General features: G+C 35.4%; 4 protein-coding genes and 2 long non-coding RNA genes across 9 annotated transcripts; 4 read left to right on the forward strand and 2 right to left on the reverse strand.

Annotated features, from left to right (window-relative positions):
* Positions 1-7,760: 7,760 nt before the first annotated feature.
* Positions 7,761-8,981, reverse strand: LOC130462472 (uncharacterized). Its single transcript, XR_008922702.1, has 3 exons — positions 8,905-8,981; positions 8,739-8,823; positions 7,761-7,797 (listed from the first exon to the last, which is right to left on the reverse strand). It is a non-coding gene; the product is annotated as an uncharacterized lncRNA (long non-coding RNA).
* Positions 8,982-11,590: 2,609 nt separating this feature from the next.
* Positions 11,591-12,952, reverse strand: LOC110779702 (uncharacterized). Its single transcript, XR_008922485.1, has 3 exons — positions 12,780-12,952; positions 11,867-12,032; positions 11,591-11,784 (listed from the first exon to the last, which is right to left on the reverse strand). It is a non-coding gene; the product is annotated as an uncharacterized lncRNA (long non-coding RNA).
* Positions 12,953-13,937: 985 nt separating this feature from the next.
* On the forward strand, positions 13,938-14,608 carry LOC110779701 (uncharacterized). The gene is made up of 2 exons (XM_021984183.2): positions 13,938-13,997; positions 14,075-14,608. The coding sequence occupies exons 1-2, from the start codon at positions 13,938-13,940 to the stop codon at positions 14,606-14,608; spliced, it is 594 nt and encodes a 197-aa protein (XP_021839875.2).
* Positions 14,609-36,019: 21,411 nt separating this feature from the next.
* On the forward strand, positions 36,020-48,143 carry LOC110799519 (uncharacterized). Of its 4 annotated transcripts, none has more exons than XM_022004790.2 (5): positions 36,020-36,390; positions 36,485-36,596; positions 37,450-37,523; positions 37,625-38,688; positions 47,679-48,143. In XM_022004790.2, exons 1-5 carry the CDS (start codon positions 36,175-36,177, stop codon positions 47,722-47,724), a joined length of 1,512 nt encoding a protein of 503 aa, XP_021860482.1. In that variant the 5' UTR covers positions 36,020-36,174; the 3' UTR covers positions 47,725-48,143. The 4 variants fall into 4 exon arrangements, with proteins under 4 accessions (XP_021860482.1, XP_056686576.1, XP_021860481.1 ...); XM_056830598.1 differs by having other exon boundaries at positions 36,020-36,360; XM_022004789.2 differs by having other exon boundaries at positions 36,022-36,390; positions 37,625-38,671.
* A 4,990-nt stretch (positions 48,144-53,133) lies between these two features.
* On the forward strand, positions 53,134-57,295 carry LOC110799526 (naringenin,2-oxoglutarate 3-dioxygenase-like). Its single transcript, XM_022004794.2, has 3 exons — positions 53,134-53,529; positions 55,989-56,417; positions 56,816-57,295. The coding sequence occupies exons 1-3, from the start codon at positions 53,161-53,163 to the stop codon at positions 57,134-57,136; spliced, it is 1,119 nt and encodes a 372-aa protein (XP_021860486.1). The 5' UTR covers positions 53,134-53,160; the 3' UTR covers positions 57,137-57,295.
* A 1,189-nt stretch (positions 57,296-58,484) lies between these two features.
* Positions 58,485-60,090, forward strand: LOC110799527 (naringenin,2-oxoglutarate 3-dioxygenase). Its single transcript, XM_022004796.2, has 3 exons — positions 58,485-58,930; positions 59,127-59,555; positions 59,667-60,090. The coding sequence occupies exons 1-3, from the start codon at positions 58,562-58,564 to the stop codon at positions 59,952-59,954; spliced, it is 1,086 nt and encodes a 361-aa protein (XP_021860488.1). The 5' UTR covers positions 58,485-58,561; the 3' UTR covers positions 59,955-60,090.
* The last annotated feature ends 11,999 nt before the right edge of the window (positions 60,091-72,089 follow it).

Below are 72,089 nucleotides of genomic sequence, written 5' to 3' on the forward strand. Positions count from 1 at the left end.
ACAGGAGGAAGCAACCGATGAGGTCCGGGAAAACCTTGCGAGTTCCTCTTCTTCCTTGTCTAGGGTTGAAATTGAGAATGAAGTCTTTAAAAGGCTTATGTATAAAGGTGAAATACCTAAACGTCCTCTGAATTATGGGTTTGGAGTGAAGCAAAGTGACATCTTTGGATTGGAAGATTTGCTAAGGAAAGAAGGGTCAAGCCATGTTAACAATGGTGCCGTGGAAGTGGAGAACATAAAAGGTGAACTATCAGCTGTAAAGAAGCAAAATCGGGAACTTGCACAACAAAATAAAGCTCTAAGCACGAAGTTTGATGAAACAACGCAGTCATTTAAAATGATTTCTTCTTTCTTAGGACAAGTTTTGAAGGAAGTACACAAAGGAAATGTTTCGTCAGAGCTTTTAGATGGTGCGGAATCAGCAATACATATGGTTAGTCATTCCTTGAATTATTTTGATTTAGCTACATGCATGTCTTACCGATTAAGTATTTGAACATTTGTTTATGTACACTCAGTGTATAATCTATTCGACGTGGCTTATTAAAATGGTTTTTGTAGATTAATGATGATTCTAGTGGTAGTGGTGAAAAATAGGCCGAGACATGAGATGTGGACACTATTGCCAAAAGCAAGGTAATCTTATATGGACTTAACTACGTTGCTAAGCTTGAATTTTTTTTGCGATTTGTGACCATAAACATGATTTATAACCCTATGTTTCTGTGGAACATCCTACATTTTGGTGGTTTGCTTATGTCTTTTTCTTCTTGGTTATCGAAATTATCTTTACATTATAAATTGTGACATTTGCTTGGTTCATTTTCTGGTTTTTATTTTACTAGCCTGTGCAACATCCTACATATTTAACTTGAATAAATGAAATAGTGTGACACCTGTATAGAACAGGAGGATTAGGCACAAACAAAAAAGATACTCAGCCTTAGAGACACAGAGGGTACTAGGTAAACATACATGCAGAAACAGTTGACTTCAAAATACTTGCTTAACATGTTCTTACATCATGCAGCTAGACAGTCTAGACTGGGTTCCAGAAAGCATAGTAAGATAATATCTATAATATAAACAAACATAAGGCAACTTAACAACAAATATCACAAATTATAAGTGGAATCTTATTTTGTTATCTGAAAGTAACTAGGATAGTTTAACCAATTTTGATATAGTTCTCCTTTAAAGATGAATTAATAATAGATCAGAAAAGTGACATATTATAAAGGGAAAAATGACCAATATGAAAAGAAAATATTGGGAGAAAAAATACAACCCAAGTAGAATAGTTCAGAGAATTCCCTAACCATGCATCCACGTAATGTTCCCAAGAGAAGAAAATTAGAATAGTCGATGACCCAGATAAGAACCAAGGAGAACCCAACAAAAAGATCACGATCGTTCTGTAACAAAGACATGTATCAAGTTAAATAAATGAAAATTACAAATGAGGCTACTATACTTGCCCTGGGCATAAGTTAAATAAATGAAAATCACAAGATTACCTTGCTTTTGGCAATAGTGTCCACATCCGGCATCAAACCTGCAATTATTCTTAGTTCACTGAACAAAGCAAGTGCATCTAATCCAAGCCCATGAATACCATAGCCAGCAATCATAGAATTCCATGAGATTATATCACGCTTATGCATTCTATTAAATACCTCCCTTGCAGTTTTGACCTTTCCACACTTTGCATACATATCAATTAGTGCATTACAGATTGAAGTATCAACCACAAAACCACGGATTACATAATATCCATGGGTACATGCCCCGTATTTCAGAGAAGCCAAATGTGAACAAGCTGGCACCAGGGCAAGCATAGTAGCCTCATCTGTGTCAATTCCTGATAACAAGCTGCTGCTTTGTGCTTTTTATGTTATGCTCTGCTGCTGCTGCTGCTGCTGGTGCTTTGGCTTTCCTGTGTTTTGTTGCTGACTGCATCAATTTCTTTGTTGGTGTGATGCATCAGGTTACTGACCATAAATACATAGAACCGTTACTGCTGCATTTTTTTTTACTCTGTTATTGTCTAGATTAATGTGGTGGGATTTGTTGTCTTTTTTCTGCTGTGGGTTTGTGCAATAGATTCTGGTGCGTGTGCAGGTTAGAGGTTGCCTTTGGCTTCCCTTCTTTTCGGTTCTATTGGTTTCTGCTCAACGTCTATGTGTTGAGAGTTATTGATGATGTTGTGACTATTAATAATAGATTATTTACCAAAAAAAATATTTGACATTAAATTTTCTTTTCAGATTAATGATGATTCAAGTGATTTTGGTGAAACTTAGATGAAGGGATAATAAGTTATCTTCAAGCAAAGCTATCATGGCAATATATAGGATTTATTCGCTTAATTAGACTTAGTTAACAAGTTGTTTTCTTTACTTTTTTACTATGTTGATTAGTGTATAACAAATGATGCTAGAAAGTTGTTTTTGTTTCAAAGTATTACTTTTATTTCAGTTTGAGTAGACAATGCAAATTAATGTGTGGATAATCGTTAGCACTTTTTATAAACTACATTGTCGCTAATTAATTAGTATAAATAAGATGAGTTATGTTATTTTATGATAATGTAGTACATTAATATTTAAAGTTTTATTGTTCATTATATCTGATTTAATATATATTTTTGGAGATAAACGCAATAACGGTATTAGATTAATAACTATATATGTTGTTATTATGCAAAGGCCGGAATGAAGAACAATGGTTTCAAATTGTGACGCTTAGGTGGGTCTAAATTTTTTTGGCGGTAAAAATATAGTATCAAATTGTGACCCTCAGAAGGGTCTAAATTGTTTGGCGGTAAAAATATAGTATCAAATTGTGACCCACAGAAGGGTCTAAATTTGTTTCGCGGTAAAAATACGGTATCAAATTGTGACCCTCAGAGGGGTCTAAATAGGGGCTGAAAAGATAGTCGAAATATTTCGACCACATAAAGCGTCGATAAATGGCAAATATCGACCACATAAAGCGTCTAAATTTGAGTAAATATCGACGCTTTAAAGTGTTAGGTTATGATATTACTTGACGATGTAAAGATATTTCATTGTATTCATTTGTAAATGGTGTCAACTTATGCAATCGAAGCCTGACTTTCTCTCCAGGTTTCTCTCTGGTGCATGATACCTTATCGTGCACCCCTGCCATGGCAAGAAAATCTGGATCGAAAAATCAGGGGAACAAGCATGGAAATGGTAAGTCGAAACCTCGAGGTCCATCATCTGATTCTCAAGCTCTGAAAACTCGCTCATTGGAGGAAGTTCTTGGGGTGGAAGCAATTGATTTTGGTATTGAGAATGAAGTGTTGACGCCTAAATCGAGTTTGCACCAACTTCAAATTCGCTCTGAATTGCGACATTCTTTCAATGATTACTTGCAAGCAATACACAATTCCAATGGTATTGCGAGTCGCACTCAATCCAGAAACAATTTAGACGTAGGTACAATCCCTATCCTACTTGATGAAACTGTTGATGATAATACTGATGAGAATTGAATAATATTGTGATTGATAATGAGGTTGGGAATAAAGTTGAACCTCTGGTTGTGAATGGTGATGATTCTAATGAGACTGAACCCAATAATCCTGTAGAAATTGAGTTGGAAGATATTTAGGAAGAGGTTGAGTTTTGGATGTCAGCTGTAGTTTGTTATATTGTGGGTGCTAATCCTCCAATTAATGTTATGGAGGGATTTATTAGGCGCATCTAGAAACATTTGAATGTTGATAAAGTGATTATGGTGAAGAGGGGAGTATTCATTGTTAGATTTCTAACCATGGACTCGAGGGATAAGGTTTTAAATGGCCATTACTTTTTTGATAGCAAACCCTTAATAATGAAGCCATGGGATTCTGATATGGACATGGATAGAGAGGAGGTGAAATCTGTGCCTATTTGGGTGCAATTGAAGCTTGGTTTCAAATACTGGGGGGAGAGAGCTCTGTTCAAGATCATTAGCCAAATAGGGAAACCTATTAAGAGAGATCAAGCTACAATAAATAGGGACAAGTTGCAATTTGCTCGAGTGATGGTGGATGTTCCATTATCTAAGGAGCTCCCTGATTGTATTTCCTTTAGAGATGAGAATGGTTTGATGGTGAAAGTAGGATTGTATTATGAATGGAGGCCTACTTTGTGTTCTAAATGCAAGATGATAGGACATTTGCAGGAGGAGTGTAGACAGGGCAAAGCTAAAAGAGTATGGGTGCAGAAGGCTAAGCAAGTGCAGCCAGATGCAACACTGCATACTGCTACAAGTCCAGTGGTTGATCCAAATGGATTCCAAAGATCTCTAAGACCTATTAGAGTTAGAACATCTCCAAGGGAACCAGTTAGAACCTCCAATGTGTTTCAGATTCTTGATACTAGATTGAATGGAGATGCAGGTGTGTGTGATGATGTCAACATTGGTGAGGAACATAGAGTTACTACTCCTGGAAGGGGGGAACCCTTCCCACCCTCATGGATAGAATAGCTGCTTGGAATGTCAGAGGCCTTAACTCACTTCAGAAGCAGAATGAAGTTAAACACTTCATTCAGAAATATGAAGTGGGATTGGTGGGGCTTCTGGAGCATAAGGTGAAGCTGCCTAACCTGGGTAAGCTTTATCAGAAAGTTTTTGCAAAGTGGTGTTTTACTAGTAATGCTAGTTATCATCCTGGTGGTAGAATAGTTGTGGCTTGGAAGGCTGGTAGCTTTAATGTCAATATAGTTGCTGCATCTAGTCAGTTTTTGCATTGTCATATTACTCCTGCTAGTGGTATGCCTGCTTTTTTCTGTACTTTTATATATGCACATAATGAAGCTGGGTTGAGACAGGATCTATGGAGAGATTTAAATCTAATCCATACTGCTGCCCCTTGGATTTTATGTGGAGATTTTAATTGTGTTATGGCCCCTGAGGAAAGGATAGGTGCTCCTGTTAAGCAATGTGATATAGTGGAAATGTGTGGGTGTATGCATAATTGTGGTATGGAGGATTTGAAGAGTGTAGGGAATTTGTTTACTTGGAATAATAAACAACAAGGGAGTAGAGAGTCTTTTCAAAGATTGATAGAATGTTATCAAATCAAGCATGGCTAGATGTTTATCCTGATGCAGAAGTTTGTTACCTACCTGAAGGTCAGTTTGATCATTCCCCAGGGTTACTTACTGTTTATCCTAGAGTAAATGGAGGAAAAAAACCTTTTAAATACTTTACTATGTGGAAATCATCTCCAGTTTTTGCTGATACTATTAAGACAGCCTGGAACACTCAGATTGGGGGGAGTAAAATGTTTATAGTTGTCAGCAAGTTGAAAAAAGTGAAGATTGCTCTCAAGGAATTGAACAAGAGTGGTTTTACTGATGTGCATGCTTCTGACTTGAGAGCTCACAATGAGCTCATTGCAGCTCAAGAAGCTATGCATAAAGATCCCACTAATATGGAGCTAGCTGATGCTGAGTTGAGAGCTATTCAGGAGTACAAAGAGAAGCATAAGATTTATTTAGAGTTTTTGAGCCAAAAAGCTAAAGTAGCATGGCTAAAAGATGGAGATGAAAACACTGCTTTGTTTCATCAGAGTATCAGAAGCAGAAATTTGAAGAATCAAATTTACAGCATCCATGATATGGGTGGTGTATGGAAAGATAATCCTACTGAGGTTGCTGATGCCTTTCTAGATTATTACAAGCAGCTGTTGGGGAGTAAACATGAGAATAGAACCCCTGTATTGAAGGAGGTGGTGCAGTTAGGCCCTGTGTGTCAAGCTCATCACAAAGCAATTTTAAATGCAAGTTACACTGCAGATGAAGTTAGGGCTGCCCTTTTTTCTATTCCAGGAGCCAAGGCACCTGGTCCAGATGGTTTTGGCTCTCATTTTTATAGAGATTCTTGGCATATTGTTGGTGATGAAGTGGTTGCTGTTGTTCTTGATATGCTGCAGCATGGCAAAATTTTGAAAGAGTTGAATCATACAGTGATTACCTTGATTCCAAAAACCAACTGCCCTAAAGATGTGACTGAATTTAGACCAATATCTTGTTGTAACACACTTTACAAGTGTCTTACTAAGGTGTTGTGTGGAAGGCTTAGACAGATTCTGCCAGATCTTATCTTAGAAAACCAAGGGGGCTTTGTGCATGGTAGGTTCATTGTTCATAATATAATGGTTGTTCAGGATTTGGTGAGACAGTATGGAAGGAAGGGTGTGAAGCCTAGTTGTCTCATGAAGATAGATTTACAAAAAGCTTATGATACTGTGGATTGGCAATTTCTTCAGGAAATGTTAGAGCAGTTAGAGTTTCCACAGCATTTTGTAAACTTGGTGATGCAATGTGTTTCCACTCCCATGTTCTCTCTGATGTTCAATGGTTCCATGCATGGGTTTTTTAAATCCAAGAGGGGTTTGAGGCAGGGTGATCCCATTTCACCACTCTTATTTGTCATATGCATGGAGTATCTGTAAAGACTCTTACATAAGATGAGTGATATGCCTTTGTTTGGATTTCATCCAAGGTGTAGAGAGATCAAACTCACCCATCTGTGCTTTGCTGATGATTTGATCTTATGTTGTAAGGGCGAGTATCCTTCTATTCTTTTGCTGCTCAAGACTTTTAGACTCTTTTCTGTATCTTCTGGCCTCAAAGCTAATCAACAAAAGTCATCCATTTACTGTCATGGCATGTCAGATACTAAAGTTCAGAGGGTGGTAGATGTTTCTGGTTTTACCAGAAGCAATCTTCCTTTCAAATATTTGGGGGTTCCAATTTGCTCTAAAAAGATCTTTGTGGCTCAATGTAGTTATTTCGTGGATAAAACTGTAGCTAGAATCAAAATTTGGAGCTCCAAAAATCTGTCTTATTCTGCAAGAGTGCAGTTGATCAATTCTGTTTTGTTGAGTCTGCATATCTACTGGGCTCAAATTTATGTGTTGCCAAAGAGTGTGTTGCATGACATTGGGAGGATCTGTAGGGCCTTCTTGTGGAGTGGACAAGCATACAGTCAGAAACCTAGCAATGTTGCTTGGGATAATACTTGTTGTGGCAAGCAATTTGGTGGTTTGGGTTTTAGGGATATAATTCTGTGGAATACAGCAGCAATGGGCAAATATGTTTGGGCTCTGACTATTAAGTAGGATAATGCACTAGTAGAAAAAACCCTTATTGCAGCGGGCTTTTAGACCCCTGTTGCAGCGTATATCGTATGCTGCAACTGGGGGGCCTGCAACAAGTCCAGACTTGTTGCAGCGTACATATGCATGTACGCTGCAACAAGTGTCAAAAATTTGGCTAAAATCTTGACTTGTTGCAACGTACAAATTTGTGTACGCTGCAAAAGACCCCACCTATTGCAGGGTACACCTATTTGTACGCTGCAACAAGTCTAGAATTTTGCTAAATTTTACACCCTTGTTGCAGTGTACACATATATATGTACGCTGCAACAAAGCACTTTTGGCGGGAAAATTTTAGTTTTGTTAGTGATACCTAGAGTGCTTTGCACCAAATAGAAACCTGTCACAACAATAATGGAATATCGCAACCTGTATAGAAAATATAAAAACAATAATTGTCGTTTTGTATATTAATATATCCCAAAACCAAAGTGCAGGTACTACATTAAAATATTTGTTCGTTCCAATTTCAATGTACGCATACATTTTAATATCAAAAAACTCGACTAAGCCCCCTCAAGCCAGTAATAAATACTTGCTAATAAAAATCTTAGCCAACTGCTTACGAACCACATCAATTCCTCACTAGCATAAGGCGCATTCCTCGGAGTATATACCTTCAAAAACAAAAATTTGATGGGAGCATTAGATTAAATATCATTTTAGCCTAAATATGACCTATAACGACCAAACAAGTCTCAAATGTGCACAAATAGATTGGATTGAGTATTGGAAAGTTAAAACTAATCATATGAATCATATAATAAGTTTGAAATGAGTTCTTAAGTTCGTTAGTCCAAAGTTGGGAGCGAAAATGTCATTTTAGTCTAAATATGACCTATAACGACCCAATGAGCATTAAATGTGCATACATATATTGGAATGAGTCTTGGAAACTTAAAACTAAGCATATTAGTCATGTAAAAGGTTTAAAAGGAGTCCCTAGGTTCTTTAGTTCAAAGTTGGGAGCGAAAATGTAATTTTAGCATAAATAAGACCTATAAAGCCCCAATAAGCCTTAAATGTGCATAAATAGATTGGAATGAGTCTTAGAAAGTTAAAACTATGCATATTAAACATGTAATAAGTATAAAATGAGTCCTTAGGTTCTTTAGTTCAAAGTTGGGAGAGAAAATGTCATTTTAACCTAAATATGACCTATAACGACCCAATGAGCCTTAAATGTGCATACATATATTTGAATAAGTCTTTGAAACTTAAAACTAAGCATATTAATCATGTAAAAGGTTTAAATGGAGTCCCTAGGTTCTTTAGTTCAAAGTTGGGAGCGAAAATGTTGCCCCAATAAGCCTTAAATGTGCATAATAGATTGGAATGAGTCTTGGAAACTTAAAATTAAGCATATTAATCATGTAATAAGTTTGAAATGAGTCATTAGGTTCTTTAGTTCAAAGTTGGGAACGAAAATATCATTTTAGCCTAATATATCACAAAAAAAACTTCTTGAGCGTAGAGAGGTCAGTTGTGATTTTTTAAAAAGGTCAATCGACTCACAACAATATTCCCACCATAAAGTTCAAGCATTGGCGGTTCTTACCTCATTCATAATTGGATTATACACGACACCGACAGTTGGGACTTTTCCAATGGTGAGACCAATAGAAACACAAACAAACGGGAACCTGAGAGTTGTATTTTTGTTAGGGATACAACTTAAAATCGGAAGGAAAAATTTAACAAGGAGAAAGGTTATAACTATTTACCCGTGCACAAAGTTAGTTGTCCCATCAAGTGGGTCAACAATCCATGTAGGATCATCCGTCAACTCTGTAGCACCAAAGGCAGCTGTAGTTTCTTCACCAAAACTGTAAGCGTTATGTTGTGTAGAATCCATTTCAGAACTGTTGAAACAAAGTTAGGTTCCTCATCAGACCTCTGACGTCTAGCTACAACATCCTATTATGCTCACAGTTTGATTGTATTAGACTGGAAAGCATTGAGCTTGTTCATTAGGTACTAAATCATTTTTGCTATTTCCTTTTACAATTTAACATTAGATCTGCAGGACTAACAGAATTTTACCTATCACAGTTACATAAAGCTATCCAGCAAGCAAACAAATAAAGGCACTAAGCTACTTTTTGCACAAATCATACCCCATCCTCATATTAGAAATTTAGAATATCTTAGTTTCTTAGTTTTCCCTTAACCCCCCTCTTTCCCTCATATTCTGCGTGATAGCATTGTCTTAACTGTTCTTTAAACAATTTACCAATGGTTTATCCCCCAAACTTGTCCTTCTCGGAGTCTCATTCTAGCATTCTGTTAAGAAAGACGTCTTCGGTTTTCCATTCCCTTCCCTCTCTTGAATTTTAATTCCCCAATTCTACCCTGAAACAGTTTTAACTTAATTATTAGAGGTCCTTTACCTTTCATAACAAGGACAACTCTTAATACTAAGGCTAACATAGTCTCTTCGCAATTCTACTGTAAGTCTGCACACCTTTAACCCCTTTACCCATCCCTACAGGAAAGTTCATTAGAGCCATACACCATTCGCAATTCTACTGTAAGTCTGCACACCTTCTCCTAATTAATATAACAATTAGTACTTAGTTGTCATCAATATTTATACGAGTGAGAAAACTACCGTGGAATCGTGTGTTTCGATTTTCCCTCTAGGAAAAATTTCTATCGTACCGGTGCCTCCCTGCTTTATCAGTGCTGGATGCTTATAGAATTTCCTGGACCGAAGATTAAAGTAATTAAAGATGATCAGAACTATTTATATGTATTTTTTCTACTGTGACCAATTTGAAATTTCAAGTAAGGAAGGCATTAGGAAAAATATTTTATTGAGCAAGTCCCAAACCCTATTTTTAATGTTGACACGGCTCATTGTAAATCTCGATCATCTGGACAGCAACGTCATTAAGAAAAGTGTCTTTCCTTTGCTCCGCGAGATAAAATAGGTCACCGAAACACCTGTAGTTTACACTTCGACTCTGCTCCGTGAGGTCTTTCGGTCCAGACTGCAAACAAAAATTCAAATAAATAAAAGGTTAATCATTATGTCAAATAATAAACTTAAGTAAAATAGCGAAGGAATTAGTGAAGCCTAATATAAAAAAATAGCTATAAAATCAATCAAAACTTCACCAGCTTGAGATGGGGGCAGGGGTTTTGAGGGAAATTTCGCAGCTTTTTGCTGGGTTTGAGCAGCAGCCTGAGCTGGTGTTTTCTGAGTCGCAGCAGCAGCAGCAACCTTCTGCAGCTGAACAACAGACTCGATGAGCTGCGATGGGTCATCGTTATCGTTGTCACCCAACAAATCATTGTACAACCTACGATTCTCATCGAGAACCTTGTGATATCCACTTGCTGCTTTAGCTAGCCATACTTATGTGTACCTGGAAAGGACAACATCAACAAGTTTCATAAATCATAACTCTCAATTCATTTCCTACAAAGTCGCGTGATCACCAGTAAGTATCCTCAAGATACAACAGAGTTTATGGTAGCTAGAGATAGATGTAATGAACTAAATAATCATCGATTCTTTACAATAGATATTACATAAACTGCTAACCTGGACATCTCTTCCTTGCCGATCAAAGATCTCTTGTTGTTTCATCATCTGACTTCTCAGTTGTTCAGCACTAACATGATTGCCATTAGTGCTCTCCTGCTTCTTGGTTAAGGCAAAGCTTCTATCTCCTACCTTCAGTACGATATTAAAAGATGCCAAGACTTTCTCACCTAAAGTCACAGTTTTGGCCTGAATTTATATTTATATTTATATACTCATAAAGGAGATATGATCACTCGCCTTAGAGTTATCAGAAGACATCTTTGAAAAAGACTTCTTCCCATGTGATGCAGAAAAATCTTTTGCTGTTGCTTGCCTTAGTTGATTAGCCTGAGTAACACAAACAGTGATGGAAAGTCATTAAGCTTAATTAGTCTGGGAAATATTAGTTTACTCTGTAACAAAAACCCTACTTTCAAAATCTATAACCACATACCATATCACTTTGGGAGCCCGTGCGTTGATCGAATTAAGAACTGAGAACTGATTCCACTAACTGCATTGAAGAAAGGACCAACTTCAAGGAAACTCACTAGTTGAGCTCGTGACGCTGTGACAGTGTAGTTGATTTATTATGAAGTATATGTATCACAATGTGGATATTTTCCACCTTGGGTTAACTACATATACTATAATCATACAAAATGAAAATAATGTAACCCTCTCCACAAATTTTTTTTCCTCGTGTGCACCTCGAATGGAAAAGTTTATGAATCTGGTAAAGTTTAAGATTTCCTCAAGAGACATCATCAATACATAACACTTCCAAAGAGTAAAAAAAATAACTGAACAATGAGCGGAACCAGCACAAATCCATTTTACACACTACAGTATTAGTTATTATGATCACCACACCGCGGTTTAAAACACTGTAAGACATCTTAGCAGCAGTAAAATACTAAATCCTTACTTGCTCGAGATCAGATGCCTCAAATGTAGGAAGCCCCATATTTTCTGCTGCTACAAGAAAGTTCCTCACATTTTCAAAGTACTGATAAGCTAATAAAGCTGATCCATCAGGAAGAAGAGTAGAATCTGTAGGGCTCTCCACCACCTAAAATTGTATCATCCATTTAACATCAGCAACATTTCAGAAATACCCAGAAAAGTAAAAGCTAAAAATAATTAGCAACAACCTTTGGCACAGCTCCAGGTTGGACCTTGTTAAGGACATTGCAAAGGATCAATCCACTTCTCAAACCAAGCCTAAACTCTTCTTCAGAGGGCTCCGCCGGCAGGTCTCTAGCGGCGACAACCCCACATTTTTCCTAAGCCAACTAGCTGCTTCATATCTTCTCATGGCTAAATAGTACATCCATCAAATTCTCAATCAGCACCAATATCACAATCTACAAACAACATCCATTCTACATTTGACAAAATGATCATAATAACAATTGAACTAGTGTAACTATTCCTTGAATTTCGCCTAAATTATCGTTGTACTTTCTTAAAGAGTTAATTAGCTAGTTTATGAAGAACTACCCCATAGCCTAAGTTGCACAAGTTAATAGGGAAGGCAATTTGGTTGCATAAAGCTTTCCCATACACTTCAACATCAAAGAAATGTTGACTGTAAAGAAAAAGATCGAGAAGTCATCATCACATCTGAGAAGAAACCATCTCTGTCTGCCATCAAGCAGAATGAACTGAAGACTACGAGGTGGAAAGAATCTTATATTATCGCTAACTAACCGAAAAAGACAATAGCACCTTGCTTCAAATTTTCTTATTCTTAGAACAGCGAAAGGAGAGGAAAAAACAAGTATATTCAATATTGATAGGAGTTGATTTTCGTGAAAAAATTAAGTATTACCATACACAAAGCTAATTCAACTGCCTACTCAATCTTGACTGTTTTTTCTGTCATGGTATAGATTTTGAGAGATGATATTAACTATAAGGAGCATGAAATGCAGGAATATATGTCGAAGGAAGCTATGACAACATTCTGATAATCTCATAAAAAGCACACAAAATTATTCAGCATGATAAATTGACCCTATCAAGACAAATGTCCAGGAAGGTTGGACCAGAATAAGTACTTACAATTCACTTATTCTCATTGTTAAAGTTACTTCATTTGGTCTAAGCTGCAACCCGAATGAGCCCAAAATTCTTCTAAGGTACAAGATCGCTTCTGAAAACAACCCATTCTGATTGCATCCAGCAATTATAGAATTCCAGGAAGGTACATCCCTTTCAGGCATTTAATCAAACAAAAGAATGGAATTCCCCATCTCCCCCAATCTTGCATACCCAGATATCATAGCCGTCCAAGAAACAACATTTCTCTCAGACATTTCATCAAACAGTTGACGTGGAGTCCCAACATCCGAACAAAACCTGGTATAACAATCCACAAGAGCAGTTTGAACAATATCGACCGTGCAAAGCATCTTCAGCATCTCGTTCATCTTCAAATTATAAAGGATGGTTAAGAATAAACAATAAAAGTCCAAAAAATTAGAGAAATAACACAATATTAAACATGTTTATTAAATAACACAATTTGGGCCAATCAACAAACCCTAAAAACGAATTGAACAAACCCTAAAAACGAATTGAACAAACGAACTGACCCTAAAAACGAATTGAACAAACGAATTGACCCTAACAACGAATTGAAGAAACGAATTAAAAAAACCCTAAAAACGAATTGAAGAGGAGGCCAGAAAAGAGCTACCGGCGACTGGAGAGGAGGCGAGAAAAGAGCTACCGGCGACTGGAGATGAGGTGAGAAAAGAGCCACCGGCGACTGGCGAGGAGGCCAGAACCACCGACGAGGAAGCTAGATTGACGGCGCAGGGATTTTTTTTTTTAGGGGACGACGTAGGAAAGCTTAGGGAAGAAGAAGGGAGTTGAGCGCGGGGATTAATTTGTTCGAATTAGTTATTCAACCAATATTGCAGCGAATAAATGCAGCGAATAAATTTTCACCCGAGCTGTTGCAGGGGGCTTTAAAATGTACGCTGCAACAAACATGGTCTATTGCAGGGGGCTTTTAAAACGTACGCTGCAACAAACTTTTTTGTAGGGAACAATTAAATTGTACGCTGCAATACCCCTTTAAAGGGTTTGACCCGCGTTGACCGACTGGTTGTTGAAGCGTATGAATACATGTACGCTGCAATAAGGGGGTTGCAACAGGGGATTTTTCTACTAGTGATGTGTGGATCAAGTGGATCTCTTCAGTGTATCTCAAAGATGGGGATTGGTGGGAGTATAAACCTCCAGTTGCTGCAAGTTGGTATTGGAAGCAAATCTGTAAAACAAAAGAACATCTGAAGCAGTTCTTCACTCAGTCTGACTTCAGAGGTATGACAACTTATTCTGTGAAGCAGGTATATGAAACAATAATTGGCAATAAACCTAGAGTACATTGGGACAAAGTAGTTTGGAATAGATTGAATAACCCCAAACATAGATTTATTGGCTGGCTAGCTATGCAGTCAAGACTCCAGACCACCTCAAAGCTGGCCAGAATTGGAGTTAGTCAGTCAGCTATGTGTTTGATCTGTGGGCAAGGAGATGAAACTCATCAGCATCTGTTTTTTCAATGTGTTTATAGCTGTGACTGCATCAGAGCTGTTAAATCCTGGTTGGGTATTTCCATTAATAGTAACAGCCTCACCAGTTTGATTAGTCAAATTGGTCATAGCAGGTGGTCTAAATTTAAGAAGCAGGTATATTATGCAGTTTTGATGGCTGCAGTGTATCTGATTTGGCATTGTAGGAATACTAGTTTCTGGGAAAACTATGTTCCTACTGTGAATCATACTGTGAACAAGGTGAAGCAAGTGGTGAGAGGTAGAATACATGTTGTCATGCCTAAGAGTGTTAGCAAAAGAGACAGTGAGTGGTTCATGAGCTTGTAATGTTGTAGCTTGTTGTTTTTTGCAGCTTTGTATAGCTGGTTGTTGCTGACTCCTTGTGATTAGGGTCCAACCTAGTTGGTTCGTAATGCTTGGAGTTAGCTTAGGTTGTATTCTTGTTTGACATTAATATATCTCTCACTTGCTTAACAAAAAAAAAGTGTTAGGTTATGACAAACATAAACATATATATTTCATGCGGAAAAAACCATAAAGCCAGGAATCCAAATTAATTGCCACATAACAATTAGCATAATTTAGGATACATACTTATGTAGCGTGCCCTCCCTAGCTGCTCCCGAACCGAACAAGAAAAGGTTTAGGACTCCAAGTGTTGTCCCTCCATAGATAGTCCACAACATGTTCGGATCCGCCTTAGATTCAATTAACTAGAATTTAGCCTAAGGTTTTATGTTTATTCGATTATAATTTGTGGCAAATTATAAACTTTAGTTTTAACCTTAAAACTATATGAATACTTGAATTGATCTGTTACAAATTGTGAATGCCATCACCTATTTATAGGGTAGGATTATCGGAACTAGAAACCTACTAGGATTCAATTAACCTAATCTTATTAGAATTAGATACTAATTGAATCTATTAAGTTAATGTTTAATTCAACAACTAACTCTAGTAGTTTAGGAAATTAATCTTTAATCGAACTAATCCTAATTGCTTAAGGATTCAATGCATGCACGAACTCAACGCACACACGCACGCACAACCCACGAAGGGCGTTGGGCGCGCGCGCGGAGAGCTCGGCCCAGCAACTGCTCACAGCCCACAAAGAGCGCACCAGGTTTGCTGGCCTTGCCACACGTTGGTCCTGGCCCTGCGCGCTGCTTGGCTGGGCCTTGCGTGCCTTGGCGGGCTGTGGCTTTGTGCTCGCTGATGCGCGTGCTTCGCTAGGCGCGGGCCTAGCTTCGTGTTGGGCCTTGCGTCTAGCAAGCTCGTCCGATGTTTATTTCGTACGACGCGCTTCCGATTAATTTTTCGATTCCGGAATTCATTTCCGATTCGAACAATATTTAATATTTCCGATTCCGGAATTAATTTCCGTTTCGAACAAATATTTAATATTTCCGATTTGGACAATATTTCCGTTTCCGGCAATATTTCCGATTCCGGCAATATTTCCGTTTCCGATAATATTTTCCGCTACGTACCATGTTTCCGTTTCCGGCAACATCTACGACTTGGATAATATTTATATTTCCGATACGATCCATATTTTCGTTTTCGGCAATATCATCGTTTCCGGGGTATTCATAATTTGCCTTTGGACGATTTCAGCTCCCACTAGAACCGAGATCCGTCAATTCCGAATATCCATAAATGGAGTATTTAATTCACTTAAATACTTGATCCGTTCACGTACTATTTGTGTGACCCTACGAGTTCAGTCAAGAGTAAGCTGTGGATTAATATTATTAATTCCACTTGAACTGAAGCGGCCTCTACCTAGGCATACAGCTCACTTGATCTCACTGAATTATTAACTTGTATAATTAATTAATACTGAACTGCATTTATTAGACTTAACATTGAATGCATACTTGGACCAAGGGCATTATTTCCTTCAGTCTCCCACTTGTCCTTAGGGACAAGTGTGCATTCCTAATTCCTTTGTCACTTGATGCTTGCTCATGAACATAAGGTAAGAGTTGTCATCCTTATTATGCACAGAGGTGTTTCTCGGTTTCAGAGTTCAACTGATGAAATAAACAGATAATCATAGCTTATGATTCATTTGAGCACGGCCATGCATTTTACAGTTTCTAGCTCTCTGAGTGGCCTTGTACAACTTTCAGCATCTCATCTCGATTTATGGGAGGATAATCCCAATTTTGCGATCTTGAGATTAGACTTCGTTTGATAGGTGATTACCCGAGCGTTGCCGTTATAGCCTCCTTTTACGGTGCGACGGTTGACAACGTCAAAGTAACCAGTTCTCAAACAAGTAATCTCAAATCACTCAGGTATTGAGGATTAGTGTCTAATAATTTTAATGAAATTTACTTATGACAGATTTTCATCACTTGAAGTAAAGTTTCATAGGTCTGTCCGATACTTGTCTTCTCAAAGTAAGTATATATGCAAATAATTGTGACATTGCCATGTCCACATAGTTCAAGAAACGGAACTACTAGTCATCTTACACTTTAGTCGTCTAGCATTTTCTATGCGTCCATCTTTATAGAAAACTCCGACCAGGGACCATTTTCAACTTTTGACATTCAAGTTCACTTGATAGACATTTCTTAGTCACAGGACTGGTCCTGACATTCTATCTATATCGTCAAATTGAAGGGACTCATCATTTAATAAACCAAAAATTAAATGGAAAAATGAATTCTACTCATTTATATGAATGGTTAACCAATAACTTTTTATAAAGTATTAAACTCTAAAACTTTAAAACATTAAATAAGGACATCAAAGCCATTCTTCAACATGCTTGATTCCCATAGCTGCAGTGTGCGAGTTGTGCTTCGCCTGTGCAATAGCTCCGTTATTATCACAATATAGAGCTATTGGTCCTTTAAGGGAGGGGACTACACCAAGTTCACCTATGAATTTCCTTAGCCAAATAGCTTCCTTTGCTGCTTCATGTGCAGCAATGTACTCCGCTTCAGTTGTAGAATCCGCAATGGTGCTATGCTTAGCACTTTTCCAGCTTACTGCACCTCCTTTGAGGCAGAAGACAAACCCAGACTGTGATCTGAAATCATCCTTGTCGGTTTGGAAACTTGCGTACGTATAGCCTTTAACAATTAATTCATCATCTCCACCATAGACCAGGAAATCATCTTTGTGCTTTTTCAGGTACTTCAGAATATTCTTGGCAGCAGTCCAATGTGCCTCTCCTGGGTCTGACTGGTATCTTCTCGTAGCACTGAGTGCGTACGCAACATCCGGGCGTGTACATATCATAGCATACATTATTGAACCAATCAATGATGCATATGGAATCCCACTCATTCATCTATGCTCATCCCGTGTTTTTGGGCACTAAGTCTTGCTTAGAATCATTGCATGAGACATGGGTAGGTAGCCTCGCTTGGAGTCTGCCATATTGAACCTTTCAAGCACCTTATTGATATAAGTGCTTTGACTAAGTCCAATCAGTTTTTAGATCTATCTCTGTAAATCTTGATGCCCAGTATGTACTGTGCTTCTCCTAGATCATTCATCGAAAAACATTTCCCAAGCCAAATCTTGACAGAGTTCAACATAGGAATGTCATTTCCGATAAGTAATATTTCGTCGACATATAATACTAGAACAGCAATTTTGCTCCCACTGACCTTCTTGTATACACAAGATTCGTCTGCGTTCTTGATGAAACCAAAGTCACTGACTGCTTCATCAAAACGTATATTCCAGCTCCTTGATGCTTGCTTCAATCCGTAGATTGATTTCTTAAGCTTGCATACCTTTTTAGCATTCTTTGGATCCTCAAAACCCTCAGGTTGTGTCATAAACACAGTTTCTGTTAAAACGCCGTTTAAGAAAGCGGTTTTGACATCCATCTGCCATATTTCATAATCGTAATATGCAGCTATTGCTAACATTATCCGAATAGACTTTAGCATTGCAACTGGTGAAAAGGTTTCATCGTAATCCACACCGTGGACTTTCCTGTAACCTTCTGCAACGAATCTAGCTTTGAAAACTTCTAGTTTCCCATCCTTATCCTTTTTCAGTTTGAAAACCCATTTGCTTCCTATGGCTTGGTAGCCATCTGGCAAATCGACCAAATCCCAAACTTGGTTTTCAGACATGGAGTCTAATTCAGATTGCATGGCTTCTTGCCATTTCTTGGAGCTAGGGCTCGTCATAGCTTGTTTGTAAGTCGTAGGTTCATCACTTTCAAGTAATAGAACTTCATGGCTCTCGCTCGTCAAAATACCTAAGTACCTTTCCGGTTGAGACCTATATCTCTGCGATCTACGCGGGGTTACATTTCTAGATGGTCCTTGATTCTCACCAGATTCTTCTAAAGATCTCTGAGTTTCAACCTGAATGTCATCTTGAGCATTCTCTAGAGTTTGTTGTTCGACTCGAATTTCTTCGAGGTATACTTTTCTCCCACTTGTCATTTTGGAAATGTGATCTCTTTCCGAAAAGGTACCATCTCGAGCAACAAACACCTTGTTCTCAAATGTATTATAGAAGTAATACCCCTTTGTTTCCTTTAGATAGCCCACAAGGATACATTTGTCCGATTTTGGTTGAAGTTTGTCTGAAATTAATCGTTTGATGTATACTTCACAACCCCAAATCTTAAGAAAAGACACATTTGGAGGCTTTCCAAACCATAACTCATATGGAGTCTTTTCGACAGCTTTAGGCGGAGCTCTATTTATAGTGAGTGCAGCTGTATTTAGTGCATGTCCCCAAAATTCTATTGGAAGTTCGGCCTGACCTATCATTGATCTAACAATGTCTAACAAGGTTCTATTCCTCCATTCTGACACACCGTTCCATTGAGGTGTTCCAGGAGGAGTCAATTCTGATAGAATTCCACATTCTTTCAGATGCATCAAATTCATAGCTCAGATATTCACCACCTCTATCAGACCGCAGTGCCTTAATCTTCTTGCCTAATTGATTCTCTACTTCACTCTGAAATTCCTTGAATTTGTCAAAGGATTCAGACTTATGCTTCATTAGGTAGACATAACCATATCTATTGAAGTCATCAGTGAAAGTGATAAAGTAGCTGAAACCACCTCTAGCATTTGTTCTCATTAGTCCACATACATTTGTATGGATTAAACCCAATAGTTCAGTTGCTCTTTCTCCAACTTTAGAGAAAGGCTGCTTTGTCATTTTGCCAAGTAAACATGATTCTCACTTACCATAATCCTCTAAGTCAAATGGTTCTAGAATTCCTTCCTTTTGAAGTCTTTCTATGCGCTTTATGTTTATATGGCGTAATCGACAATGCCATAGATGGGTGAGATCTGAATCATTCTTTTTGGCCTTTTTGGTAATTATGTTATAAACTTGTTTGTCGTGATCTAATAAATAAAGTCCATTGACTAATCTAGCAGATCCATAAAACATCTCTTTAAAATAAAGCGAGCAACTATTGTCTTTTATTAAAAAGGAAAATCCCTTAGCATCTAAGCAAGAAACAGAAATGATGTTTTTAGTAAGACTTGGAACATGGAAACATTCTTCCAGTTCCAAAACTAGCCCAGAGGGAAACAACAAATAATAAGTTCCTACAGCTAATGCAGCAATCCGTGCTCCATTTCCCACTCGTAGGTCGACTTTACCCTTGCTTAACCTTCTACTTCTTCTTAGTCCCTGCGAATTGGAACATAAGTGTGAGCCACAACCTATATCTAATACCCAAGAAGTTGAATTAGTAAGTATACAGTCTATAACGAAAATACCTGAAGATGGAACGACTGTTCCGTTCTTCTGATCTTCCTGTAGCTTCAAGCAATCTCTCTTCCAATGCCCCTTCTTCTTGCAGTAGAAGCATTCGGATTCAGAAGTGGGTTGACTGACCTTCCTCTTTACAGATTTGGCGCCAGTTTGCTTAGTTGGGCTGGCCTTGTTGCCACCTTTCTTAGCATTCCTCTTCTTTCCAGATTTCTTGAACTTGCCCCCACGCACCATAAGCACATCCTGCTTATCACTTTTGAGCGGTCTTCAGCATACCGTGAAGCTTAGTGAGCGTTTTGTCCAAACTATTCATACTGTAGTTCAGCTTGAACTGATCATACCCACTATGAAGAGAATGGAGGATGGTGTCTACAGCCATTTCCTGAGAGAATTGCTGATCCAGCCGACTCATATTCTCAATGAGTCCAATCATTTTGAGAACATGTGGACTTACGGGCTCGCCTTTCTTAAGCTTAGTCTCAAGAATTTGCCTATGAGTCTCGAATCTTTCGACTCGAGCCAGATCTTGGAACATGTTCTTTAACTCAATGATGATCGTGAAAGCATCTGAGTTGATGAACGTTTTCTGTAGATCTGCACTCATGGTTGCAAGCATTAGAAATTTTACATCCTTGTTGGCATCAATCCAACGATTGAGGGCTGCCTGAGTGACCCCGTCGCCTGCGGCTTCGGGCATCGCCTCTTCCAGGACATACTCCTTTTCTTCCTGCATAAGAACTACTTGCAAGTTCCTTTGCCAGTCAAGGAAGTTTTTCCCGTTCAACTTCTCCTTTTCGAGATGTGATCGTAAGTTGAATGAATTGTTGTTTGCCATAGTAAAAACTACAATTGAACAAAGAATAAACAAATAAATAACCATTCACAGTTTCTCTTAATAAACTTAAATTCTAGCATACATGCATAATTTATCATTTATTAAGCATTTTATTCAAGTTATGTGTTCCGGCAGGTGTGAATAAAATGATTCCAAGATCCTTAAATCATTGAAGAATTAAGCACATTATGTATTTAGACTCAATTCTAAAATATTTTAGGTAAGCAAAATCTTTGCTAATAGTCTAGAAACTACTCTTGGTTGATAGGTACGTCTAAGAACTTATTAGGTAAACCTATCTCATTTGCCACGACATAAAATGACTCCTTACTTATATCGTTGATTTTCACCAAAACTAACATGTATTCACAATTATTTGTGTACCTTACCCCTTTAGGATCAATAAGTAACACCTCGCTTAGGCGGAAAACTATTACTAAGATTGATGTAAAGGTTATCCAAGTAAGTGTTATTTTGGCATGGCACCTTTTAACTCAATTTTTAAAGTTTGGAACTTAAGGCTCTTACTATGTTGGTTAGATTTTAAGTGAACTAAAATCCTTAATCATGCAACATAATCAAGCCACAATCTCATGCATAATTAAGACATATTTAAAGCAATAAATAACTTAAAGCATGCATAAGATATAATTGTGATCTAGTATGACCCGACTTCATCTTGAAGCTTCAACTTCAAACTCCGTCTTGAAAATGGATTGGAAACTCCATCTTGAATTTCACCATGGGAGGCGCCATTTTCTCCAAATAGGATAAGCTATGATTTAAACTAATTACAACTATTTGATGGTACGCAGACCATATTTAAAGCAATAAAATTTGGTACTTTAGACCAATATTACATTCAAATTAATGGTACGCAGACCATATTTTCTATCCTATTTGGGCCATATTCCGTCCTCAAAAAGAAACCAAGTTAAATATTTGTTTTTGAAAAGTAACATTTCACCATCTGAACGTCTTCAGTGACTCTGTGAGAAGTCGGTTCAAGCCAGTGGATTCCCGATGACTCGTGAGGGAACTACTGACACTTCTAAGTGATGACCCTTTAGTCAAACGTTATCACTCGGGGGCTCGTGAGGCCCTTGCATAATTTGGTCCTAACCATACTAAATTCCAGACCGTATTCCGTCTACCAATACTTTGATTATCGTCTTGCCCAGACTCAATCAAAGTGGGGGCTAACTATAGACGCCTACATTTGTCCCTAGGCCCGAAGCGGTGTGTTCGATGATGAAACCAAGCACTGTTTGACTAAGCTTTCCTAAGTATACGACGAACAGCTTGTGACTGAATGACAATCCCGAAAACCATATGTCCATTTTTAGAAACTGCTATTTATAGTAACTGCTATGCTTAACTGTTGCCCAGAATAGTAACCATATAAGATAAATATTCAAGTGACTACGTTGTTCTACAATTAATCATTGGATAAAGAATAGAGAGTTGCACGCCAACTAATATTCTTAGAAATTTAAACGTGGGTGAGATTCGGATAAAATCGAATAAACTCTGGAAAAGTGGAAGTAAAACACCAGCGCTGGAAAATTCCAGCGCTCGGCAGGCACGCGCCACAAATTTTCCAAAGCACCAACACAAATGCTATAATTTTCTGGCGCTGTAATTTGGTTCTCACATATTCACGCAAAAAAAAAAAATTAATCCTGCTGTAAAATACAGATCAGGCGCCGCATTGTTAAGTGTTGAAAATTTCTAGCGCTCCTGATCAAAGCGTTAGAAATTTACAGCGCTTCTATGTGCTTTTTAGAAAACTCTCATTTCTTCAATCTTATCTTATTTTGGCCTGTTACAATATAAATAGAGGCCTCTGAAACCCTGAAAGATACACACAATCCCCTCAAAAAACCCTAAGCTTGAGTATTGACCAAAGCTTAACCATTCTCTCTCTGTCCCGTATTTTCGACAGTATGTCGTATTAACACACTGTTAAGCAGAATCCGCCCGTATGATTGTCCAGCTAAGTCCAAGTACTGCCGAAGATCTGTCCCAATACCTAGCCTAAACACTCAAAACTTTTGAAGAATCCCGTCCCGCAGTCAGTCAGTTACCAGGAGGTTCGAAAACTAAAAGGAAAGCTAGAAAAATCAAGTGGTTAGTGTTCATGAGAACCAAAGTATAGCCTACGCTATACTTTAACCTGAAATATACTTTTTATCGCTTTCACCACCATATAAATCTGTTCACATAATCTGTTTTATTAATCACGCCTAATAAGATAATCTCTGGACAAATCTGATATTGCTAGGCTCCTTAAATCAACCTAAATCACTCTTCGACGTTGTTCAATTAATTATTTGTGAATTAAAATCAATTCAGATTAGTAATGTAGCATAACGCATGTCCCTTTCATCGTCACGTTGAAATAGTAAGGACCGCCGCGTGGGCTAATGTTGGGCACTCCCCGTATTAGTAAACTTTCGGCGAACTCTCAATCTCTACTCCGATGGATGTATGTTGAGAGATCTCCATATCAGGGATCACAAGGGAACCTATGGCCGTTGTGAGTCAGATATGTCTGCACTCCACGCATATCACGACAACCGGGTTTTGTCAGTTTTCCTCAATGTCGTTGAAAACTGAATGGCGACTTCTACAGACTAGTAAAAAAGTGGCTAATGCCCACAGTTAGTCCCTGTTTTACTTAATATTGCTTGCCACATCTAGAGGGAAAAAGGTTGTGTCGGTCGTATACTCTTTAAGAGGAGCCTCGTTGTGTTTTTTGACCCCCTCACAGACTCGTATATCATGAAATTTTAATACGAGTCGAATAGATCGATTGAAGAAAACACGTTTGCCCTTAGAGCGCGGCCAGCGGATGAATGTTGTGTGGCGTTGATAGAGCGTCGCCAACCTATCAAATAATAACCTAACTCGGTCTTCCTAACTAAGTAGAAAGGGTAAGAAAGGGTCGAACCCAAGAGAGGCTTGTTAGGTTATGATACATATGACAATTCATAAATCATGCGGAAAAACCATAAAGCCAGGAAAGCATATTATTTACACATAATCATTTAGCATAGTTTAGATGCATACTCTTTGTTGCGTGCCTTCCCTAGCTGCGCCCGAACCGAACAAGAACAAGTCTTTAGGACTCCAAGTGTCGTCCCTCCGTAGATAGTCCACAGCACGTCCGGATCCGCCTTAAGCTTGACCAACTAGGATCGCCCTTAAGGTACTTAGAATTTTCGGCACTTATTAGGCAATTGTATGACTGAATTTTTGCTCTCAAAAATCACTTTGAATACTTGAATACTCGATATAAATTGTGAGCATTGATCACCTATTTATAGGGCATGGGTATCGGATATTAGAATCCTACTAGGAAACGATTTAGTGAATCTGAATTAATCTAAAATTCAATCACTTAATTTATCTAGTAGACTTAGGAAATTAATCTTATACGAATCCTAACCGATCAAGGTTTCGTACGCAAGCACAAACACTCACGCATGTGCAGCAGCCCACCAGGGGCGCCGTGCGCGCGCGCGCGCTGAGCCCAGGCCCAGCAAGTGCTCGCAGCCCACGAGGGGCGCGCGCCTGCTGGCCTTGCTCTCGCGTTTGGGCTTTGCTTGCTTTGGTCGCGCGCGGGCTTTGCTAGGCGTTGGGCCTAGCTTCGTGCTAGGCCTTGCGTCTAGCAAGCTCGTCCGATGTTTATTCGTACGATACGCTTCCGATTAAATTCCCGGTTCCAGAATTCATTTCCGATACGAACAATATTTAATATTTCCGATTCCGGAATCAATTTCCGTTTCGAACAAATATTTAATATTTCCGTTTCCGGAATTATTTTCCGATTCCGATAATATTTCCGATTCTGACAATATTTCCGTTTCCGGCAATATTTCCGATTCCGGCAATATTTCCATTTCCGATAATATTTTCCGATACGTACCATGTTTCCGTTTCCGGCAACATCTACGACTTGGATAATATTTATATTTCCGATACGATCCATATTTCCGTTTCCGGCAATATCATCGTTTCCGGAGTATTCATTTCTTGCCTGTGACGATCTCAGCTCCCACTGAAACCAAGATCCGTCGATTCCGAATATCCATAGATGGAGTATTTAATGCCATTAAATACTTGATCCGTTTACGTACTATTTGTGTGACCCTATGGGTTCAGTCAAGAGTAAGCTGTGGATTAATATCATTAATTCCACTTGAACTGAAGCGGCCTCTAGCTAGGCATTCAGCTCACTTGATCTCACTGAATTATTAACTTGTTAATTAATACTGAACCGCATTTATTAGACTTAACATTGAATGCATACTTGGACCAAGGGCATTATTTCCTTCAAGGCTATGAATCAACCACCAAATGCTATCGAATATAAAAGCTAAGTCAAGTCGGGGGTGTTTTGATTTGTTGAGAGTTCTACACTAATTAGGACAAAGTAAGATACTTAAAGGATGAAAATTCAATTAAGAGAAACTAAGATACGGGCAACACCACTCAACTTAATCATGAACGGTTCAAAAGCATGAGGATTAGAAGCAATGTTAGGGAATAAATTAGTGGATAGTCATATAATGCACCTAACTACTCTATCGAGCTAGAAAGGATAACTTGATCATGAACTACAACCTATTTTCATGGTGCAAAAAATGAATTCAAGCAATAAAACGTAACTTACGATGACAATATAATCCCATAGACTTGGAAGTCCTATTTTCATGGTCTTTTAGTCTAGAAATAAAAAGGGAGCCTACAACTCAACTTCATCTTTCGATCCTTGGTTGAGGAGACTATAAATAAGTCTAAATGATGATCAAACATGAAGACTAGCGATAAAACCCTTTCAATCAACTAATAAACATCCCACAATCACTAAAATCCCACATGCATAAATCAATTGTTCATGACTCAAAAGAGGGGTTCACCCGAACCCTAGAAATTTACTACTCATAATCCATGGAAATCAAACCAACAACAACAACAATCGAGCAATACATGATAATAAGTTGATAAAGATTGATTGAATCAATAACTAAGAACAAGAAAATGAATAATACTACTACTTAATTAATTGAAATAATACCTCAAAAAAAAATTAATTGAAATAAAAAGTAGAGAAGTTAGAGTTTACAAATGAAGCTTCAATGGAGGAAAATGCTGAAAATGTTGAATTACAATCTTGATTCTTGATCTTGAATTGGAAGATTAATCTAAATAAGCAAGTAAATTAAACCAACTAAGTGTTTTTCTAGAGAGATAATCTGAAAATATGAGAGAATTTTCTAAGTTCTAAGCCAAAAACGATAATCATCCACTCAACATTGGGGAATCCGTCAAAATAAAAAAAATCGCAGAACATGTCGTCCCGGGCGGGACGGGATTGTCGCGGGCGGGGCGAGAGAGCTGGGTAAAAATTACAAAAAGTTCCAGTAGCAAAATCCCGCTTGGGTTGAGATTCGTCGCGGGCGGGATGCCTTGTCCCGGGCGGGATGGTTCTTTGTCGCGGGCGGGATGAGCTTTCTCGCGGAGAATCGAACACAGCCTGCTTTAAATGTCCATAACTTCTTCGTTACTCATTTAAATAAGGCGTGTGACCACTCGTTGGAAATCTCTTGGAATAATATTTCATCTCCAACTGGAATCACAAGAAAATATTAAGTAGACAAAAAGTTATGCTCGTTTTAGTATGGAAGTTGTGCACAAGTTTGACTCCTTGGCTTTTCTGGCTTCTCCGGCTCTTTTCTTGGCTCTTTGGCTCTTCAAAATGCTCGTGGATCACCAAATACCTACACAAAGGGAAAGGAAACAAGGGACACAAAGAAAAAAAAAAGTAGAAAATGGCCTAAAAACTATAAAAACTAATGAAACTAAGAAAAATAAGAAAAATGGAGAAAGTAAGGAAAAAGAGATAAAAATCCACTAAACTAACACTAAAGTCCACCTAAAAACACCATCCTTAGTGGGTTAAAAACCCACTTATCAGGCGTGAGGGGTGAGAAAGCAAAAAAAATATTATAAAAAATAAAGAGATAGATGAAAAGGGAGAGAGAGTTTGGTGGCCCGGTCGTCCCCACAACCCAATAACATTTCATGGCATCTCCCCTTAGCTTGCCAAGTGTAAAGCATGTTGGAGGAAAAAAAACAAAATTTCTGACAAATCTTGATTACTTCTTTTATTTTGTGTAAGTAACGGTAATATTTGGTATCATCAAACCAAAACCATCGGTCATGATGGATGAAAATTAATGGCTTTGATTTATATATGCAAATTATTAACGTTGATATTATTTCAAACGGCAATATATCAAAAACTACCAAGTAAAAAATTACAAAACTTATACCAACGACTTTATTTTTTCTTCCTCTATAAAATGAGACTAATATTGAGTTACTTTTATAAAAACAATTTTTTTTACCTAAATCTTCTAATCTATATACTTAAGTCTATTCCAATTCAAACAAGCCAAAAAAAGTTGAAGATGAATAACAAAAAATCTAGTAGGAAAAAGAATCACCCAAAATCCAAAAGTTCTTAACAACTCCAAAATAATCCAAATCTAATTTGTCTAGTTATCCAATTGATCTAAACTCTCAAGATGTATCAAACTCACAAATTTTTCCATAGTTTTCAAATTATGGATCACTAAATTTCTATTTCTCCAATCCAATCTCTTTCTCACCAATTGGTCCAAGATCATAACAAGAATTTTCAACTTACGGGAATTGTCAAATTTCACAAGATGAAACAATATTTTCCATGTCATAATATTTTCAAATATCACAAGGTAAAAACGTTCTTCCGAATTTCAATGATTCATACAGATAAACCGCGGTATCAGAAGACGACAATGACGATGATGATGATCATGATGATGATGATGCCGAAAACTATAAGGACCCAAGTGAGTATGACCAAGTCGTGGAACAACCTACATCCTCGAACAGAAGAAATAATGGAGAACCATTTCAATTTCACAACGGTGCCGAGAGGATAGCAAATTTGGATACTTACATGTCTAATAAAGTCCGAGTTCGTGACGAAGTTATGCATAGAGCCCCCAAGTCAGATCTGGTAGAACATTTGTGGCTCAAATATGGGGGTAATAATAGGGAGTAACGGACTTGATATCGTAACTATAATCATATTTTTCTTTAGTCATTACGCTTAATTTCTATAAATTATGTTTTGTTTATCATATGTATTGTCGTATCCTTAAGACTTGTTCTCGTATTATTATATTCGTATCTTATTATAATGTAATTTCGTTTTAAACTTTTTTTTTTGTTAACTTTTAATTAAATATTTATCTCATGTTGATTAGTGTTTAATTATAAGTCATAATTTAATTAAGAATAAGGTTTAAGATACTTAATGCATTTATTAATAACTATTTTAAGTTAAAATATGCAATATGAGAGATAGAATTATGGCGGGGTAGGATAAAAGTGAAGGAAATAATGCCCTTGGTCTAAGTATGCATTCAATGTTAAGTCTAATAAATGCGGTTCAGTATTAATTAACAAGTTAATAATTCAGTGAGATCAAGTGAGCTGAATGCCTAGCTAGAGGCCGCTTCAGTTCAAGTGGAATTAATGATATTAATCCACAGCTTACTCTTGACTGAACCCGTAGGGTCACACAAATAGTACGTAAACGGATCAAGTATTTAATGGCATTAAATACTCTATCTATGGATATTCGGAATCGACGGATCTTGGTTTCAGTGGGAGCTGAGATCGTCACAGGCAAGAAATGAATACTCCGGAAACGATGATATTGCCGGAAACGGAAATATGGATCGTATCGGAAATATAAATATTATCCAAGTCGTAGATGTTGCCGGAAACGGAAACATGGTACGTATCGGGAAATATTATCGGAAATAGAAATATTGCCGGAATCGGAAATATTGCCGGAAACGGAAATATTGTCTGAATCGGAAAATATTATTGGAAATGGAAATATTGCCGGAATCGGAAATATTGCCGGAAACGGAAATATTGTCAGAATCGGAAATATTATCGGAATCGGAAAATAATTCCGGAAACGGAAATATTAAATATTTGTTCGAAACGGAAATTGATTCCGGAATCGGAAATGTTGAATATTGTTCGTATCGGAAATGAATTCCGGAATCGGGAAATTAATCGGAAGCGCGTCGTACGAATTAGCATCGGACGAGCTTGCTAGACGAAGGCCCAGCACGAAGCCAGGCCCACGTCCAGCAAGGAAACGCGCGCCACAACACGCCAGCCCAAGGCTGCGCCAGGCCCACCGCAAGGCAGGCCCAGCGCGCGCCCAAGGCTGCGGCAGTCGTGGGCTGCGATGCTCGGGCTGTGCGCGCGCGCGCATGGCGCCCCTCGTGGGCTGCTGTGCGTGCGTGGGTGTTTGTGTTCACATACGAAACCTAAAACGTACAGGATTCGTTTAATGATTAAATTCCTGATCCTATTTGATAAATTAATTAAATAAGAGTTTCATTAGGATTCTGATTTAATTAATTCGTATCCTAATAGGATTCCAATTCTCTTTCCATACCCCTATAAATATGTGGCCTGGGTTCACAATTTATAACAAGTTTTTCAAGTATTCAAAGTGAGTTTTTGAGAGAAAAATTCAGTCACATACCTTGCCTAAAAGTGCCGAAATTATTAGTACCTTAAGGGCGATTCTAGTTGGTCAATCTTAAGGCGGATCCGGACGTGCTGTGGACTATCTACGGAGGGACGACACTTGGAGTCCTAAAGACTTGTTCTTGTTCGGTTCGGGCGCAGCTAGGGAAGGCACGCAACAAAGAGTATGCATCTAAACTATGCTATATGATTATGTGTAAATAATATGTATTCCTGGCTAAATGGTTTTTCCGCATGATTTATGAATTGTCATATGTATCATAACCTAACAAAAAGTAAGAGAGATAAAATTGTGCTAAAATAAATTGGGCCACCATTGGGGATATTTGGGCATTATTGGTCATAGGCTTTGGTCATGGTTGAGTTGGAAGAGTAGAAAATAGTTATTTATTTGATGACCAATATATTATGGTCATCCATTGGCTATGCTCTTATGAGGTAGGATACACCGCTGGTGGAAAGCGGGTGTATTAGCCCATACCCAGCCTAAAAGAAAAAATAAATGAAATGAAATGTAAAAGATGGCCCACTCCATCATCTTCTTTCTCATCATCTTCTACCTCCCCCCTTCTCCATTTTCATTCTCCACCAACTTCTACTCTTTCTCCATTTTCTTCTCCTGCGGTAATTTCATAATTTTCTAGCTTAAACAATTACTCCCTCCGTCCAAGATTAGTTGTTACACTTTTCTTTTTCGTCTGTCTCATATTAGGGGCTAGTTTGGTTGACACTCTAATACATGGGAAGTTTCATTTCCTATGAAGTGAAGAACAAAGAGTTATTTGGTTGACATGTGCATAGGAAGTGAAACTTCCTAGGAAGTTCTACTTCCCCCCAAAATGGGGGAAGTTGCTTGCCTAGTCCTCCCTAGGTAAGTAGAACTTCCCATGGGAATTCTAACTTCCTATGTCCAACCAAACAAGAATGCCCAATTCATAGGAAGTTAAATACATGGGAATTGCAAATACAAGGGAAATATAACTTCTCAAGTGCAACCACACATCACCTAGTTGTTACACTTCTAAATTAGGAACGACCCCACAATTATTATATTGTCTCTCTCTTTCCACTTATTTTTTTTCCTCAAACCCTCTCTCATTCCGTTAAAAAACAAAAAATTCCACTAACTCCTATCACATTTATTTTTTCAATAAAATAACAATTGATAACCAAACAATTAGTTATCACCTAAAACTTTGTGCAAAGGAAAGTGTAACAACTAAATTGGGACGGAGGAAGTATGAATTTCAACAAATTCATGTGGATTTAACATCACTTGTGTAAATTCGTATATGTGGTCGTATATATGACTACAATATGTCATTTGGATATACTATAATTGATATTTGGTTACTGTTCCGTCATTGATTATCTGGTTACTGTCATTGTGTATTAATTCCGTCATTGATTATTTGGTTACTGTTGATTTTGTCATTGTTTTTTATAAATACTGCCATTGTTTGTATAAATGCAGTCATTAGTCTTTGGAAGTTACTCCGTATTTTGTTTACTTATTAACAACAATACGCGAATTGACCAAATTATCCCGTCCCGCTGTCCCCAACGGTGTACAATCCCACTTGCATGGACCAGGTCCACGCTATTATTAGTGTGGACCAGGATATTTTAGGTATTTTACAGCTTTTAAAGATGACCATGGACAAGCAATGTTTACGTGATCCAAAAAATCCGCGGCCTATATAGTAACTTTTACGTTGATATAGTTTACTTATATGCAATATAGTTACTCTACTAGTCATACAGTAAATTTTAACAATATAATTATTAATATATGCGACATAGTTACTGCAAAAATCATATAGTAACTGTTAAGTTGATATAGTTGTACTTGTATGTAATATATATAATTACTCTAATAGTCATACAATAACTTTTTGATGTCATTTTGATAAGAATTCAATTACTTAATAATGTATACACAAAGATATTGACTGTTTTATATCATATAGTAAATATTTCTATCGTATAGAAAAAGTTACTCTTCTATATCATATAGTAACTTTTCTATTCTATAGTTACTATTAACTCTTTCAAAAATATAGTAGCACGTCCTCTCCTTCCACGTCCGGGTCCTCTCCTTCCTCTACCACGTCCTTGGTTTTCATTGTTGTCAGAATTTTCTTCTTCTTCTCCTGCTTTTGTTTTCCTTGCAGAAGTTATTCTTCGCACGACTTCAATTCTAGATGAATCATCTTTGTACTTCTGAATTAATATTATATAAATTAACTTAATAATTTAACATTTAAGTGTGAAAAAATGACATAGTAACTATGTAAAACATATAGTTTCTATTATGCATCATACAATAACTCTTAGAATTAATGATGGTAAGATATTCCCAGAAATGCAAATATAGTTATTGTTATAGTCATATAGTTATTGTCATAATAATATAGTCACACTTATTACTAATAACATAGAGACAAAAAAAAACATAAAAAGAACAAAACGATAACATAGTAACTATTAAAAACATATAGTTACTATTATACATGATATAATATATTTTAGTATTAATGATAAGTCATATATTAGCAGAGTTGCATATATAGTTATTGTTATGATCATATAGTTAATGTGATCATAACAAAGTAACTCTTATTAATAATAACATAGAGGACAACAAAGAACATAAAAAGAAAATTATAATATACATAATAACTATATCAAACATATAGTTACTATTATACAAGATATAATACCTATAAATATTATTGATGGTCATTTAGTCACATAGTTGCAGACATAGTTGGTGTGATAATAATATAGTAACTCTATCACTAGAAACATAGAATAACATCAAAAACATGCACAGAACATAATAAATTAAAATAGTAAGTATTATGTTTATTTAACTATTTCAAACATATAGTAACTATATAAACAAGGAATATTTGTCATAAAGGACCTTTTATAATCCAAAAATTGTGACAAAGGACCTTTTAAAAAAAAAGTTGTGAGATAGGACCAAAATCATGTTTTTTTGTCGTGAATAGGGACCAAACCCATTTTCCGACGGTCAAACCCAGTTTTCCGGCGTTGACTATTACGTGCACGGCACGTGACCCCATTTAACGATTTTTTTCAGGTTTTCCCTTCAAGACTCCCCCTTTTCCCCTTAAACTCAGTGACTTAAGAAAAAAAATCTCTCTCCTCGATGCCGTTTCTTCTTCGCCATTTTCCTCCTCCATTTTTTCTTGAATTCGTTCTTTGTAGTTTAAATAAATAAAATTTGCGAAATCCCCTTTGATTATCGTGGCATTTCGTACAAGATAATAGTGAAAGCCCCAATTTTTTTGCTCCAATTTCTCCAATTTGTAAAAACTTTAAATTAGGGTTCATAAGTTAATTAATTTTTGAGCAGCTTCTTTATTTGCCAATGGAATTGAGAATGTGCAAATAGCTTCTGCTTGTGTTTTGGAGAACCTTTCTTCAGAATCCAAAACTTGGACCAAAAAAGCTTGAGCTTCTCTCAAATGGAGGAAGAAAATGGCGAAACTTTTTTTTTTAAAGGTTACTGAGTTAGTTAAGGGGAATAAGGAGGGAATTTCTTGGAGGAAAGAGATTTTTTTTAAAAAAATCGTTAACTAGGGTCACGTGCCGTTCACGTGACAGTCTACGCCGGAAAACTGGGTTTGACCGCCGGAAAAGCGGCATTGGTCCCTATTCACAACAAAAAAAATGATTTGGGTCCTGTCTGACAACTTTTTTTTTAAAAGGTCCTTTGTCACAATTTTTGGATTATAAAAGGTCCTTTATGACAAAAATTCCTATAAACAATATAGTAACTATTGATAAACATATGGTAACAAATCATGATAAAATAAACACAGTACCTATATCAAAAATATAGTAACTATATAAAACATATAGTAACTATATAAACATATAGGGGCTATTATTATAATATAGTAACTATTGTACACATATAGTAACCATTATAATCATATAGCCATTATCTAAGAAGCGAACAAAAAACATACTCTAAATAACATAGTACATAATGTAATCGTATAGTAACTATTATTTATCAAAAAGTCACTATAAACTGTTCATAACATAATAACTATCTTAAGCACATAGTTACTGTTTTAAACTTATAATAACTTTCTAAAAAATATAGTAACTATTTTAAACACATAATTACTGTTTTAAAGTTATAGTAACTTTTTAAAAAATATAGTTACTCTAAAAACTACTACTAACATAAACACAACGAACATTCCAGTGAATATTAAAAACACTATTTCGCAACATAAATTAAAGGTAACTATATCATTAATATACTATCTATGTGAAACACTAACCCTAATTTCAACAAAACAACAAACATTTCAAATCACTCAACAAAATAATAACTATTGTACACATATAGTAACCATTGTACACATATAGTAACCATTAAAATAATATAGTAACTATTGCACACATATAGTACGTAACCATTAAAATTACATAGTACCTCTTTAACCCATACAGTTACTGTATTACTCATATAGTTACTATTTAAAATCGTGAAGTCACTGATCGAATTCGCGAAGTGAAAACGTTATTTCGGCAAAACACAAACATTAATTTCTCCGAAACAAATTTTCAATAAAAATAGACTTAAAATTCTTTAAAAAACAACAAATCGAGATGTGATCTCTAAAAATTCTTGCGAAGATATGTAAACGAACGCAAATTCTTCGATTCGGTTTCGGCAACGACGAACCTCCTTCTTGATCTACTATTTCCTCCAATTTTTCCTCACCTAATAGATCAAATTATAAGAATTATAAGATAATTCGAAGAAAATCGAACAAAACCTAGAAATTTGGGCTAGTTTTGAAAAGCATAGAGAGAAATGAAAGAGAAATGAACAGAATGCAGATCTGAAATTTTGAAAAATAAAAAAAATTTAAAACGTATATAAAGTGGGCTAGACAAAAATCGCATTGAAACTCTACAAAACACATAGTAACTCTTTAAAACACATAGTTACTGTAATACGCATATAATTACTATTTAAAATCACAAAATAACTGTCACGTGACGTACATTTACACATATTGTCCATACAAATTACTCTGTTAACCTGGTCCATGCTAACTTAGCGTGGACCAAGTTTATATTAGTGTAAATAAACGGTGTATCACGCCTCCAGCGCGTCTTCTGTGAGACCAGTCACACCATCAACTTGATGGTGTGACGAGCGCGAAACCAATAGCGTGCCTCCCTTAAAACTATATAAAAAAAAGTATCAGATCTAAACTATAGAAGTAACATACCTAAATTAAAAAAGTACCTCCTCTAAAATTATATAAAAAAAAAGTAACATGTCTAAACTATAGAATTAACATACCTAAACTAAAAATGTACCTCCCAACTATTCCGTATAAAAAAAAGTAACATGTCTAAACTATAGAATTAACATACCTAAACTAAAAATGTACCTCCCAACTATTCCGTATAAAAAAAAGTAACATGTCTAAACTATAGAAGTAACATACCTAAACTAAAAAAGTACCTCATCTAAAATTATAAAAAAAAGTAACATGTCTAAACTATAGAAGTAATACATAAACTAAAAAGGTACCTCCCCTAAAACTAATCCGTAGAAAAAAAGTAACATGTCTAAACTATAGAAGTAACATACCTAAACTAAAAAGGTACCTCCCCTAAAACTACTCCGTATAAAAAAAAGTAACATGTCTAAACTATACAAGTAACATACCTAAACTAAAAAAAAATATCTCCTCTAAAATTATTTAAAAAAAAAGTAGCATGTCTAAACTATAGAAGTAACATACCTAAACTAAGAAGGTATCTCCCATAAAACTAATCCGTATAAACTTCCAGGTAACATTACATTATGTTTGCTTAAGGGGATCAAATTTTCTTTTTCTGTTCGCACGCATCGCGTGCATATAAGACTAGTAAACTATAGAAGTAACATACCTAAACTAAAAAAATACTTCCTCTAAAATTATATAAAAAAAAAGTAACATGTCTAAACTATAGAAGTAATACATAAACTAAAAAGGTACATCCCCTAAAACTAATCCGTATAAAAAAAGTAACATGTATAAACTATAGAAGTAACACCTAAACTAAAAAAAGTACCTCCTCTAAAATTATAAAAAAAAATAACATGTCTAAACTATAGAAATAACATACCTAAATTCGCAAGTGTGAACTGAACTGATGGTGAGGACAGTGTCATATACTTCCTCCATTTTTTTTATTATTGCACCATTTTCCTTTTTCGGAAGTTGCATATTAATTGCACCATTTTCTTTTTAAGTAAGTTTACCCCATGAAATGACATTTCTATCCTTATATGTGTGGTGGGGACCAAACCCCACTTGTTCTTTACCTCAAAACTTGTACTAAATCACATGGGCATTTTTGTCAATCTCTCATCTTTTACCTCATTTCTTAATTCTTGTGCCCAATATAGATGGTGCAATAATAAAAAAATGGAGGAAGTAAGAATTTGGTCACGCCTCATGCTCTTATTGCACAAGCTTACCGTTATAACGTCATTTAAAATTCTGTGAATCCGCCTACTCTTTCTCTTTTCTCTCTCTCTCTTTCTCTCTCTGTTCTTTTTGTGTTTATCATCAAACCACCATTATCAACAACAACGTCTTCTTCTTCTTCAAATTATCTCTCCTGATTAGTTATAATTATGGTTTCAACAAAGAAGCAGAAAAAAATCAAATCTTCTTCTCTAGATCACCAAAAATGGGAAGTAATTTTCAATACCCTAAAACAAATGCTAAAAAAACAAGTGTCACAGCTCGATTCTCTCATTGAAGATCGCCAAATTCTACAAGAACGGATACGAATTCAGCATCAGCGTTGGAAATCCGAAGTTCGTATGTTAGAAGATATCATTTCTGAAGTAATTTGTCCGCATTTCGAAACTTTTTGTAATTTTAGGGTTTATGATTTTCTGGGTGATTTACTAATTGGTTGATTGTTTTTGGTTTTTACAGAATCAGAGACAATTGTCGATGTGTGAATTGGAGAAATTTGTTGAAATTTCTAAGGCGGATTTGCTGTTGAGTTACCAGAAAAGAGACGCGTTGGTTAATACGCGTAAATTAGGTATCTTTCTTGATGAAGTACTCTTAATTTTCTTTTTATTTTTTTTTCATGGGAGTTTCTTTTTGGTTTAATTGTAGATTTGTAGGCAAAAATGCTACATTGGATTGTTTTAACTATTTAGGGTTTTTTCAATTTGTAAAAGAACAAAAAACAAAACAAAAAAACTAACGGTATCATTCTTTCCATACAAAAGGTCTTGCGCGTACAAGTTGTACACCAAAATAACTTTTATGCAGTTTTTCGTAACTTTAACCTATTTTTCTGTAACTTTTATATTATAAAATAAAAAAGTTGATAGATAAACATTTTAAAGGGTTAAATGATTAATTTATACATTATTAGTAATTTTGAAGAAATAATATTTATTCAAATGAAATAATTGATCATTAAAAAATAGATAACTTTTACACATATAAATGTAACTTTTAAGCATTTTGGGTCAACTTTTACTCCAGTATACGATATTTATTGTACACCCATTGTAAACAAGAATTTGTGCTTTCCATATTTTCAAGTCTTGAAAATACTTTTGAGTGGACTACGGAGTGTATTAATTTATAGAGTATATTAATTGAAGCTTCTACAATTCACCATTCAGTCGTGTTTGCGAACATAATATTGTGAATTTTGGTATCATCCTTTGGGTTACATTGGACTCTATCCTGCAATTTAATTTTTGTTCATTTTTCAAAGTTGTTAGAGAATTATAGAAGCTTGGAAGTTGTCAAATAGATCGAATCATTGAGCAAATTATATGAGTTCAGAAAGCATTCTATGATATAAATCTTCTTTTGCTATTTCTTATCGAAAAATACGAAGTGTGGTTTGATTTATAATTTTTGATAAAATGCAGAACATACTTTAAGTGAATTGGATGATTTTAAAGCCTGGTATAACATTCTGTCTCACAGATGTCCCGATGAAGAGGTAAGAGGTATTTGCATCTGCTATATGTGATTGCTGCTGGTAAATTGATTATCAACTGGCACCTTCTTGTATCTAACCATACCTTGTCTTGTGCTGTATAGGGTATGTCTCCCGATAAGGTATATGAAAGTCTAAAAGCAAGAGGGGGTGAACATATCAACTCAACGTCAAGGGAGGAATCGAAGCACCATTCTACGCTTGAAAAGGAAGTGGCAATGCTAAAACGTGAATACAAGAAGCTCTCTGTGAAGCACACATCTGATTTGTATGCCCTTCAGAATGAAAAAGATTTTGTCTGGAATCAATACAAAATGTTGGAAGGTCAACTAAATAACAAGAACGATGAAATCAATCAAGCAAATGAGAGGATCACTAATCTTGTGAAGAATATGGAACAATTGCAGTCAGCAAACATAGAAAAGGATGAGACACTCACAACTCTAAGGGCCAACACCACTGAGTTAGAGGCTGCAGTGAAGAAAAAAGATAGAGATATCTCCAGACTCTCAAAAGAAATTGAGTTGTTAAGATCCAAAGTCACTGACGGCGTACCTTTGGTAAATAATAGCTCGACTGAACTTTCATCTTCTGGGGTGAAAACTAGAAAAACCAGCAGAAGAAAAGCAAGTGTTCCTATGGTGGAAGAAACAACTTCTGAGCAGCTACGAGCAACAATTTCAAGTTTGAGAGCAAGGCTCAGTGAGTTAGAAGCAAAGGGAAACCAAAAAAGTGCACAAATTTCCAAACTATTAAAGGAATCAAAGTTGCTAATATCAAAAACCTCTGTTGATACGCCTGTGTTAAAACACTGCATGAATGAACAATCCTCTTCCAGATCAAGAGGCAGAGGTAATGGCAGGAAAGGAAGAACTGCTACCGTGGATGAAGAAACATCATTTATGCAGCCAGAGGCTACAATTGCTTCTTTAAAAGCAAAAATTAGTGAGATGGAGGACCAGGGAAACAAAAAAGATGAAGAAATTTCTGCACTTTCTAAGGAATTAACGTTGTTGAGATCTAAAAGCGCTGCTGATACACCTGTTTTAAAACCTTGCACAAATCGACAATCATCTTCCAGGTCGAGAGGCAGAACAAATGGCAAGTACAGAGAAGAGAGTGCAGCTTTAAAGGAAGTGGCCGCCGAGCAAGTGAGTGGACCTAAATGGTCATTTATCCCTTTCCTCCTTCTCTTCCCTTAAATATCTGAGCAAAAGAACTTTTCATTCTGCATAAGCTCATAAAGTTTTCCATTCTTAATCTGCACTTTCCTCTTTACTTTAAACTTGTCCTGTGTGCATTATGTCACATGAAATTATGATTCTGCAGTAGACTTTTTTTCCTTCTATTAACTCCTCAGAAACCTTGGGGATTTCTCTCCTTTATTCTCTCCTGGGGTTCTTCAGTTCTTCTCTCAGACATATAGATTATCATTGCTTTTTCAATTTCTCTTTTATTGGGTTTTTGGATTGCGACTGCAGGATAGACAGGAAATTTATGGGTTAATTACTCCTTCAGAACTTGTAAAAAGGCATTAACATTTTTTCTTCCTCGTAGGTTTGGAATGTCAAGTAGTGGACTAGTCGATACTAGAAATCTCACATTACTTTTGTTATAGACTTATAGTGGGCATGGACCATCTTAAAATTACAAAAAGGTACCTTGAATCTAGGTTGCATGAAATAATATCAAGAAACAAACATATGTTTTCACTACCACAACATGAAAATTGCCAACACAAATCCACAAAATGTGCAAAAATAAAGAAATAAGTTGTGAACAAACTTCTATGAAGTAGAAAACAAATTGATTAAATGTCTTACAGACCGAATAACAGATTGGTATAGAAAACCCTTTGCCGGATCGGTATATGTGAAAAAGCCATGTCCACATTCAGACATAACAAACCCACTAGGGTCATTCCTGCGTAATTTTGGGTCAGATTGGAGATAGTGTCACCCGTCCAATTATTTCAACTTTATTCCTGTAATTTTCCTAATTACTCTTCAGCTTTGCTTAATTTTTTACTTTCTAATGTCTGTCAATATCTATATCCTTTCTCTAACTGGACCAACGCTGCAATGTCATGTTTCCATGAATTTTACAAGAATGTCCAAGTACGGGTAACAGCAATGACAACTTTTATAAACTAGCAACTACAAACCCCAGCAATTATCATTTCAATGGTAGGGAAGGAAAGGGGGATAGTGAAACGACATTGCAGTTATGGACCTGAGGTCGCAAAACGAGGAAAAACTCGAAGAAGCGACTGTGAGACTAGCATTAAGTGCCTTGGAATTGTAGATTTGTTGTCTATGGTGAAAGTGAACTTTTGTTCTTTGGGATCACAATAGGGAAAATAGAACATTGGCAGCCATGGCAGGTATTAAGGCTAAAAGAATAGAGAGAAAATAGATGTGTCTTAATGTAGGAGACAATAGGAAAATGAATGAGGGGAAGTGGGAAATAAGAACACATACTGACATACCCAATCTATTCATCATAATGACAGAGATATAGGCCCAAATGACCCTTCTGTTTTTGAATATCTTAATATGGTTGGGGCTTTTTAGAAATATCTTAATATGGTTGGGGCTTTTTTAGAAAACTTTAGCCATCTGTAAAGATATTGAATGAAGTATATTCAACAATGTCACTCTCAAGTGACTCAACACTCTTGAAGAAAGGGGATAGTGAAACAACATAGCAGTTACAGACCTTATCGTAGGTTTTTAGCAGCATTGTCGACTGAGGAGGGAAAAAGAGGCTAGCTAGCGACAGTGAGACTGGCAATAAGTGCCCTGCTTGATTGCCTTGGCATAGTAGATTTGATGTGTATGGTGAAAGGAAACCTTTGTTGTTTGGGTTCACAATAGGCAAATTGGCAAGGAGACAGGCTAAGAGGTTAGAGAGAAAATGTGTTTGTCTTAGGCTCCGTTTGGTTTGACGGTAAACAATTCCAAACTACTTTTCTTTTGTTTGTTTCTTAAAAGTTATAGAGAAAAGAAAAATGGGAGTTGAAGGGTGGTTTCCTTCCTTTAAAATAGGAAAACGTTTTCCACCTCGAGAGAGTTATTTTCTATAATAGGAAAAAAGTTCCACCCTTTTAAGTGATTGAAAATAGGAAAATCATTTTACATCGAACCAAACACTCTTTTTTTCATCCTTTTTTTTATCCAAAGAAAATTTGGCCATAATGACCCATTTGTTTTTTAATATCTTAATGTGAGCATGATGAAGTACATCAATCGTTGTCTACACTCCAATTCCGGCTCATGGAGTGAGAAGTACACATAGTGGTGTAAATTTTGTCTCCTAGACTTCCTAGTTATTCCAAAAATTATGCGACATCTCTGATTCGCCTTCTAAATTGTCGGGTACACATTACATCTATTGCTAAAAGAAACAAACTCAAAACTAACTGACTAAAATTAGTTCATTACTCCCTCCGTATAGAAATGATCGGTACATTTTGACCGGCACAAAGTTTAATGAAGGTGAGTTGATTTTATTAAAAGAATGAAAGAAGTGGGGTAATTGTGGATTAAATAATTGAAATAAAAAATAATGGAAGTGGGGTAAGTGGGGTAATTTGGATTAAATGATTAAATATTGGTAGTGGGGTATTTGGTGTAAGAAAGATATACTTCCTCCTTATTTAATTAAAAGATACACTTTCTATAATCGCACGTATTTAATTAAAAGAAACACTTTCCTTTTTTGGCATGTCATGGTCCCCACTTCCAATTATATTAATATTTCTCTCCTTGTGGTCCCCACACTTGCTCACATCATCTTTTTACTACAATAAATAATTCACCCACTATCTCACTTTTATCTTATTTTATAAATTCAACTCATCCTACTAAAACTATGTGCAGGTCAAAGTGTTTTTTTTTAATTAAATATGGAGGGAATAATAAAATAAGGGAAAATTTTCCAAAAGTAGAAAGTGCACCAATCATTTAATCATGGCCAATTAAGGAAAGTGCACCAATCATTTCCATACGGAGAGAGTATATACAACGGCGGATCCGGAGTGATATTATAGGATGGGTCATACGTAACATATTTACTAAAATTTTCAAAGATAATCGAGTAAAATCAAAACAAAATATTTCATAAATATTGTTTCTTTCCTTTATTTGTGTGTATAATTTTCAATTAAAATTGGTGACATAAAAATATACAAGTGTAATTAAAGAACAGGAAAGTGTTTTCCGTAGTCCATATAAATAGATGTTTACTGCCTTGCTCCTCGGCTCCCTACTGCTCGATTTGAATTATCCGGAGGATACCTTATATATATATATAGGGGAGGGATCCGGTAAGAACACCTCCTTATGTAAGAACACTTCTTACGGTAGGAACACTTTTACACTCTCCATGTTCTATATTTGTTCAAACATGTTCTAAATTTGTTCAATCATGTTCTAAATTTGTCCAACCATGTTCAAAATTTGTCCAACCATGTTCTAAATTTGTTCAACCGTGTTCTAAATTTATTCAATCATATTCTAAATTTGTTCAACCATGTTCTAAATTTATTCAACCATGTTCTAAATTTTCAAGCTCATGTTCTAAATTTATTCAACGATGTTCTAAATTTTTTCAAGCATATTCTAAATTTATTCAACGATGTTCTAAATTTGTTCAACCATGTTCTAAATTTATTCAAGCATGTTCTAAATTTATTCAACAATGTTCTAAATTTATTCAAGCTTTCAGCATGTTCCAACTTTATTCAACCGTGTTTCAAAATTAATTCAAGCATGTTCTAAACTTATTAAACATGTTCTAAAACCATTCAAGCATGTTCTAAATTTATTCTAACATGTTCTAAATTATTCTAACATGTTCTAAACCATCCAAGAATGTTCTAAATTTTCAAGCTCATGTTCTAAATTTGTTCAACCATGTTCTAAATTTGTTCAATCATATTCTAAATTTGTTCAACCATGTTCTAAATTTATCCAACCATGTTCTCAATTTTCAAGCTCGTGTTCTAAATTTATTCAACCATGTTCTAAATTTTTTCAAGCATATTCTAAATTTATTCAAGTATGTTTTAATTTTATTCAACCATGTTCTAAATTTTTAAGCTCGTGTTCTAAATTAATTCAAGCATGTTATAAAATTATTCAACTATTTTTTAAATTTTCAAGCTCATGTTCTAAATTTATTCAAGCATTTCTAAATTTATTCAACGATGTTCTAAATTTGTTCAACTATGTTCTAAATTTATTCAAGCATGTTCTAAATTTATTCAACAATGTTCTAAATTTAGAACATGAGAACCTAGTCAACACATATACATATATGCATGTTCTAAAATTTCAAGCTCATGTTCTAAATTAATTCAAGCACGTTCTAAAATTATTAAACATGTTATAAATTTATTCAACCATGTTCTAAATTTATTCAAGCATGTTCTTAATCCATTCAAACATGTTCTAAATTTATTCAAGCTTTCCGCATGTTCCAACTTTATTCAAACGTGTTTCAAAATTAATTCAAGCATGTTCTAAAATTATTAAACATGTTCTAAAACCATTCAAGCATGTTCTAAATTTATTCTAACATGTTCTAAATTTATTCAATTTTTCTAAATTTATCCAAGCATGTTCTAACTTTATTCAACTGTGTTTCAAATTTTATTCAAGCATGTTCTAAATTTATTCAAACATGTTCTAACTTTATTCAAACATGTTCTAAAGTTATTCAAGCATGTACTAACTTTATTCAACAGTGTTCAAATGTTATTCAAGTATGTTCTAAAATATATTTAAGCATGTTCTAAATTTATTATAGTATGTTCTAATTTTTGCATTTTGCAAAATCCGAGTACATTCCGAACAATCAAAAGGAAGTAAAACAAGAAACATATATCCAAACAGCAACTTGAAACTGGCCAGAACCTACCAGGCCAGAAACTGCATCAACAACCTGAACCAGTCACACCTGCAACAGCAGGACACAACTTACATCAGAAAACTACAACAAAACAAATGCTGGAAACTCTACAAAGGTATTTGAGAAATTTGGAACGGAATCACGAAATTAAACAACAATCTTGACTAATTCAACTGTGACAAATCACAGAATGATTCACTGAATATATTTTTCGTATCAACCTTCAAAATTAGAAAAAAAAAAATTAAGAAACGAAATTTTAATACCTAATCTAGGATCAAATTTACATCGCAATTCAAAATTTAAGAAAACAAATACATATAATCGAACAAAATTCGCATGTTTACCTTTAAATCTAAAAAAATTGGTAGCAAATTCATCAAATTATACAATGCAAATTCAGAAGTTAAACAGTCTCATAACACCGGCGAATCACCAGCACTAATTCGCAAACCTGATTCGCGTCCACCAGCAACACCGGCGAATCACCATCATTCGCAAATCTGATTCGCGAACCACAACCACCGCCACCAGCACTGATTTCGCTAACCACACCGGCGACTTCTGGTTCAATTTCGCCGGATTTCTAGTTCGGTTTCGCTGGATTTCTGGATCGATTTTGCTGCCTGGAAGAAGAACACTGATTGAGAAACCGATTTCGATTTCGAAAAATCGATTGCACAATCGATTGAAAAATCGATTTTGAATTGAGAAATCGATTGAACAATCGATTGAGAAATCGATTTCGAAAATTGAAGAGAGAGAATGAGCGCCGGAGAGAGAGAGAGGAAGCGAGCACCGACCGGCGAGCGGCGACCGGCAAGAACGAACGGCGACCGTAGGTGGTGGAGAGAGAAAAATTCTAAATCTAGAAGAGGAAGTGATGAGAGAGAAAGAAATCTGAAAATCGAGAGAGAGAAAAAAATCTGATTTTTTTTTGTTTTTTTTGTTTTTAATCATATTTTAAAGGTTCAGATTTGTTAAAATCCATTGATTTTGGACGGTCAGATTAGAAACAATCCAACGGTTAAGAAAGTGTTCTTACCGTAAAAAGTGTTCTCACCGTAAGAAGTGTTCTTACGGGAGCCTTTCTCTCTCTCTCTCTCTCTATATATATATATATATATATTATATATATATAAATAAATATATATATATATAATATATATATATAAATAAATATATATATATATATAATATATATATATATATATATCAAAAAGGATTATGGGAGTGTGTGACTTGAACTATTGATTAGGCCGTGCAGAGGCATCGCCTGCGGCTTCCAATCCAATGACAAGCAAAAGACGGTTGCCAAACATTCCATTTTTTTAGCCGAGGCCGGGCTGTTTGACAAAGGTGGCGTTAGCTAAGAAAGATTTAAGGAATTAAAGTACCATTGGAAAAAGGGGCACCTGCTTAGAAGAGAATGTGGCACCATTCGAGGCACCCCGTGCTGCATAATGATGCTTATGAAATAATGTGATAGAAATTAAAGAATAGGAAAGTGTTTTTGTACTATGTGACTGAGTTTGCAAAAGAATATGAATAAATGAGCATAGAACTTTGAAGTAAATGCTGAAAATTGCGACATCATTATAATACAAAATGCTCCCTACTTCTTAACGAGTTACACTATATATCCGTGGAAAAAAATTACTCTGTTTATGAAAACTAGTAAAAAGTTGGCTATATCACTTGTGAAAATACAAATTTTAAAGCAACAACGATTGATGTAATGTTGAGTAAAAAGAAAGTAAAACTTTACCTTGTCAAATGTGAGATGTATAAATGATATGCACTAAACTGACCAAGGAAGAAAAGGAAATCATCACCTGTACGGCTGTATGCTAGAACTTTAAAACAAATATAAAAAAATAGTTGGCAAAATTGGATAAAGGGGAATCGAACCCTGGACCTTTTGCGTTTTGTACAGCTTAAACCAAAATAACTTACCAACTCTGCTACACTGATTTACAGCTACCTAATGTCAAAAAATACGTTTATAGCGCCATGGAGGAGTGGGCCAAGGCCCAGGTAGGCCCCCCCCTTGAATACGCCGGTGATTACACAAGCACCAACTGGCCACAATATAAATTCTTTCTTAGCTGTCAAACTTTTGTATGATCTTTCTCTCTTGAACCTATAATTTAATAGATTATTCTAGGCATTAGCACATTCCTAGTCCTACAAGGCTACAACTCTGCCCACAAATCCCCTCTTATTCAGCCTCTAAAGTTGTTTAGAGTAACATCGTCCTTGTCAGGGAAAAGTTCAAATAATCTTTAGTTTAAGACCCTGATCAGTTCCATTGGATATCAAACCATTTAGAATCTTATATGTATTGTAATGTTAGAAATGAACAGGTGTTAAAAGAAACCGGTTTTACCTAATTCACCAATCTCCCTTCGTGAACCATGATCTAGAATGTGTGGAACACCTGTACATGCTACACGGTTATGTTCCCACATTTACCATAGTGCAGGATCCAACATTTCTGGGTTACACTCCCTGTATCTGTTCTCCTCTTATCATTTTGAGGAGGTTGCTCTGAGTAAGATGCATAACCCCATATTCAGTATATGATCTTACCCAAATTTGAATGCTTTTGAACTCCATTAAAGGTGCTGATAGGATTTGGATAAAGAGGGAGAAATCCTTCCTGGCAAAGGTTTCAAATCGATGGCCAGTTGGTGTTTTTGGGTTACCAATCTGTGAAATCTGGTAGTTTTAGGGTTTTATGTTGCATGACTTGGGAAAGAAGCAATATTTGAGGAGCATAATTGGTGCAGGTTTGTGCAATTTTCATGTTAGGACGATCTCCCCTTCGACCCCAAGCAGTATGCTATTTTTCAATGAGTTCAGAAAAAATTTGCGTTTATAGGGTTTAGGATTAAGAGGGAAAAGTCCTTTCTGGCAAAGGTTACAAGTCGATGGCCAGTTGGTGTTTTGGGGTTTCCAATTTGTGAATTCTAGTGCTTGTGAATCGATGTTACACAAGGCCTTAATTGATTGATGCAACTTCTTGTAATTACCTGTTGGCTGTAGCTAGATTAAGTGGTAATCTGGGGTTGGTTTTAAAATTTCCTGTCGTTTTTATGATGTGCTGTGTGTGAAATTGAGATGTTGGGTTTAATGTGTGGCAGAGACTGGTTTTTCTAAAGGCTTGGGAGGTGTAGTTGGCAAGTGCAGCAAGTAGAAATTGAGATGTTGGGTGGAGCACGAGAGAAGTAATTAGGATATTACTGAGAGAGATATGCACGTTAGCAGGAACAAGAAACTTCCTTAAATATTTTATGGCAAACAAGAATTATCTACATGTATAAAGCCAATGTAAAACATCACTTAGCTCACGTGCTATCCCCCCTCTCCTACCCCCCCCCCCCCCCCATGAGAATTAAAAAAAGGGAATCTGCCCTTTAGCCCATGTATCGTAGCTGACTGTAAGACTTGGCCAGCAAACCATATTTTCTATCCTGGGCTTTTAGTTCTGTTTGCTCCAAGGCTTGGCCATTATGCAAACCATAGTTTCTATCCTGGGATTTTAGTTCTGTTTTCTGTTTGGATATCTCACTGATTTGACCTTAATATTGATGTACATTGGAATTTTTTTTCCTGCAACATATTTATGATTTTGCACATGTTAACTGTGTGTGTACTATCCTGGGAGAGTCATTTTTTGGGTTTTGGCTCAAGATCTTGGTTATAAGAAGGTGGTGGTTCAAATGGACTGAATTTCTGTTGATATCTTAATGGGAAACAATAACTATGTCGGTGAATGTGTGCATATGGTGAAACAATCGTGAGAGGTTGATTAAGCTACCGGATTGGGAGGTTTCCTTTACTTGTTATAGGGAAGCAACTCGAATCGTTTGAAGTGAAGCCGATGTTTTTGTTTTCCTGAACCAAACTAGTTTCATTTTTACGGGGATGATGGTATTCCTTTAACTCGTGTATGTTTGCTTTGCAGCCTTTGTAACAGGTTGTCTAAATGGTCGTTCGAAGTGAAGCCAATGTTGTTTTTGTTTTCCTGAACTAAACTAGTTTCAGTTTTACGGGGATGATGCTCATTCCTTTAACTCGTGTATCTATATGTTTGCTTCTGCGGCCTTGTAACAGGTTGTCCAAATGGTCGTTCGAAGTGAAGCCCGTGTTTTTTTATTTCCGGAACCAAACTAGGTTCAATTTTAAGTTTCATAATGACTGTTAAACATTCCCTAAGAATAGCTGTTTTTCTCTAACCAGGGTGGTACACAGTCCAAAAGAAAACGAGATGATGTTGTCAGTATAAAGGAAACACCAAAGCTATTCACATCCAAGTTTAAGATCCCGAAACTGAGGATCCAATCTCCACGTGGGAGATGACATTTCCTTGCCGACTCGCATGTTTCTTGAGGAAAGGAGCAATCTGTGCAGATATCTATCAGGTTTATTTCTTTGGTTGTGGGCAGAGCATCTTCATGTAATTTAGAGGGAATTTTTTTTATTTAGCCATAAAGTAATTTGTCTTATTTTCTACCACTGAGTAAGATTATTTTACTCATAGGTAAATTTAGATCAGAGCTGTAAATTCTTGTCAAAGCTTGGCGCCGCTGCTGTTGTACCAACTAGCCACAACAGTTATAAACTGTAAATTGTTTCATCAGTATAGTGCAACTTTTGTCCAGTTATTGCAAAATATAGTAGCTGCAATAAATTCTGCATCCAAAATTTGACTGTATGACAATTCAATTCGTGTTTGGCATCATGTCCTTGTTGACGTTGTTGTCCCATAAATTCTCTAGAGTCTTTGGAAATCTTGTTGCAGCCCCAAAACAGGAAAAAGAAGTTGAATAGCTGACATGTGAGCCTAATGGGTAAACCACCAGCAAATATCATTAGCTTGCCTTGCCGTGGCCAAAATATTGTAACATGGATTGACCATGTATTATCTACGGGTAAAGATGGTTGTGGCCGGGCCATGTGCCCGGGCTGAGCCCATGGGCCAAAACATACCTGCCTTCGCCAAACCTACACTTTATTGTGCCGGGCTAGGCTAAAAAGTTTGAAATAGGGGTCAGGCCCACGGGCAGCGTGCCTAAGCCTAATTATATTAAATTTAGTATGATTTGTCGTGCTGTGTCTTGTCGTGCTTTTTCCGAAAAATGTGGCATAGGCCCGGCCCACGGTCTACGACTGCCTACTTATGTCGGGTCGTGCTTGTGTCGTGCCCACAACCATCTTTAGCACCAGGCAGGCAGACAACCAGCAGCTGGAAGATATATGATCTTAGCTCTTGAGTACCTAGATTTTTTATAAAGTCGGTAAAGTATAGAAGTATAAAGTCGGCGAAAATATTAGATTTTACCAGTCAATGGTAAGGATTGTACCTCCTCTGTTCTTATTTACAAGACACAATTGGATTTTGGACGCTATTCACACAAGCTTCTTTAAGTTCATTTTGTGATTTATACTCAAGAAAAAACATAGTCGTGTAGGGTCTTATTAGATTCGTTTCAATAAAAAAAAATTACTATTAACATTTTGTAATTTTTTCTTAGCCATAATTGAATATATTAGTATTTAAAATCATACATTGACAAACGTACCTAAATAATTGTGTCATATAAAAAAAGAACAGAGTATCTTCTACGGAGTAACTCCAAAAGTCCTTTAATATGGGCTAAGTTGACCTCTGCCAAATTCTGAAAAGATAGAACTGTTATTCTTACCTATTAGGATTCTTACCTATTAGGTTTATGAAGGTGACAAAAAGATGTATTGATTACTAAATATGGAGATTAGTTACTACATTTTCGACTTTTGTTACCTTTTATTTTGTTAATTTTTTTGTTAGATAGGTTTTTATTTAAAGATTCAAACGTTAAAAAAATATCAATTTCGACGGCTTACTAATTTCCATTTATTTACACTAATATAAACCTGGTCCACGCTAATTGGGCAATGGAGTAATTTGGTTGGCCAACATGTGTAACTGTCACGTGACATTTATTTTGTGATTTTAAATAGTAATTATATACATATTACAGTAACTATGTGTTTTAAAGATTTACTATAGGTTTTGTAGAGTTTCTATGCGATTTGTGTCTAACCCACTTTATATACGTTTCAATTTTTTTTACTTTTCAAAATTTCAGATTTGTATTTTGTTCATTTCTCTCTCTTTATTTTATCTCTATGCTTTTCAGATTTTAGCCCAAATGTCTAGGGTTTATTCAACTTTGTTCGATTTTCTTCGTAATTATCTTATAATTCTCATAATTGGATCTATTTGATGAGGAAAAAATGGAGGAAGTATTAGATCAAGAAGGAGGTTCGTCAAAAAGCGCTCGTTTACAAATTATTGCAAGAAATTTGAGAGATCACATCTCGATTCGCTATTTTTTAAATCATTTTAAGTCTATTTTTATTTAAAATTGAAAATATTTGTTGTTTTGGAGAAATTAACTTTTATGTTTTGCCGAAATATCGTTTTCACTTCGCAAATTCGATCAGTGACTTCACGATTTAAAATAGTTACTATATGAGTTATACAGTAACATTATAATTTAAAGAGGTACTATGTGATTTTTATTTTAACTATAACATTTGCTTATTGTATGCTATAATGATTTATCGACTATATTTGGCTGTAAATTTCACGATTAATCCAAAATATTGTGCTCTTCTACAAATCGTTGCAAGAATTTGGAAAAATGATTGGGCCTACAAGTTCTCCAGTTGCTAAAGTACTATATGTTTGAAATAGTTACCATGTTAATTTATTATGTCCTGTGCGTATTTTTGATGTTATTCTATATTTTTTAGTGATAGAGTTACTATATTATTATCACACCAACTATGTCTGCAACTCTGTGACTAAATGACCATCAATAAATATTTATAGGTACTACATATTGTATAATAGTAACTATATGTGTGGTATAGTTATTATGTATATTATAATGTTCTTTTTTATGTTCTTTGTTGTCCTCTACTCCGTATGTTATTAGTAATAAGAGTTACTATATATGTTATTATTGTGGGGTTTTTCCGATGAGCAAGTGACAAGGAGGTATCCGGTCTGACACGACACGATCTCTGGTCCGACCTGCAAAACAAGAATATTCCTACGTGGCACTCTAATAACTGAGTAAATATGCCCGCTTTTTATTTATTTATATTAGATTATACTTCGTATAAAGAAACGCCTAAGGCGGTGTCAAAAAAGTGTTTGCCTCTTTTACCCTTCTTTTCGGATCGGAAAAATAAAAACAATTAAATGCAAAAACATTTTATAATAACATTTTTTTTTAACATCGGGAATAAAAGATATTTACCAAAATCACAAATATTAAAATTAACTAGAAAAACATATCAACAAAAAGAGCAAGAAATTAATATAACCATTTAATTATAGTGTGTATTTTTAAATTACAAGTACGCATCGCGTGCATATAAATCTAGTGGATACATTATCGTCACGATTACTCTCTATATATCCCTCGAAGTTCCATAAAATCTTACGGTTAACAAAAAAACCTTAGGTATTACCTCCGTTTCAAAATGATATTTAAAGTTACTATTTGCACAAATATTAAAACTAAATAGTAAGAGTGGGTATAAGGAAGCGATTCCCTACAATAGTGCTTAAAGAAGTCAAAATTCTCAAATTACGTCACATTTATTTCATTTAATTTCCAATATGTTGTCCACGTCAGTATTAGTATAAAGAATTCTTTTTCCCGGTTCAACGATAAATCGTCAAATGAATTGGTGATGTTTTAGAAGGAAAAGTCGCAAATTCAATTGATGATTTCTCAAGACAACATCTTCTTTTGAATTGGAGATTTTGTCAGATAACATTTCCGATTCAATTGGCGATTCTGCCAGACCACATTTCCAATTCAATTGGTGATTTTGCCTTACATCGCCAGTTGTAGTTAATGACTAGTAAAAAGTAACATTTCGCCATTTGAATTGGCGATTTATTTATTTTTATAACATCGCCAATTCAATTTGCGTTGTACTAATACATCACTAATTCAATTGGCGATTTAGGCTTGACTCGTTTAAATAAAAAGATCAGTTTTCTTTGCTGACATGGACGGTAGAATGAGAATTAATTGAAAGAGGAGAGTGTTTTGGAATTTTGGCAATTTTAACATTATTGTCGGAAATCGCTCGTAAAAAGGTGCGTGAATATAATAAAAGACGGATAAAGTAGGAAAAAATGTTAAAAGGTGGGTGGGTGTAAGAAAAAAAAGAGAGTAAAGTAAGATAAATGTGTAAAAAGGTTGGTGAATATGATAAAATATAAATAAAGTAAGATAAATGTGTAAAAGGTAGGTAAGTATAAGGAAAAAAAAGTAAGAGAAAGTGAGTGAAAAGTTGTAAATGTGTGGGGGTAAGAGGGACGAAATAATATATTCATGTCCAAAAATAGTGTAAAACACAATGTAAATAACATTATAAAATGAAATATATGGAAAATACAACCTAGTAAAGTTTCATATTTGCCAATTACAACTTCAAACTTATAATTTTGTCACTTACAACCTTAAACTTATACATCCATTTTAAATTATAACCCGAAGTCATTTTTTCGACAGAAATTACCGGGACATGATGTTATAATGTTATTGAAAAAAACAATTATATAATTTCTATAAATAAAAATTAAATCGAAAAATAAGAAATTAAAACAACATAAATCCAAAAATAAGAATTAAAAAAATCAAATTTTTTTTTTTTTTTATAGATATTACGTAATTGTGTTTTGAATAACATTATGACATCATGTTTCGGAAATTTTATCCGGAAAATGACTTCGGGTTGTAATTAAAATTGAATGTATAAGTTTAAGGTTGTAATTGACAAAATTAAAAGTTTGAGGTCGTAATTGACAAAATTAGAAATTTGATGTCGTAATTGGCAAATAGATAGCTTTATTAGGTAATATTTGCCAGATTTGCCTTATAAAATAAATAAAAACGGAAAATATAAATATCGTTTTAAAATGGAGGTATTCGTTATATTTATAAACACAAATTCTTATTTAAATGTAGTGTACAATAAATATTGTACACCGGAGTAAAAGTTGACTCAAAATGTTTTAAAGTTACATTTATATATGTAAAAGTTATCTATTTTTTAGTGATAAAATTTTTCATTTGAATAAAAATTATTTCTTCAAAATCACTAATAATGTACGAAGTATAAATTAATCATTTAACCCTTTAAAATGTTTATCTATCAACTTTTTATTTTTATAACATAAAAGTTACAAAAATGTAGGTTAAAGTTACAAAAAACTGCATAAAAGTTATTTTGGTGTACAATAAATTTATTGTACACCTTGTGCGCGCAATACCTTTTGATTTATAAACATGAAATGTATGTTTCTAGTACTAGTTGAACCCATAATCGATCTCCAATTGAGTCGCAATAGAAAAACTCTTTAGTGTCATACTCCGTACTCTACAGCATGTATAGTAGCAAGCGTAGCATAGTCTTAAAGTAAACACGGAGTATGTTGTCTTCTAGGCTTATGCGTCATTTATTCAAAGTTGTAGTCCTTCTGGATCAGTTACAAATTACGTTGTGATTAATTACATCATTAGTTGCCTTATTTGACATTTCAAATTGAACTAGTGCATGCATTTCATACATATATGTATATATATACATCGTAAAATAAATTTATAACATAACAACAAGATTAGTTTTAAGGTTAAAGTTTGAGATAATGGTATCTGCATACACTCTTACATCACTAGTAGAAGAGAAGAAACTTCAAAATAGATTCATAGTGGAAGAGGATGAGCGTCCTAAGGTTGCATATAACCAATTCAGCGACGTCATCCCGGTAATCTCCCTTGATGGAATCGAGGACGATTCACCGGGAGGACGAAGGGAGGTTATACGCAACCAAATAGGTCAAGCCTGTGAGGAATGGGGGTTGTTTCAAGTCGTCGATCACGGTGTAGATACTAAACTTGTTCATGATATGGCTAACTTGGCTAGGGAGTTTTTTGCTTTGCCTGATGAAGAAAAAATGAGGTTTGATATGAGTGGAGGCAAAAAGGGTGGTTTTATTGTATCTAGTCATATTCAGGTAACACATCTACCCATCTCGCTAGCTATTTATGCAAAATAATAATGGTAAATAGATCTTTTGAAACGGAGGTAGTAACTCCTTCTATTATCGATCTATGATGAAGAGGCTTAACCTGTTTCTCTTCCCTCTATTACTTATTTATCCAATTTTCGATAAGTCAAAATCAGGTCAATATAACGTACACATCCTTAATAAAATGACCAATATGAATCATACAATCTTTATGGGAGAGAGAACACTTATAATTTCAATAAAGTATTAGCTACTTAGACTACACGTTTCAACATTATAATTTAGAATTTTCTCTATTAGCCCGATTTTCACTTATTTCAACATAATTCAACTTATTGTAACTTATTTTAGTTGTGAATTACACTTTTAGTAATCCTTATTTATTTTGAATTTACCTTATTTAAACTTAACCAAACTTATGTATGTTAAGTTATTTGCCTTTAACATCTTAAATGTAGAATTCAAATAAGCTATGACTTCGGCATTTTGGAGATTTAACTTTTTGTGAGTATTTGATTTTTTTTATCTCGTCACCTTAATATAGAATTTTACGATGGGATGCAATTAATATTTGGACCCTTCGAAACTAATACGAATCTTGTAATACATGGTCGATACTCCGCCGTAGTTTACTAACCATCAGACCACATTTTATATCGTTGAAAAGAGAGATAAATGGATAAAACCAATAATAAAAGGCTACTCCGTAGAATAGGAGTAACAACAAATGAAGGTCTAACTACACCATTACTGAGCTCACCAAATCTCAGTGCCTAATTGTGCTTTGGGAATTGCATCCTTTTTTTACTATTCGTATAGTTCTTGTAGCCCATTTGCCAAAATATATATATATATATATATATATATATATATATATATATATATATATATATATATATATATATATAGAATGTCATATTTGCTTTCAAGTTACTCATTTGCCCAGCTCTGTCACTCATTATGTTGTTTAGCTTATTGATGGTGTGACGCGCGTAACTAATATGGAGAAAGTTATTGATGGGTGTTACTTAATTTTCTATGCTGGTGTTACTAATACATTGTATTCGCTTTTACTTTTCTTATTTTACTGCAGTTTCTTGAATTTCATGTTAGAGGTTCCTTGTATAAACTTGCGTTACTTGATTTTCTATGCTGGTGATACTCATATATTGCATTCGTTGTTACTTTTCTTGTTTTATTGCAGTTTCATGTTAGAGGTTCCTTGTATAGACCGATGTTACTTGACTTTCAATGATAATGTTAATTATTCGTTGTATTCGTTGTTATTTTCTTGTTTTACTACAATCTCTTGAATTTCATGTTCGAGGTTCCTTAATTATATAGACTGGTGTTACTTGACTTTTTATGCTGATGTTACTTTTAGTTATTGCAGTTTCTTCAATTTCATGTTATATGTTCCTTGTATAGACTGGTATTACTTGACTTTCTATGTTGGTGTTACTTATACATTGCATTCGCTGTTATTTTTCTTGTTTTATTGATTTTTCTTCAATTTAATGTTAGAGGTTCTCTTGTATATACTAATGTTATTTTATTTTCTACTCCGTATGTTGATGTTACTTTATTTTCTATGCTGATATTAATTTATTTTCTGTGCTTTAAACGCGTTGGGCTTATTTATAAGTGTGAACATGTCACATATAAGACTTGAGGCTTATTTACATGACACAATTGAGTTTTTGATACTATTCACAAAAGTTCATTTGACTTAATTTTGTGATGTATGCATAAGAAAAAACATAGTCGTGTGTGTTCTTATTAGATTCGTCTCTATAAATATTTTTTCAATATCAAATTTTTATAACATTTTCATATCTATAATGGAATATATTAATGTTTGAAATCTACATTGGAAAACGTGCCTAAATAATCGTGTCATTTAACAAAGAACAGAGGAAGTACACTTGAAGCAACTGAGCTGCAAGCATCTCCATAACAACTTCAAAACCAACTGAGCTGCAACCATCTTAATGTGGCCCTGGATAATATTTGATGTTGGATATAAACTCGAATTTTGGGGCCCTAACGAGTTGGAAGCCCTGTGCTGTTGGGCTTTTTGCATAACCCAATAACCGACCCTGTGTTCTACTGTCAAATTCATACGACTTTGCCAACTTTGAGAGTTTGCTCCTAATTGCATCCCTTGCTTCTTCTTCTTTTGGGGTTGGTGGTTTAATATTTGTGTCAAACTTATTACCATCACTCATTACTCATTAGAGTTACCTAAATCCTCTTAGATAATTTTTTGTGTACAATTGATTGTAACTTGATGAGACAATTAAGCTAGACTAGTACTTTGTACAACCAGAAGTACAGTCACGCTATTTTCGTCATTTAATATCATTAATATTTAACGTAAATAGACTAATAAGTCAAATTTCTTTTTGAAGTATCTAAACAATAAGTCTTGTTTATTTTGCTAGAATGAACTAGTAGCTAATTGGCGTGAAATGGTGGCTGTCGTCCCATACCCAATAAGAGAAAGGGATTACACAAGGTGGCCGGATAATCCTAAAGAATGGCGGCCGGCGACGGAGATTTATAGTGAGAACATGATGGGCCTCGCAGAAAAACTTCTTGGGCTTATATCAGAGGCCATGGGTCTAAAAACGGATACCATTACAAAGGTTTGTGGAGAAATGGCCCAAAGAATGGCCATAAACTTCTATCCCAAATGCCCTGAGCCCAATCTTGCAATTGGGCTCAAAAGACATACTGATCCAGGTGCCATTACTTTGCTTTTACAAGACAAAGTGGGTGGGCTTCAGGCTACTAAAGATGGTGGGGAGAACTGGATCACAGTCCAGCCCATTGAGGATGCTTTTGTTGTCAACCTTGGTGACTATTCCTACGTAAGTTTGTTGTTGACTGAAATTTAGTCCTTTTTTCTTCACCTTATTTTAATTCAATAATTATTCACATGGTTACTCTTTTTTTTTTTTTGACTTTTTTTTCCTATTTTAAAACTAAAATTTATTCATTTATTCTAAGTTATACTACATCAAAAAAATCTGATATTATCAAATACAAACTATAAGTTAGTAGTCAATAAGGAAGTTGGACTATATTACATTATTAATTTTAATTTTTATCTTTTTTGAAACTTATTACATTGTAATTAAGTTAAATTTGACAATAAACATTAATCGTACAATTGAAGTTATATGATTTATTTGTTTAAATAATAGTGGTATTAAATTTCAAGATTTCACATGATGATGTTTATCTTATTTTGACGACGGATGAGTAGTATCTGAGCAATGGAAGATTCAAGAATGCTGATCACCAAGCAGTAGTAAATCATGAGCATAACAGGTTGTCAATTGCAACATTCATCAATCCAGAGCAGGAAGCAATTGTGTATCCACTCAATATCGAGGAAGGAGAGAATGCAATAATAGAAGAAGCTATTACATTTGCTGAGATGTATAAAAGAAATATGTTCAACCATTCTGAAAGAAGCAAGCTCAAGAAATTGGCCAAGGATCAAAATTTACCAAAAGAGGAATTAGAGAAGATGCTTAAGAATTCTGGCAAAACTACTAAATCCTTAAAAGAGTTGCTTGCATGAACATATCAATAACATGCAAGTATAAATGTAATACTTCTTTTCTAATCGCTACATTTTGAGTTTGTCACAGAATAATTGTTATCGACAAAGAGAGTATTTCTGTCATATTAGTAATAAAAGTTATACTTGATCATTTTATTATTAATGTCTATGAATTGAAAAATAATATGTCCACTTATTTTACTTTTAAGCTATAATTGACTTCTCTCCCATTCACTTGATCTATGTTTTTTGGTGCAAGTTCACTTGATCTATGTAGATATTAGAAAAAGTAGTTTATACTTTTATTTATTTGATCTTTCTCGTATTAAACGGGTATGTACGGTAGCTCATTTAGTGTTAAGATGGTATTTAAGTAGTAATTCGGACTACGTTTGTATTGTTTTTATTAATAGGCCTTGTGCGTACACGTGTACAATAAATTTACCAGTTTTTGGGCCCGGGTAACTACATTAATAACATACATATATATATATATATATATATATTTTTACAATGATAACATGAAACATGTAATAGCCTAGTGGTAAAAGCTCTGTTATTTAATCTTAAACGGTCCGAGTATTTACAGAGAGTATCAATTAAGTTGTTAATTCCTTAATTATATGTTATTCGTAAATCAAAATACATGGATGGCGTTCAAATATGACATTACATGGTGAAAATATTGCCTTGAATTCAAACAAGCCAACAGTTTTTGACAAAGACTTATAATACTATAGAGAAGAAAAAACAGAGTAGAATCCCGCTTCATAATGAAACAAATACATACTACTTGGTCAACCATACCTACAAAATTTTCTTAATCGGCTTCATAATGAAGAAATCGGTGCTTTGAGATAAACTACAAAATCGATTAGAATCCCGCTTCATACTGAAACAAATACATTATATATTTATATTATTTCGTATTTGAATCGTTGTTTTTAATACAGGACAAAGAAAATTCTCACCAAGTATTGTAATCGATTTTGTTAGTTTTTTTTTTCCGTATCGATTTTGTTAGTTATAGGACAATGAAAATATCTCACATTTGCTGACGGCATAACGTGTAATGGAACAAATGGAGTATAAATTTAGGTAAAATGAGATTTTTTGTAAAGAATTTCGGTAATGTTTCTTTGTAAAAGTACTCCGTGAGGTTCATAAATAAACAATACTATTACTCCCTATTATATTCCAAAAGTACAAGAGTTGACTTTGAATAATTACATGTTGAAGAAATAAACAATATGTTATGCTGGCTTATATTGACTAAATATTATCTTATTTTCATAAGCGTATAAAATTAGTAGCATATCATGAAAAATTGAAAGTCATCGTTACTATAAATACGTAAAGCAACCAGAGTTAGTAATTATCAGATAAAGATAATTAATTAAGAGATTAAGAAAAAAGAAAGAAGAGAGAAATTAAGAAATAAAAATGGCCCCAACATCAGAATTTGTGACACCCTCAACACTAGCCAAAGAGAGCACACTTAAAGATGGTTACATTATAGATGAGAGGGATAAGGCTAAGGTGGCTCATAATGAGTTTAGCGACGATATTCCGGTAATCTCGCTAGCCGGAATCGATAGCGGTAGAAGAGATGAGATACTTAAGAAGGTGGTGAAGGCATGTGAGGAATGGGGGATATTCCAATTGGTAGATCATGACATTGATATTGAGCTTATCAATGAGATGACTAAGTTTACTAAGGAGTTTTTTGCACTTCCTGATGAAGAAAAGCTCAAGTTTGAAATGTCTCCTGGTAAACATAAGGGTGGCTTCCTTATCTCTAGTCACCTCAAGGTAAAACATAATATTATTATATACTATTTGTTACTTTGACATATACAAAAGAGATCTGATCGAATCTATCAAATACATAACAAATCAAATTAATTCAATGAAACTCGATCTTATTCTACAAAACTATGATCATTTCACGTAGTCTTGTATACCCTCTAACACATCGTTGTTTGATACAACCTTTAATGATGAACAGGGGGAAGCAGTGGCAAATTGGCGTGAGCTAGTCCTGTTCTTCACATACCCGGTACAAGGGAGAGACTACTCAAGATGGCCCAACAAACCTGAGGAATGGAAGGCCAAGGTTGAAGCCTATGGTGAAAAAATGATGAACTTGTCTTGCAAGATGTTCGAGCTGTTGTCTGAAGGTTTGGGTTTAGAAAAGGATGCCTTTGCAAAGTCCATGGGTGACCTTAACCAGCATTTGGTGGTTAACCATTACCCTAAATGCCCACAACCTGATCTAGCCGTTGGGCTCAAACGACACACTGATCCAAGCTCAATTACTTTACTCCTTCAAGACCATGTTGGTGGTTTGCAAGCAACAAAAGATGGTGGCAAAACTTGGGTCACCGTTCGTCCTATCAAAAACGCTTTGGTCCTTAATCTTGGGGACCATGCCTACGTAAGTCAACATTTGTTTTTTAATTATAACGTCTTTGACTTTCAACATATTTTTATTTTCTTTTGCTCACATTCACATACTTGACTTTGAATGATTTTCATTATATGACAGTTCATGAGCAATGGGCGATTCAAGAGTGCCGATCATCAAGCAATAGTAAACGCGGAGGAGACAAGAACGTCGATAGCGGTGTTTATGAATCCAGCACAAGATGCAAAGGTGTATCCATTAAACTTAAAAGACGGTGAGAAGTCATCATTGTTAGAAGAACCCATCACATATGCTGAAATGAATAACAGGCACAAGACCAAGTACCTTGAAATTGTCAGGCTTAAGAAGGTTGCTAAGGAACAAAATTGGTCTCATCAAGAGCTTGATCTCAAGCTTAGCCAGCTTTAACTCATTTAATCAATCCTAAAATCTAATTTGCATTTATATAATGTGTAATAATCTCTAAAATATCATCTATTTTTGTGTGTGTGTGTTTGTTTCGTTTTCAAATATCAGAAATAAATTGTATGCATCGCCAAATAAAGTAATGTTTTTTTTTTTTCAGAGTATAAGTAACAACTTTTTAGGTTCACTTTTTTTTTTGGGTGCTAAATGGAAAAAATATATTAATAACAAAATACTAAATTTGTATTTAATTAAAAGATACATTTTCTATTTTTGCCATTTTATGATCCTCACTTCCAATTATATCCCTTATAAGAAGGCACCCCCAAAGAGCAAAGAAAAACAAAAAAAATCAAAAATACAAAGAAGCTCCAATACTCTATAATTTTTTTTAAAAGAAAAAAATCACTATACCAAAACCAAAAGTCTTATATGTAACCAATCACATCATCAACTTGTTGGTGTGGCATGTTCACACTTGTAAATAAGCACAACGCGTTTAGAGTCCATTAATGGAGGTTAATGACAGTTTTGTTTTATGGCAGTTACTTTTATAGGTATTGGCCAGTTACTTTTATAGTTTTAGACCAGATACTTTTATAATTTTAGTCAAGATATTTTTGTAGCTTTATAGTTTCAGGAAATGTATTTTTATAGTTTTAGATGAGTTACTTTAATAGTTGTATTTAAGATACTTCTATAGTTTTATAGTTTTACGGGACGTGCTTTTATAGTTTTAGGGGAGATACTTTTATAGTTTTAGAAGAAGTACTTCTATAGTTTTATAGATTCATGGAAGGTACTTTTACAGTTTTATAATTTCAGAGAAGGTACTTTTATAGTTTCAAGGAGGCACTTTTATGGTTTTCGGGCCAAGTACTTTCACCGACCTCTAACATGAAATTCAAGAAACTGCAATAAAACAAGAAAAGTTATAGCGAATACAATGTATAAGTAACACCAGCATAGAACGTCAAGTAACACCAGTCAATAGCCTTCTCCATAGTAGTTGTGCGGGAGGGAGTTGCGCAGACGCGTCACACCGAGGAATACCTCTGAACGTAATAAGGATGGTCGTGCTCAGATGAATATTAGGCTATAATTATCTGTTTATTTGACCAGTTGAACTCTAACACCGAGGAATAGCTCTGAACGTAACAAGGATGATTAGTCTTACCTTATGTTCATGAGAAAGCATCGAGCGACAAAGGAATTAGGAAATGCACACTTGTCCCTAAGGACAAGTAGGAGACTGAAAGAAATAATGCCTTGGTCCAAGTTTGAATTTAATGCATTTAATGCTAAGTCTAAGAAATGCGGTTCAGTATTAATTAAGCAAGTTAATTATTCAGTGAGATCAAGTGATATGAATGCCTAGCTAGAGGCCGCTTCAGTTCAAGTGGAATTAATGTTATTAATGCCACAACTTTCTCTTGGCTGAACCCATAGGGTCACACAAATAGTACTTGAACGTATCAAGTATTTAGGTGAATATTATAATCAGTAAATACTATAATTTTGGATATTCGGAAATGACGAATGTAGGTTTCAGTGGGAGCTAAACAAATTGTCAAAAGACAAAGAAAGAATATTTGCCAGAAATGAAGATATTACCGGAAATGAAAATATGGTTCATAACGGAAATATAAATATTATCGAAGTCGAAGATATTGCCGGAAACGGAAATATGGTTCGTATCGGAAATATTTTCAGAAATAGAAATTGAAGGAAATAATGCCCTTGGTCCAAGTATGCATTCTATGTTAAGTCTAATAAATGCGGTTCAGTATTAATTAACAAGTTAATAATTCAGTGAGATCAAGTGAGCTGAATGCCTAGCTAGAGGCCGCTTCAATTCAAGTGGAATTAATAATATTAATCCACAGCTTACTCTTGACTGAACCCGTAGGGTCACACAAATAGTACGTAAACGGATCAAGTATTTAATGGCATTAGATACTCCATCTATGGATATTCGGAATCGACGGATCTTGGTTTCAGTGGGAGCTGAGATCGTCACAGGCAAGAAATGAATACTCCGGAAACGATGATATTGCCGGAAACGGAAATATGGATCGTATCGGAAATATAAATATTATCCAAGTCGTAGATGTTGCCGGAAACGGAAACATGGTACGTATCGGAAAATATTATCGGAAATGGAAATATTACCAGAATCGGAAATATTGCCGGAAACGGAAATATTGTCAGAATCGATAATATTATCGGAATCGGAAAATAATTCCGGAAACGGAAATATTAAATATTTGTTCGAAACGGAAATTGATTCCGGAATCGGAAATATTAAATATTGTTCGTATCGGAAATGAATCCCGGAACCGGGAATTTAATCGGAAGCGTATCGTACGAATTAGCATCGGACGAGGCCTGCCGGACGAAGGCCCAGCACGAAGTCGGGCCATCGCCCAGCAAGCCAAACGCGCGCCCAGCCAAGGCAGCGCCAAGGCCCACCGCAAGGCAGGCCCAGCGCGCGCCTAAGGCCATGGGCCTCGCTGCGTGGGCTGCTGCTCGCACGCACGCATGGGCGGCCCTCGTGGCTGCCGTGTGTGTGTGTGAGTTTGTGTTCATGCACGATTCCTAAAACTATTAGAATTAGTATATGATTAAATTCCTATTCCTAAAAGGATAAATTAATTAATTAGAGTTCTTATAGGATTCTAAGTTTAATTAATTCGTATCCTACTAGGATTCCAATTCCCTTTCCATAACTCTATAAATGCGTGCCTAGGGTCACATATTTTCAGAGATTAATTCAAGTATTCAAAGTGAGTTTTAAGAGAAAAATTCAGCCATATTCCTTGCTCAATAGTGCCGAAAATTCTAGTACCTTAAGGGCGATTCTAGTTGGTCAATCTTAAGGCGGATCCGGACGTGCTGTGGACTATCTACGGAGGGACGACACTTGGAGTCCTAAAGACTTGTTCTTGTTCGGTTCGGGCGCAGCTAGGGAAGGCACGCAACAAAGAGTATGCATCTAAATTATGCTATATGATTATGTGTAAATAATATGTATTCCTGGCTTAATGGTTGTTTCCGCATGATTTATGTATTGTCATATGTATCATAACCTAACAGTGGTATCACGAGCCCCTTATTATTTTCATAATCTAAATTGCATGAACATGGTTAAATATTACAAATTTGCATGAATTAAAATGGATGATTAATTTTCGTAATTGTTAATTAATTGCAAATTGCGTTTATTTAATTATACGTACGCAGTTTTTCGGCAGTTTCTTCGTTACTCATCCAAATCGGGTGATTTTTGTGTCAATTCCGCATGTAAAAGGCATTCTAAAATTTTGACAAAAAAAGTATTTTTCTGCCGAACCCAGAATTCTCAAATTCGAAGCCTAACTATGAGTTTTCGAAGGTTTTAGTTTTTCGAATGCAAAATTTCGTAAATTTAAGATGTTAAATTAAATATTTGCGATTCTTGTTGATAAATCTTGAATTTTTGATTGACCTACTGTATATGTTTAACAAGTTTGAATGCCTAGCCTTGTTAATTATGCAATCTAATTTGTAATTATGATTAATTTGTTGAAAATTAGAATAATTTAGAATTAATTTGATTTTCATAATTAATTATAATTTAATTAGAAACCTATGATTAAAAACCACCATAAAAATTGTAAATTTATGATAAATTTTAAATTTTTATGACCTAGACTTGAATCCAAGACAATCGGAAATCAATTGAATAATAAATTTTCGATTTTTTCGCCCTAAAATTATGAAATTAATATTATTTATTAATTTGTCATTAATTTTAAATATAAATTTTAAATTTTTATGCGATTCGTTCATATAACTTGCACGCACAAAGCAATGGACGCTTCGTGTTACCCTTAAGGGGTGTTGTATAGTGCGGGCATGCGACGACGAGCAAGGGAGCTCGTCGCCCGTGCGGCACGAATGCAATGAGCAAGGCATGGTGCACGAGCACAAGGCAGCAGCCCTGCCTTGTGTCGTGGGCCACGAGCTATGGACGAATGGGCATGGGCGAAAGGCGAGCCATGGCAGTCGCGTGTGGGCAGCAAGCGAGCTGCGCCACGACGCGCACTGCCTCGCGCAAGAGCGCGCAACCTCGCGCGCAGCGAGCGCAAGCTCGCGTGCCACGAGCGCTGCGCCCAGCGTTGATCGCGCACACAGCGAGCGATGTCGCGCGCACAGCGAGCAATGGCTCGCGCGCACAGCGAGCGATGTCGCGCGCACAGGGAGTAATGGCTCGCGCGCACAGCGAGCGATGTCGCGCGCACAGCGAGCAATGGCTCGCGCGCACAGCAAGCGATGGAGCGCGCGCAGCGAGCACCAAAGCGTGCGATGGCTTGCGATGGTAGATGCAGCAGCTATGCGACGAGCGCATGGGCTGCGCGCACATGGCCAGCGATGGCTGTGTGCGTGCGGCCCATGGGCGTGCGATGCGTAGGGTGTTTGCGTTACGATTAGATCGTTTTGAATGTTTAATTTGAAATTTTTCAGTTTACGTAATTTTAATTAATTTTAAAATTAATAATTTAAATTATTTTATAGGATTTTAATTTTGAATATTGTAATTATAATAAAATTTATTTATTCTAATTATTTTACTAAAATTAAAATCATGAATTAATTTAAATACAACTGAAATTAAATTAAACTTTTGGATTCAATTATAAATTTATATGAGCTTTAAATTTTAATTAAATTTGTATGTTTCCGGTTAGACTTGAAATACATTTTTATGTTCAAAATTAGTAAAGCATATGAATTTATTGGTTTGAGTGGGAGCCCTTTTAGTCATAAAACTCTTGATTAGGTCTACAAATCCTTAAGGTTAAAACAACTTGATTAGAATTAATAAGGACTGAATAATTGGTAGATTATTGGTGCCCTTGATTAATTGCTGCAAATGTTTACGTGATGCATAATGTGTTTTACTAACCAGCTATGTGGGCCATTCATGATAATGAATGGGTGAATGGTATATATTGTATATGTACTGTTTTGCAGGTTATGAAGTGACTAGTATGGCCCAAATAGGATAGAAAATATGGTCTGCGTACCATTAATTTGAATGTAATTGGTCTAAAGTACCAAAGTTATTTTTCAATTCAAATATGGTCTGCGTACCATCAAATAGTTGTAATTAGTTATAGCTTATCCTATTTGAAGAAAATGGTGCCTCCCACAGAGATTTTCAAGACGGACTTTGAAGTCAAAGCTTCAAGATGAAGTCGGGCCATACTAGATCACATTTATCTTATGCATGTTTTAAGTTATTTATTGCTTTTAAATATGTCTTAAAATGCATGAGATCAAAAGCTTGATTATGTTGCATGATTAAGGATTTTAGTTCACTTAAAATCTAACCAACATAGTAAGAGCCTTAAGTTCCAAACTTAAAAATTGAGTTAAAAGGTGCCATGCCAAAATATACACTTGCTTGGATATCCTTTACATCAATCTAGTAATAGTTTTCGCTCAGCGAGGTGTTACTTATTGGTCCTAGAGGGGCAAGGTACACAAATAATTGTGAGTACATGTTAGTTTTGGTGAAACTCAACGATATAAGTAAGGAGTCCTTTTATGTCGTGGCAAAATCGATAGGTTTACCTAATAAGTTCTTAGACGTACCTATCAACCAAGAGTAGTTTCTAGACTATTAGCAAAAGGCTTTTGCTTACCTAAAATGTTTTAGGATTAAGTCGAAAAACTGTGCTTAGTTCTTTAATGATTTTAGGATCTTGGAATCATTTTATTCACACCTGCCGGAACAATAAAATCGAATAAAATGCTAATAACTTGTTTGAATTGCATGGTTGCTTTAATTTCAAGTTATTATTCATGATAAATGTTTAGACTTTGCATGCTTCAATGTATGTTTTAATTATTGTTTATAATTAAATATCTTGCACTGCAATAAATCCTTTTAGAAAGGTAACAGTAAATTTCCTCGATTGGTAGTGAATCCAAGAACGATTCACGGAAAAGAGAGAAAGTGAGCAATTTAAAATGTACGTTTCTTATATCGACTTTTATGGTTGTTTTCGAATATCAAAATCGAATGGCAAACCAATTGGTGCTTGTGAATTCAAAATACAATGTAGTTTTGAGATCATAAAGCATTGAGTTTAAACGCTCAGCCTTACCAATGGTTAACAACCTAATATCTTTGTCCATTTAATTCTCGAATGAGTCTAGTCCCTAGACATTCGAATAGATCGATACTTAGAGAACTTTAGAAGCTTCTGGTAAGATCATCTAGTTGAAACAGAATATTCAACATAAATTAAATGGTAAGAACCTTGTTGGAGTGACATTGGACATGTCTAAAAGTCAACACTAAAGAAATCAATTCTTAAGACTATAAGAAATGGTACAAGAAATAGGAAAACGAGGAACAAATGAAAGGAATTTACGATTCCGTTTCTACCTATAAGTTTATGTTTAAAGAGAAGTGACCTAGCAATCAAACTTCCTTGGTATCATATACCGCTTGAGGTTCTTACTTCGGTAATAACTCAAACAATGGAAGCTAGGATACACTAATGACCTACAAGTGGGAAATGAAGCATGGCAATGCTACATTAGTTGTAGGGTCATCTAGTTTGTTTTAAGTCCTTTCAAAGGCTGGAACTTAATGGCTATTTTGTTCCATAATCAGCATACCTAAATTTCTGCTCCAAACACAGAAAGACTCACATTCAGAAAAACAAAAACAATGCTTGTTTGTTTGTTTATTTGAATGAAATGGTCAATTACAGGTTGAGTCAATATGCTTGATTAAAACAAACAACTCTTTAAAGAACTTTACTAGGTTCAAATCAAACCCTTGATTTGAGTTCCATTAATCTTTGGCATTGTTGCTTAGACCATATCAACAAGTTAACATTCATAAGCTCTATTTTGATGGACTTTTGAAAGTTGGTTGATTTCTAGATCAACTTAAGACAAGCTAGTCTTACTTGTTGAAAGTAACAAAGAATATGAACTATTGTTAGAACGCCTAGACGATAGAGTTCAAAGCTAAAGAAAGGTTTTATGACTTTATTATTTCACATGGATTTGAGTGAATATAGGTTTATTTACTCAAATGTGATATAAGTTGAATCTGTTTGGCTAGTTCAAAGATTCAGAAGTATAAAATCCACTTGGTAAGAAATCATAAAGATCTAGGTTAGATCATGTTGATGATTACTTAAATCAAGAATGATCATCAATGATTGTGTGTTGTAATTTCACAATCTAGGTCCATAAGATATGGCATATCTGAGTTGGAATAATCGAAGTCAATTAGTACTTGATTCGATCAATGATGAATCATAAAGACTTTTCCTATAATTTCTAAAACAAAATGCTCAACTACCACCAAACTAAACCAAATTCGTCAAAGCTATTGAAAAGTAATTTCAGGATATCTTTTCAATTATATATATCTAAAGAGTTTCTAAACTCAGTGGGAGCTTAGTGTTTGTTATTCAACAAACTAAGGCCCAAGTCTAGATATATGTTTCATTGTGATTTATTCAAATGAGACACAAGGGTATTGTTTCTACCACGAATTTTTAAGAACATAATGTTTGTTTGCTCGAAATAATGTCCTTTTGGAGATTCGTTTCCAAAATAACAAGTGGGAGAAAATAGACCTCGAAAGTCTTCGAGGCGAACAACAAACATAAACGGACATTCCGGAGGCTTTTCGAAGTGCTTCAGAAAATCCGAACTTATTCTTTAAGGACTTTAGAAGTGGCTTTAAAGAATAGACATCTCTTAGAAGACTTTACAAGTGCTTCAAGGAGAATAGAATATTCAAAGGACTCTCAAAGTGCATGTTGATATTCTATTGTTTGATGTTCTATACCCAAGTAGGCATAGAATTCAAGTCACTGAAACTATAGGATTCTTCTATTAGATAGTGAAGAAACATAGAGATCAGGTCAATGAAACTATGAGATTCTTCTATTAAATAGTGAAGAAACCTACAACTTGCAGTCAAACTATTATCATGTAGATTAATGAGTTTGTGACTTGTAAGAAAGCTATGACGAAACCTAGATTCCCTAAAATGGTTAGAGGCCATATATAGACTCAAATGTTTTAAATGGTTAGAGGCCATAAAACATACTCAATGTTTTGATGACAAAATTGAAATTTTGTTGATTTACAAGAATAGGTTCACACCTATTGGTTGCAAGTTTGTTTTAAGGATAAAAACCATCAAACATGAAATTGTGTTCACACACAAAGCGAGATTAGTTGCTAAAGGTCACAAGCAAATTCATGGTGTGAATTGTGTTGAAACCTCATGCATAATCGTAATGCTCAAGTCTATAATTCAAGCAATGATTGCATATTGGTACATATAGCAATTGGATGACAAAACGTATTCCTCAATCAAATGTTGGAATAAACTATGTACATGGTATGTCATAGGATTTGTGGATCCAAATAAATGCTTGAAAGAGAAAGCTAGCTTATAAAATCTAAGTACAGATTTAAGCAAGCAATTGGGGATTGGAATTATATTTTAATGAAGCTAATAAGTATTTTAGTTTCATAAAATATACATGATTCTTATAGATATATAAGAAGTTTAGTGGGAGTACATAAAAACTTAATTGGTCCTATGTGTATCACACACATATCTCTCTATTGTAAAATAACATTCAAATGCTAATGACTTAGATTTGAGATTATTCAATGATGGACCATGGCGAAACTTAGTACATACTGGGTATTAAGATCTATTTACAAAGATCTTATGATATTGTTTTGGATTAAGTAATGGCATTTACTAAATCAAACACGAAAGTCTCCATTGGAGATATTCGACCCATGTGAATAAATCTAAGTAAAGGATGTTTGAACTATGTATAAGCATTTACTAAGTTAAACATCAAAGAGTCTAAATGAGATTCTTAACCTATATTATATGTCAAAGAATTTAGCTGAATTTAGTATCTACTGAAACTAGATAAGCTAAAGTTACATGAATAGAATTCAAATTGGGAATTATTCTGCAAAAGAATTTATCATGTATGATATAATATGAGGATCGCCAAAAACGTATCGTATGACTTTAGCCATGACGAACATATACCAATCTCTATTGATCTAAGTAAAGATCAACTAGATTTAGATCAAGAATACTTATGGTACTTGAAAAGGTACATAGGAATAGTTCTTGATTCAAGGAAATAAAGATATGCTAAATATTGATGCTACACGCATATACACTGGCAAAGGATCAAGCAAGACCCTTTGGAGTTAACCATTGATAAGGACGAGCTATAGAGCATCGTGTTTTGAAAATGGCAACATGGGTTGGAGACCATGAGTTGTTGCGTGGGAAATTAAAATAATAATTTCTATGTTCTAAAATATAGTTGGAGAATCTTCCACATATCTGTAAACTGCTTGGATAGGTAAATCCAAACAAAGCATCACTAGCAACCTATACAGTTGAAGTAAAAGTAATTATTGCCTAAGAAGCAATAAAACAGGGTTGTTTAAAGTTCTTCACTGAACTTGGGTAGATCACCTATCTGCTGGCTTGATGGTTCTTCATTGAAAAATGCATAGAACCACTCTTGAAGCAAGAAAAACGTCTGCTAACTTGATGGTTCTTCATTGCAAAATGAGTAAAACCACCATCGAAGTAAGAAAGACTAGATCACATAATAAACAAACTCGAAAAGATCTTATCATCATATCTCGAAGAACATTCGATGAAAAGGATATTAAGATTGGCAAAGCATGATAACTAAACCTATGCAACAAGTGAGAAGCAACACTCACGTTGTAGCACTGGAAATCAAGCATAGCTTTGAATTCCATGAAATGTTTTAAAGATGGGTTAGAGGCCCATGGTTGTAAAACATTGGGGTTGAACATTTATCATATATGAAATGTATTTTCATATTCCATTTAATCTTGGTTTAGTATTAAATGATGAGTCCCTTCAAATTTGACGAAATATTCAAGATAGACTGTCAGGACCAGTCCTGTGACTAAGAAATGTCTATCAAGTGAACTTGAATGTCAAAGGTTGAAAATGGTCCCTAGTCGGAGTTTTCTATAAAATTGGACGCATAGAAAACGTTAGACGACTAGAATGCAAGATGACTAGTAGTTCTGTTTCTTGAACTATGTGGACATGGCAATGTCATAATCATTTGCATAGATACTTACTTTGGGAAGACTAGTATCGGACAAGACCTATGAAACTTTACTGTAAGACATGAAAGTCTGTCATAAGTAAATTTCATTAAATTATTAGACACTAAATCCTCAATACCTGAGTGATTTGAGATTACTTGTTTGAGAACTGGTTGCTTTGACGTTGACCAACCGTCGCACCGTAAAAGGAGGCTATAAAGGCAACGCTCAGGTAATCACCTATCAAACGAAGTCTAATCTCAAGATCGCAAGATTGGGATTGTCCTCCCATAAATCGGGATGAGATGCTTAAAAGTTGTACAAGGCCACTCGGAGAGCTAGAAACTGTGAAATGCATGGCCGTGCTCGGATGAATCATAGGCTATGATTATCTGTTTATTTGATCAGTTGAACTCTGAAACCGAGGAACACCTCTGGACATAATAAGGATGACAACTCTTACCTTATGTTCAAGAGCAAGCATCGAGCGACAAAGGAATTAGGAAATGCACACTTGTCCCTAAGGACAAGTGGGAGACTGAAGGAAATAATGCCCTTGGTCCAAGTATGCATTCTATGTTAAGTCTAATAAATGCGGTTCAGTATTAATTAACAAGTTAATAATTCAGTGAGATCAAGTGAGCTGAATGCCTAGCTAGAGGCCGCTTCAGTTCAAGTGGAATTAATAATATTAATCCACAGCTTACTCTTGACTGAACCCGTAGGGTCACACAAATAGTACGTAAACGGATCAAGTATTTAATGGCATTAGATACTCCATCTATGGATATTCGGAATCGACGGATCTTGGTTTCAGTGGGAGCTGAGATCGTCACAGGCAAGAAATGAATACTCCGGAAACGATGATATTGCCGGAAACGGAAATATGGATCGTATCGGAAATATAAATATTATCCAAGTCGTAGATGTTGCCGGAAACGGAAACATGGTACGTATCGGAAAATATTATCGGAAATGGAAATATTACCAGAATCGGAAATATTGCCGGAAACGGAAATATTGTCAGAATCGGAAATATTATCGGAATCGGAAAATAATTCCGGAAACGGAAATATTAAATATTTGTTCGAAACGGAAATTGATTCCGGAATCGGAAATATTAAATATTGTTCGTATCGGAAATGAATCCCGGAACCGGGAATTTAATCGGAAGCGTATCGTACGAATTAGCATCGGACGAGGCCTGCCGGACGAAGGCCCAGCACGAAGTCGGGCCATCGCCCAGCAAGCCAAACGCGCGCCCAGCCAAGGCAGCGCCCAGGCCCACCGCAAGGCAGGCCCAGCGCGCGCCTAAGGCCATGGGCCTCGCTGCGTGGGCTGCTGCTCGCACGCACGCATGGGCGGCCCTCGTGGCTGCCGTGTGTGTGTGTGAGTTTGTGTTCATGCACGATTCCTAAAACTATTAGAATTAGTATATGATTAAATTCCTATTCCTAAAAGGATAAATTAACTAATTAGAGTTCTTATAGGATTCTAAGTTTAATTAATTCGTATCCTACTAGGATTCCAATTCCCTTTCCATAACTCTATAAATACGTGCCTAGGGTCACATATTTTAAGAGATTAATTCAAGTATTCAAAGTGAGTTTTAAGAGAAAAATTCAGCCATATTCCTTGCTCAATAGTGCCGAAAATTCTAGTACCTTAAGGGCGATTCTAGTTGGTCAATCTTAAGGCGGATCCGGACGTGCTGTGGACTATCTACGGAGGGACGACACTTGGAGTCCTAAAGACTTGTTCTTGTTCGGTTCGGGCGCAGCTAGGGAAGGCACGCAACAAAGAGTATGCATCTAAATTATGCTATATGATTATGTGTAAATAATATGTATTCCTGGCTTAATGGTTGTTTCCGCATGATTTATGTATTGTCATATGTATCATAACCTAACAGAAATAATGCCGGAATTGGAAATATTACCGGAAACGGAAATATTATCGGAATCGGAAATATTG

Source organism: Spinacia oleracea, chromosome 6 (assembly GCF_020520425.1).
Source record: "Spinacia oleracea cultivar Varoflay chromosome 6, BTI_SOV_V1, whole genome shotgun sequence".
Taxonomy (NCBI): domain Eukaryota; kingdom Viridiplantae; phylum Streptophyta; class Magnoliopsida; order Caryophyllales; family Amaranthaceae; genus Spinacia; species Spinacia oleracea.

Coding starts and splice junctions, on each gene's coding strand:
- LOC110779701 (XM_021984183.2), top strand. CDS start 13,938: ATGGGGATTGGTGGGAGTATAAACCTCCAGTTGCTGCAAGTTGGTATT. Junction 13,998..14,074: donor TTGGTATTGGAAGCAAATCT/GTAAAACAAAAG, acceptor TCTGTGAAGCAG/GTATATGAAACAATAATTGG.
- LOC110799519 (XM_022004789.2), top strand. CDS start 36,175: ATGGTTTCAACAAAGAAGCAGAAAAAAATCAAATCTTCTTCTCTAGAT. Junction 36,391..36,484: donor TAGAAGATATCATTTCTGAA/GTAATTTGTCCG, acceptor TGGTTTTTACAG/AATCAGAGACAATTGTCGAT. Junction 36,597..37,449: donor GGTTAATACGCGTAAATTAG/GTATCTTTCTTG, acceptor GATAAAATGCAG/AACATACTTTAAGTGAATTG.
- LOC110799526 (XM_022004794.2), top strand. CDS start 53,161: ATGGTATCTGCATACACTCTTACATCACTAGTAGAAGAGAAGAAACTT. Junction 53,530..55,988: donor TTGTATCTAGTCATATTCAG/GTAACACATCTA, acceptor TTATTTTGCTAG/AATGAACTAGTAGCTAATTG. Junction 56,418..56,815: donor ACCTTGGTGACTATTCCTAC/GTAAGTTTGTTG, acceptor ACGGATGAGTAG/TATCTGAGCAATGGAAGATT.
- LOC110799527 (XM_022004796.2), top strand. CDS start 58,562: ATGGCCCCAACATCAGAATTTGTGACACCCTCAACACTAGCCAAAGAG. Junction 58,931..59,126: donor TTATCTCTAGTCACCTCAAG/GTAAAACATAAT, acceptor AATGATGAACAG/GGGGAAGCAGTGGCAAATTG. Junction 59,556..59,666: donor ATCTTGGGGACCATGCCTAC/GTAAGTCAACAT, acceptor ATTATATGACAG/TTCATGAGCAATGGGCGATT.